This window comes from Lycium barbarum, chromosome 4, assembly GCF_019175385.1.
Source record: "Lycium barbarum isolate Lr01 chromosome 4, ASM1917538v2, whole genome shotgun sequence".
In the NCBI taxonomy this organism is placed as follows: domain Eukaryota; kingdom Viridiplantae; phylum Streptophyta; class Magnoliopsida; order Solanales; family Solanaceae; genus Lycium; species Lycium barbarum.
The window spans coordinates 46,078,859-46,150,947 of NC_083340.1; the positions used below are offsets into that span (position 1 = coordinate 46,078,859).

The 72,089-nt window shown below is 35.4% G+C and overlaps 1 protein-coding gene, 2 long non-coding RNA genes and 1 pseudogene across 6 annotated transcripts; all 4 read right to left on the reverse strand.

Moving 5' to 3' along the window:
- Positions 1-5,951: 5,951 nt before the first annotated feature.
- On the reverse strand, positions 5,952-8,061 carry LOC132638415 (uncharacterized). The gene is made up of 3 exons (XR_009581720.1): positions 7,845-8,061; positions 7,418-7,463; positions 5,952-6,316 (listed from the first exon to the last, which is right to left on the reverse strand). It is a non-coding gene; the product is annotated as an uncharacterized LOC132638415 (long non-coding RNA).
- A 15,761-nt stretch (positions 8,062-23,822) lies between these two features.
- On the reverse strand, positions 23,823-30,446 carry LOC132637463 (uncharacterized; annotated as a pseudogene).
- Positions 30,447-40,139: 9,693 nt separating this feature from the next.
- LOC132637464 (uncharacterized) lies at positions 40,140-41,961 on the reverse strand. Its single transcript, XM_060354544.1, has 3 exons — positions 41,928-41,961; positions 41,783-41,853; positions 40,140-40,919 (listed from the first exon to the last, which is right to left on the reverse strand). Exons 1-3 carry the CDS (start codon positions 41,959-41,961, stop codon positions 40,140-40,142), a joined length of 885 nt encoding a protein of 294 aa, XP_060210527.1.
- A 17,247-nt stretch (positions 41,962-59,208) lies between these two features.
- LOC132635978 (uncharacterized) lies at positions 59,209-63,980 on the reverse strand. 4 transcript variants are annotated; one of them, XR_009580877.1, is made up of 4 exons: positions 63,773-63,980; positions 62,332-62,491; positions 61,135-61,920; positions 59,209-60,100 (listed from the first exon to the last, which is right to left on the reverse strand). It is a non-coding gene; the product is annotated as an uncharacterized LOC132635978 (long non-coding RNA). The 4 variants fall into 4 exon arrangements; XR_009580875.1 differs by lacking the exon at positions 59,209-60,100 and having other exon boundaries at positions 60,890-61,920; positions 62,332-62,494; positions 63,773-63,978; XR_009580874.1 differs by lacking the exon at positions 59,209-60,100 and having other exon boundaries at positions 60,890-61,920; positions 63,773-63,976.
- Between the last annotated feature and the right edge of the window lie 8,109 nt (positions 63,981-72,089).

The window sequence follows — 72,089 nt, forward strand, 5'->3', positions numbered from 1 at the left end:
GATGTATATGATATAGAAATGAGTATGAATATGAATATGATACGGCATGAATATGAATATGATACGATATGAATGTGAATAAGGTTATGTATACAAATACGGTTACTAATATGGAACAGATACGATTATGGATACGGATAATGACGTATGAGCACAAATACGCATTTGAATGGAAAGTTCCTATGAAAGGCAAGTAAGTGCCCATGACGATGATATTACCATCTCCCATCTTGTGCTACTTTTCATGATGTTCATTATGATTCTATATTGATATTGATCATGCTTTACATACTCAGTACATTCTTCGTACTGACGTCCTTTTGTTTGTGGACGTTGCGTCATGCCCGCAGGTGCACAGGGAGACAGGCTTGATCCATAGCTATATTCTCAGAGACTACATAGCAGGGCTCCACTTCATTCGGAGCTATAGCTTTTGGGTACTTATTCTTTTGTGTACATGGTTATGGGCATAGCGGGGTCCTGTCTCGCTTATGTGATATGTTATACTCTTCTTAGAGGCTCGTAGACATGTGAATATGGTTAGATGTTTCCGGACTTGTCGGCCTATATTTTGTATATTATTTTGATAGCCTTGACGGCTCATGTACATTGACGTGGTATAGATGCCAACCATGATATGAAAGCATTGTCGTCCAATGGGACTAGCATGAATGGTGATTAGAAATGTATGTTTAATTATGTGGCTCACCTAAATGTAAGTGAAGTGTAAGCCAAGGGGTGCCCAAGGTGGGCTAGCACCGGGCGCCCGTCGCGGCCCTCTAGAGGGGTCGTGACAATATTATGGTCTCTTCTGAAATCAATGATTTGCTTTGTGCACTTCCATCCCAGGAAGAAGTAAAGAATGCTGTTTTTGAACTTAAAGGAGAGAGTGCTTGTGAACCTGATGGATTATCAGGAACTTTCTTTCATTCATGTTGGGACATTGTAGGAATGGATGTATTCAGAATGGTTCAGGCTTTCTATGAAGGTCACACTCTCCCAAAATCAGTAACTCATACTAATTTGGTGTTAATCCCTAAGAAATCATAAGTTCACACTTTTGGGGATCTCAGACTAATAAGCTTGAGTAACTTCATAAACAAGGTCATCTCAAGAGTGGTTCATGGAAGATTGGATAAGATTCTACCTGGTTTGATCACTAGCAACTAGTCTGGTTTTGTGAAGGGAAAAAACATATTGAGAATGTGTTGCTCACTCAAGAAATTGTCATAGATATTAGAAAGAAAGGTAAACCTGCAAATATGGTGATTAAGTTAGATATGGCTAAGGCATATGATAGAGTGTCCTGGCTATATTTAACTAGGGTGCTGAGAAGAATAGGATTTTCAGAAATTTTTGTGGACCAGATATGGAGGCTGTTGGCAAATAACTGGTATTCAGTTTTGTTGAATGGCCAATCTTAAGGTTTTTTCCACTCTACAATGGGTGTGAAGCAAGGTGATCCATTGTCACCTGCTCTATTTATACTTTCAGCAGGAGTGCTATCTAGAGCACTTAACTTTTTATTTGAGCATGATCAGTATAAGTGCTTTGGTATGCCTAAATGGAGTGCAAACCTCAATCATCTTGCTTATGCTGATGATACCATCATCTTTGCATCAGCTGATAAACTATCATTGGAACTGACTATGAATGTTTTGAGAGATTATGAAAAGTTGTCAGGTCAATTGATAAATAGAGAGAAAAGTTTCTTTTACATACATCAGAAATCAGCAGTGCAGTTATGTCAAGAAGTTGAGCAGGTAACTGGTTTTACAAGAGGCATGTTTCCCTTCAAATATCTTGGTTGTCCTATCTTCCACTCTAGAAAAAGGAAATTTATTATAATGATCTAATTAAGAGGGTGAAAGATAAGCTGCAGAACTGGAAAGGAAGGTTGTTATCATTTGGAGGGAAGGCAGTTCTTATCAACAGTGTCTTACAAAGTATGCTAATGTACCTTCTATCTGCAATGGCACCTACTAGGTACACACTAAATGAACTGCATAAAATATTTGCAAGATTTTATTGGAGTAATAAGGAAGAAGGCAAAAGTAGACACTGGTCAGCTTGGCTGAAAGTGTGTGTTCCTAAACAGGAGGGAGGATTGGGATTTAGGTCCTTTTTTGGTGTATCAAAAGCTCTATTCTCGAAGCTATGGTGGAGATTCAGAACTTCTGGTACCTTGTGGTCAACATTCATGTGGAATAAGTACTGTAAGAAACATATTCCAACCAGGGTTCAATGGAAAGGAGGCTCACAATTATGGAAGAAGATGCTAGAATCAAGAGATGATATAGAAGGGGAGATCTGGTGGGAACCAAGAAATGGTTCTGCTAACTTTTGGTTTGACAACTGGACTAAACTTGGTCCTCTTGCCCAGCTTATGCCAGCTAATTTCCCTATGGATGACAATATTCAGGAGGTTGCAGATGTGATGGAGAATGGGACTTGGAATTATCAGACATTGCGACAAACTGTGCCAAAAGATATTATTGATCATACAAGAAAGGAAATGCACATTGACACTCCCTCAGAAGATATAGATAAGGCCTGGTGGATGCTCACTAGTAGTGGTAAATACTCTGTTAGTAGTGCATGGGAAGTAATAAGACAAAGAGGTGCCTCAAACGGGTGTTATAAGCAATTCTGGACAAAAGGTTTGCCTTTCAAGATTGCTTTCTTCTTGTGGAGAGTGTGGAAGCAGAAGTTACCTGTTGATGATGTAGTTGCAAAGATGGGGATATCTATTGTGTCTATATGCAGGTGTTGTACTCAGCCCCACCAAGAAACAATGAACTATATGTTTGTGACAGGTCAATATGCTACAGATATATGGAAGATGTTCTCAGCAGCAGCAGGTGTGCAAGGCCCTTTCATTCAAGTTAATCAAACTATCAAGAAATGGTGGGACACAAAGTGTTCTTCAAAGCTAAAACCATTGTACCAAGCAGCTCCTGCAATCATACTTTGGCAACTTCGGAAAAGAAGAAACACAGTTTTGCATAGTGGCAACATGTCTAGGCATAGGTCATATATGAGATTAATCTTAATCTCATTCAACTGGCCAAAATTAGATATCCATGGATGACAAATCTGCCAAACTCTTGGCCTCAGCTGGTACAGCATTTGGAACAATATAGGCCTCACATACAGTACATACTGGTTCAATGGATTAGCCCTCCTGCACGATGGTTCAAATGTAATAGTGATGGTGCCTCCAGGGGAAGTCCTGGTCCTAGTGCATCTGCATTTTGTGTGAGAAATCATGAAGGAGAGTTCATTCATGCTACTGCTAGCAGGATTGCAGATACAACTTTTCTGTGTGCAGAGGCAAAAGCAATGCATGATGACATTATATTTTGCGTAACGCAACAACATCTACCACTGATATTAGAGACAGATTCACTTGGTTTAATGAAGATAGTAGAAGGAGACTGGGAAGTTCCATGGAGTATTAGTATGGAGGTGCAGAAGATTAGAGAATGGAGGAAGAAGGGACTGATACAAGTTAGACATGTGCTGAGAGAGGGAAACCAGCTTGCTGATTTTTTAACTAACTATGCTTTTGATTTTGCAGGTACTCTTAACTTTGAGCTATTTGCTGATTTACCAACTGTGTAGCTAGGAGACTTGTAAACATGGATAAAATGCATTTGCCAAGCTTCAGATTTAAAACAGTAATTCCTAGGGAGCCAGATTAAAGCATGCAACTCATAAGTTCAAATGCAGCAACACTGAAAGCTGCAGATCATTGTTGACAGGAATATCAAGGTGGAGGTATTTTAAGATCAAGTTTATCTGCTCTTGAGTCTGTTACTAAGCAAATTCTATCCAATGTGTGGTATTAACTTCATGTTCAGCCTGTTGGAAGAATCTCCTTAGTGATAGAGGATAAGTACAGATAAACTGTCATATACAAACATTAGAACTAGGACTACATTTTAATTAGTGGGATACAAACATTAGCACTAGGACTGCATTTTCTATTTTCTTACCTGTTATATTTGTTATAAAATATGTTGTTTCGCTAATATTTATAAGGTCCCACATCTAGTTTACAACCATGTAGTCCACTCTATCACAGTGTATAAATAATATATATGTAATGTATAGCTATGTATAAATTGCTCAACTTTTTTGTAACTTTACATACACATCCTTATACACTATTATACATTACATATACATTCTTATACAATATATGATGTATAAATAAAGTATATGCTTTGTATAACAATATATAAACATTTTATAACTATGTATAAATAATGTATTTGGACAGCTCAGATATAACTATGTATAAACGATGAATTTGTATAACAATACTTATTAAACAATCTGGTGTATATGTAAAGTTGCAAAAATTACAAAAATATAAATTCATCTAATTTACGTAATACAATATCTGTTCCTCCAAATTATTAGGAACTTAATAAGGAAAACTACTAGTCTATTGGTCTTAATAATGTCAAAGCGGGCGAAGAAAGGCATGGTGGGTATGTGCCTTTTCTAAAGTGGTGGATCTGGGCAAAGTAAAGTGACGAATGGACACATTTGGTAAGAAGGTGATAATTGGGCTAGTTTTAGCAAACTAGATCACTTATGGGGATTGTCTTTATTCCTATTTAAAAAGCCATTATTTTTATATATAGTTCCCAATCATTTTTTTTGCGGGGATTGTCTTTTTTTGGGGTGGTCTTTAATTTTTGCCTCTCAAATTGCTAGTTTTTAATTTTTTTTCCCTTCGCTTAAAAAAGTGGCCGAACATATTCCGAGGTTCTGGGTTCAAATCCCCGCTCAATAAAAAAAAATGCAAGGCAAGGCTGTGGGAAAAGTATGTCTTATGCGGCATAGGTTGCCTTAAGGTATAACTAAAAGTCTGCCTTATAAGGCAACCTATGTCGGGTCCGGCATAACTTTAGTTATGCCTTAAGACAACCTATGTTGTCTCCGACAGAGGTTGCCTTGGCATAACTAAAAGTCTGACTTACAAGGCAACCTCTACCAGATCCGGCAGAGCTTTAGTTATGCCTTAAGACAACCTACGCCGCATAAGGCAGACTTTTCCAAAAGCCTTGCCTTGCAGAATTTTTTATTTTATTTTTATGCCTGAGTCGAAGTTCGAGCCTAAAATATCTGGATATTCTAGGCGAAGGGCAAAAATTAAAGACTAGCAATTTGAGGGACAAAAATTAAAGATCACCCCGAATAAGGGACAATCCTGCGAATTGCCCGTTCCCAATTAGTGTTCTCGAAGGAAATATCCCAATGAGAGTTCTAAAGCCCAATATGAATTGAAGCCCAGCAAGCATGTGCAGAGACCATCATTACGAAAAGCATGTCTAGAGAGGCAATTATGACACTGTAATAATCAAATGAATTTCCATAATATGACATAATAATAAGGGGAAAGATCACACATGCCCTCTCAAACCAAAATAATTATCCGCTCATATTTTTTTTTATTTTTATACCCCTAGAAAAAATTACAAGTATTTATCTGAGATGGCCCCCCAGTTACGATACCAACATGGTATATAAATATGCTGAGATGGTATCATGGAAGATGCTTTAATCCTTCTCTTAGTCCTCTATGATACCATCATGGTATATAAATATACTGAGATGGTATCATGGAAGATGCTTCAGTTCTTCTCTTAGTCCTCCATGATACCATCATGGTATATAAATATATCGAAACAGTATTATGAATGATCATGTTCATTTATTAAAAATGACACACTTTTCTCGGAAAAAAAAAACTCTCTATGATACCATCGTCTTATATACATATACTGTGATGGTATCATGAAGGACTGCTTCAGTCCTTCAAACAGACACTCCTCAGGACTATGGTACCATCATGGTATATAAATATATTGATATGGTATCAAGGAAGACTGTTTTAGTCCTTCTTGTCACGACCCAACCCCGTAGGTCGTGACTAGTGTCCGTGCTGGACACCCATACGTACTCAACAACCCAAACCAGAATATAAGCATAATATACAGATACGGCAGTCGAATGGCTTTACTAATTATCGTAGACAAACAGACATATCGCACGGAAGCCGATAAGGCTATCATAGAACATAGTAACCCAAAACATATACACAACCCACATGTATCTCTACAGACCTCTACGAACAACAAGCAAATCATAAGACAGGACAGGGCCCCGTCATACCCCTGAATAACATACATATGTGCAACAGAAGAGTCTGTACCCAAAATATAGGCTCCGGACTAAGGAGCATTCCAAGATAGCAGAATAGGATCCTAAGCGGGCGGATCAACAAATCGATCGTCTGTACCTGCGTGGCATGAAACGCAGCCCCCGAAGAAAGGCGGTCAGTACGGAAAATGTACTGAATATGTAAAGCACGGAACATAGTGAACAAAGTCATAACCGAAGCAGAAGGTACAGAAAATGAACGAAATATCCAGAATATCAAAATGCCGATCATAAAGCATAAATAGTGCATGCAGAAGACATGTCATATCTGGTCCCATTACGGGACTGGGTAAACAGAACGTGGTCGCCACCCCGACACTGGCGCCACAACACAGCATAACTCCAGAGTAGGAAATAACTCCGTAACATATCATATCATATCAGAATGTGCACATGTCAAACATATCAGATGGCCATATCATATCATATCATCATATATCAGAATGTGTGTACATGGCACAGCATACTCCACAACCCATGTACATGTATACCTGCCCCCTCACATCGAGGCGCGGCGAACAATGCAGTGGAATACGCGTGATAACATATCCTGGCCCGGGCTCAGTGGGAGAAACATTGAGGCATCCACGAATGGAGTAGTGAGAAACTAAATGCAATAAAAATACCATAGGCTTCCAGAGACTCAATAAGACATATCGGATGACAAATCGAAATAATGCAATCGGACAGAATCATAGTAAGTGTATTTCGGATGTCATAATGAACTACGGAGAAATAATCTTTCGGGGATCGTTCCCAAGTTCCAAAATAACTTATAGGACTCAAGGGAATATTTAAAATGATTATTATATAGTAGTTAGAAGGACAGTTAAAACGTTTCATTTTATATTGCTCGAAAATCAGACAATAGTACATTAAGAGGCAAATCGGGAATAGTGGGCCCACCTCGGGACAACCGAAGCGGTGGGCTCAGATTACGTATATTACGCCTATAGAGTCACCTATAAAGGTCCTAGGGACGTTCCATAACTTTCCAGGCAATTTGGAAAAGTTTGCGTAATCCTTTCAACAAAACATACTTATAGAATTCAATTCTATTGAATGAAAAGGGGACATTTTCAAACACGGATTTCTATGAACGGAATACTTTTCGAGATTCAAATCCGATCCTAGTACATCTAGGACATGCCAAAAGAAGGGTAGGGATAGCTTCACATACCTGTTAGCGGCTATTCGTAACCCGTTCGTCTCGTCGCTCTTTTAGCCTATTTATATAAGAGTAACGTTATTGTTAGTAACTATATTATCTAGTTTACAAATCCATAGCCTATTTCTTATCGAACCTATATTCTAGCTTATACATATTCTCGTTTAAGATTTTTTATTACCTAAAATTTAGCGAAAATCCGGCAGAACTTCCCCTATATTTTCACCCATCCAAAATTTCCAATTGCTCTCATGTTGACACAGAAATACCAACAACAACATATGGATACAATTATATTTTCAATTCCTCCAACTCAACACGAACAACAACATGTTCATATCAATAAAATTTTAACTTTAACTTTCTAATCCTTTCGCCATATAACTAGGGAATTCTTCCATAACCAACTTAATTAGAAAGATACGGAGATAAAACATACCTTAATCTCTAGAACACTTTATTAGAATCCCAGTTCTATGCTTTCAAAACCAGCCATACAATAGGGTGACAACACTCCAAAACGTTTATGCCATCACTTAGCTATCAAAGAAGGAGAAGATGATATAAAAATTAAGCAACTACTTTTGTGTTTTTATACTTTTGTGTTGTTGAACACCTGAACGTTTTCTTAGAAATAATATGTAATGAACAGTTGCTTTCCTTGTTTCCAATTGCAAATGAAATGAAATAAGGTCTTAAGGACCATTTTCCACCTTTATACGTGTCATTTGGTACATAAATGTGCTATTGACTCATGATATTTTAGTACCAATATGATGCCACCTATTGGCCTAATTAGTGCCATGTATCAGCCACCATTTTAATTATCTAATGCCATGCAGCAACTTGCTAATAGTGCTTATTTATTTAATTCCACTTAATATCATAATTAATCTCTTGATCTTAATTCATTTTACCAATTATTTTTAATACACTTCATATATCCATTTTCATGATTATGTGACGTACCACTAGTCCATAGTCCCTTTTGGTACACACATTTTTTTTTTTTTTTGTAATGCCTTTCCTATGGATCAAGTAAATATATATAGTATAAAAAATGTTGTCCCAAATAAGGTAGACAAGGAATAATGCCATGTTCCTCTTGTCAATTATAGATACGTTGTTCTCCACATAGCACGTAATATTGCAGCAACTATTCTACTAGAGTTTTTTTTTTTATCCAAATGAACTAATATATCACCATTTCCTCTACTTGAAAACGTGAATCTACCTAACTTTCACCACTTCAAGACATACCTATATTGCTGCCACCTAAACCTCTTATAGTTGCATGGTCATAAGTCTCCCTTATCCCTATGTTCTCACGTGGATTCATATAAATTAAACTTATCCATTTTATTCAATTAATACCATAATTAATCCGATACTCTCCCACTTCATCTCCACATTTAACCAATTGTCCTCATAATTAATTTCTTAATCTCAATTCACTTAAGTAAAAATTTTTAACACACCTCATATACTCGTTATCATGATAATGAGATATAACACTAGTCCATAACCTCTTTATACATACACCGAATATTATTCCAATCACCGTTATCACACTTGTTCAGTCCTAAATTATTTCGGGACCTCAAACTCTTTGTACACCGAGCTCTCGATTTTTATCCTTGAATATGATCGAATTTTTCGGGCTCGGGTAGTTTTACTCATATTGGACGATTAAATTTTTCTAGTCCAAAAATACGAAATACTATAGCTTGGACCGTATTCCATTCACATAAATTTTGAACCTCGACGAAACTTATTTTCTTCAATTGGTTTAACTTCAAATCCTTACGATACATGCGTACCATCACTTTAATCACCTATAAGCTTGGGGGATAACCTCGTGTCTGTTACTAATATCATTTAACTCGCACACTTTCCAACGTATGAAAATACGGGATCTAACACTTCTCTTAGTCCTCCAAGATACCATCGCGATATATAAATATACTGTGATGGTATCATGAAGAAAGGGGTTTGATCGAGGGGAATGTCGGGTAAATATTTCCAGTCGGTGGAGGTAGAAGCGTAAATAGTTTGGGAGGGGGCATGGGTAGGTAAATATTTATATTTTAGAGGTATTGAGTGATGTTTTCCGTAATAATAACTCTCAAAAGGCTTCCTATATTAGCTTATGGGGTTGGCCAGCTGGCCGACCCAACTAACCCGTGATTTAATAGAGAAATAACTCATATATATGGCCCAAATATCTAGTTTGCAGTAGATATAGCCCATTGTATCATTGATGTATAAATAATGTATCTGTTATGTATAGCTATATATAAGTTGCTCAACTTCTTTTGTAACTTTACATATAAATCCTTATATATTATTATATACTCCCTCCGTTTCAAAAAGATTGTTTTAGTTTGACTTGACACAAAATTTAAGAAATAAAGGAAGACTATTGAAATGTGTTGTCCAAAACAAGTCTTGAATATTTGTGTGACTGTAAATCATATCATAAAGTTAAATTGTTTCTAAATATAGAAATGTGCCAATCTTTTTGGGACAGACTAAAAAGGAAAAGAAGACAATCTTTTTGGGACAGAGGGAGTATTACATATAAATTCTTATACACCATAATCCTCCGTCCCAAAAAAATCATCTTCGCTTCTTTTTTAATTTGTCCCAAAAAAATTAGTACCTTTTTAAATTTGGTAATCCTTTTACTTTTGAGTGCCATTCCTACCCCTGCTACCCTTTCCTTAAAGAGTTTTTATTTTGAATTGGTTAAAGGCTTATGGTGAAAACTTTATTGATATGGAAAAGCCCTCGGATGGGAGTAAGTTAGTGGAGAGGGAAGATGGAATTGTCAGACTTTTTTTACTATGCTTTTATTTTAACGTGTTTTCCATTCAAAGCTAATCAGTGGGCCCTTGAGGGTATAATTGGAACTTTATTTATATTTGTATGATATGGCAAAAGTCTTCTACCAAAAATTAAACTGCCAAAGTCAAATTGGACAATCACTTTTGTGATGCAGAGAGTATATAATTTATATGCTTTGTTATTACAAATCTAATATTGAAGTACAAACTTCAACAATCATAACCAGAAAACAATTAGTATCTGGTTATTCTGGTATGTGTTTACACAAACTAACAGAGCATCAAATGCGCCCTAAAGTAGAACATAACCTCGAGTACATTTTTATCTTAAGAGCCTTCATATCAAACCCATAGGCTGATAATTCATCTTGAATCAACACGATCCTTTCCTATAACGTAATTGAAACAGATCTCTTAGAAAACGGAGTAACAGTATTTTTCTGGAGTTCAAATTTCAGCAATTACATATGTTTCAATTATCTCAAAGTGTTAGCGAGATAACATCAGTGAATACAATTATAAATGAAATGGAAAACCTCTTGGGTCTTAATAATACATTTGTATCGGCGCTTTGGAAGAAACTAGATCTCACGCCACTCACTAGCTCATTTCCCTGGCAGTGTATCACCATCAGTTCGTCATCGCTCTGTTTTTTGGATTTCCATCTTTGTTCATCTCTATCATTGTCCCAAAACTTCATTGCTCACACACACACAAAATAGGAAAATACAGAAGTGGTCTTCTTCTTACAATATAGAGAGGTGAGAATAATAGCTGTAGAGATCTAGAGAGTAGAGCCCTTATAGGGGATTTTTTTGGGAGAAATGACATTGAGAGGGGAACACAGGCAGATTCCATTTTTGAGCACCCCAGAAATCACATAGAGAGAGCACGAGGTCGGACATTGTTCGAATGGAAGAAACAAAAAGGAGCGGAGAAAGAGGAATATGGAGAGAAGGAAAATGGGTTAGTTGAGTGGAGAGCTTAGTGAGAGTGTAGAAGGAGATAGAGAAGTCACGGGAGAGATAAATCCCGAGAAAAAGCCATAAATAGTCCCATTAGGTCTACAATGGTCTCTTAACTATACACTTATTGATTTTAGTCATTTAACTATCCAAAAATTTATCAAATTTGGTCTCCATCTTTTTTTTTATACAAACTCATAAACCTTCGTCAGATTAATCATTAAACCATTTCTCAGGCCTATATTTCTCTCTCCCTGATTCTTTTTCCTCAAGCTCCTCTTGTTTAAAAAAAAAAAAAAAATTGGTAAAAATCGACAGAAAAAAAAAAACCGACGGAAAGACAGACAGACTTTGTCGGTTTTTTCAATAATATTTTAATTTTTTTTTAAGAATACCGACGGACTGCGTCGATTATTTTTTGCACAAAAATGCGCGACAAAATATAATTATTTGTTATATTATTTTCTAAAATAAACTGATGGACTCCGTTGTTTTTTTTTTTTTTTTTTTTTATAAAAAAACCGACGGAAACGGAGTCCGTCGGTTTTTAGAGTGAAAAAACAATATAAATTAAATCAATGTAAGTATATGAACAAAAAATATCAGTGATCTAGTGGTAAAGCCCTTTAATGCCAAGGAACATAGTCGGGTTTGACTCCAAGTTCCTACATTTCATTCTTTAATTTAAAAAAAAAAAAAACCCGACGTGAGACCGTCGATTTTTTTTTTTTTTTTTTTTAACAAAACCGACGGATTGGGTCGGTTTTACCGACACAGTCCGTCGGTTACGAAACGTGAGAGAGAACTTGAGGAAAAAAGTTGAGGTTAAAGAATGAACTTGAGGAAAAAGAAGCAGGGAGAGAGAAATATAGGTCTGAGGAATGGTTTAACGATTAATCTCACGAAGGTTTATGAGTTTGTACGCTGTTTGTATAAAAAAAAAATAGATGGAGATCAAATTTGATAAGTTTTTGAATAGTTAAAGGACTAAAACCGGTAAGTATATAATTAAGAGACCATTTTAAACCTACTCCTATAGATAAGAAACTATTTATGGCCTTGATGAATCCCAAAGACATAGCTTGGGTGACTTGCAAACTAAATTGCCAAAGGGTTAATTGGGGTAAGAAGTGGATAGTTAGAGCAAAATTGGTAAACTAGATGCTTCAGTGAACGCTCAGCTTAACTTTTCCTAATTTAATAGGGTTGGGTTAAAAAATTTAGAGTCTGTCTAAGAATGAGATTTTTTAATCTGGCCCAAGTAAATCTGTCAGTTTGTTAGGCTCAAGGGTTGCTGGGTTGGGCCAGCGGGTAGGTAAAACAAAAAATTGTAATTAAAAATTATATAAATAAAAATGAAGTAGAGTACTAAGAATCACAAGAAGAGGAGTCAAACTCAAAGTCTATATAACTCATCATATACTCGTACTGCAAAGTCTAAAGACCTAAGTAGTGAAATGCAAATACAAAATTATGCTATATATTTAAAGAATTAATACATCGGTATCCCCTCAAATTTATCAGTAAATTTCATTTTGACACTCGAACTATGACTTGTTTCAATTGAGCACTTGAAATAGTAAAGTGTTCCCATTAGACATTTTTAGTTCATTTTTTTTAATTTTAAATTATGCGTATTCTCAAGCATCTATCAGGAAGTTAAGTTAGCCACATAAAATATGTCATCTCCTTTAGTTATGCACATCGGCTTCAATTTGAACGAACTTGAGGTTTTACAACTCATTAAGGTTAATACATATAGTTAAAGAAGGTGATATTTTACAAGTGGTTAATTTATCCACGTAATTGACACTTTAGGACACCCCATATAAGCATTTTAAAATTTAAACCAAAAGTGTCTAATAGGAACACTTTATCATGTGTTCAGATGCTCAATTGAAATAAATCGTTGGTTGAGTGACTAAATGAAATTCACTGTCAGGGCTATCAATCTATTAAGCCTACTTATAGAAATTTACTTATAGTTACTTTATTAACGACATATATATATATATATATATATATATATATATATATATATATCAAACCAGTAATTACCTCTAAATCACATAGTATAGTAGCACCTTGATCAGGGAATTAATTACTTCGTTTTCTCTTTATCTTTGAACTATTGATGTCTGATCTGCACTGGTCAAAGTATGCAAATATAAATTCACTGTAGGAAATCTGATAATGTACAATAATGATCATTTTTTTTAAATTTATTGTCTTAAGTACATATTTTACAGTGAGACTAGAAGGGAAAGCCCGTTTTGGTTATCTAATTTTATCCAATCTAAGATTATAACTTTAGTAAACAGTTAAAAACATATGAGAACGTACATTATAATTTTCATTGATTGAATCATAGCAACATATATAAATAAGTTATTTTATGTAGCCTTAATAATAATTACAAACAAACTTGAAAGTTAAGAAACTAAACATCTCTTCAAAAGTAGATGCATGCCCCGCTTTTATTCTCTCTCTGCAGTACATATGAACTTTTGACCATGAAACAGTTGAATTCTCTCATGGAAGACCAACCTGAAAGATTCAAAGCTGACTTCAAACACCAAAATATATAGCTACATGTTTGAGAAACCTCGAAAGAAAAAGCAGAAGCACAAAAGGACTCCAAATTGAACACTTGGACTCAAAACAGATGTTAGCACATGTAACTGTGAATAATTTATGTCTGGAAAGTGAACAATATTTTCAACTAATCTTTTTTCCCAGTCATAGTAGTAGTCCTAAAAAGTGTTGTAAATCTTACGGAAAATACTTCAACACGAACACGTGTAGGGACTTTTCTTCATCACGAACACTTGTAGGAACTTCTTTTACACTTGAGGAAAATGCTTGATCACGAACAATTGTAGAGAATCCTTCGTAGCTTGAGGCATGCCAATGGCACTGTCCTTAAGGATATTTCACCCGGTATGGGTGTATCCCCCAGAATTCAATAAGCTCTTCTAGTACAAAACTAGGAGCCAAAATCTAACAAAGATTTCACCAAAGTAGAAAACACAACACACTATAATTTATAAGGAAAAATATGGTTTTGTATATATCCCCTCTGCCAATGAAAATAACTTAAGTATATATATGTTCAAACAGTTGACTAATGACAGGCTAATATATTAGCCAAATAACGTATACAGTAAATGGCATCACAAATGATGATTTCATCATTAACAACATATAAAGTGCTATTTAATGTAGTAAATGTTCTGCTATAACGTTGCTCACTTTGATTACAAGTTAAAGACCATTCAATTCGGTCTTAGAGACATAACGTTTGTATTTAAAATAATGACTCATTAATATAGAATTAAAAACTTCTTTTTGAGATATTTAATTCAATATTTTCACAACAATCCCCCACTATCTCAAAAAGAATAAAAAGGAATAGAATGAAATAAGTTGTTTTGCTGGGTTTTCACATATGAGTACAATGCGTCGAATCTGGTGTCTCTTAGACTATGAACCAGACCTAGATAAAATAAGATTAAACTTACAGAACAATTGGTGAAGTGTAACACTTCTATGAACCAAAAATTCATTTGTAAGCTCATTGTCTTATTCTATCACATCATACTCGCACAATCTTTGTCGTTATCGTGGTTTTGCGCTAAGAGGCCATGCGCGTGTCCTGGTATTCATGAGTGCTCTAGAAATCCGTCACAATTTCATAGGAGCGGCACCACTCCACACTCATATAGGTCCACCCATCAAGTGTATTCTGCAGAGGAATACACCACCTATAAAGGATATGGTAATGGATTAAGAGTTTATAGCTCAACCTCACTTTGCCTTGTAGATTTGCACTATATTCACACACCATACGAAGGAACATAGTTTAATAGTGCACTTTTGATCAACTAATGACTTGTTATTACCCATATGAACCTAATTCATGGGATCTCCAATCACATAGATTGGGTTACCATCATTGTTAATCTTCTCAAATGACAAAAGTCTCATTCCCCTCGATGTTTCTTTTAGTCTTGTGAATCGGCCAAATTCACCTCAGACTTCACACAATTATAAAAACTATCACATCTCACAATAGCGCTATTAAGAAATTATTTTCTCACACAACTAATGTTGTTTGGCAACCACAATATACATGTTGGTTTTATTCCAACCTCAATATTCACTAAGAAGTATCTTAACCTCATCACTAGCCAACTTCAAACCATAAACTCATATTTCACTATGGTCTACTTGGCTTATTTTCATATTAATTATTACACCCCCACAAAGGGTAAACAAATACTCACTAGTGGATTTTGAGATCCACTTAGCATCATTGTATCCTCTCTAGTACATCAAATATTAATTCACTATAACACTTATCCATCAGTTGGTTCTTTTCAAAATCATGTACCGAGAAAGGAAATAACACCATAATTTATTTATTTTTCAAAAACATTTTGAATAACAAGACCAACTGAAATATTATCACTTTTAAAAAATTCTCTCAATCTCAAAATAACTCTAGTACGATATCATGACCCCCATAATTTCAACAATTTCAAAATAAGGACGTTCATGACTCATAAAACCATAACCCCCACATTTTCATATATTTCAGTCTAAAGAATATACTTTCTATAGTTTACAAGAAATATTTTCCCTCCAATTTGTTTCTTCTCCCAGTATCACCATAATAATTAAGTCATACTATCTCTTACTTATATATAATAAAATAATATAAAACGTACAGAGAGAGCACCCAACAAACATTTCTAATTTTCTCACTCTCTTAGTTTTAAACACATCAGTTACAATTGAATTCAAATGGTCTGTCATGGTTTTCAAAAGCAACGTCTGAATTTTAATGGAATAATTATACAATTATGACACATTAATGTAATATTAAATTGTAAATCCACACATAATTTTTTGAGATATAATTTTTTTTTTCCATTCTAAGAACTTGAGTAGTTCTTGAATCATCAAAATGAATAAATCATTCTTCTTCTTCAACTTGGGTGTAGGACACAAAACTGTATTAGCACTTAGTAGCACCAATGTCTAACCACCAATCTCTCACATTAGCCACAAAAGATTCGCTCGAGAAATGACCACAATAAATATATCATCCGCTTAACCAAAATTACACAATAAATATATCATCTGCTTAACCAAAATTATTTTAATTAGTGGGATTATCATTCTCCGAATCTTTTTTACGTTGATGAACATGATGACATAGTTCGTCACACACAAAATAATAATTATTCCCATCAAAACCTTCTTTATTAGTGTTGCAGAATCTGATCAATACCATATCATTTGACACATGAAGTTGACTTTGTCCAACATCATTCTCATAAAAATATTAGGACAAAAGTAAAATTTCCATATAAATATCTCACATTTGTAGGAAAAGAAATTTGTCATAATTCAACATTTCTTCATCCAAATCATCAAGCAAGATAATTTTAAAGCCTAAATTAAATTTACCAAATCTCTTCAATGTGCAAATAACACAACTTATACAAACACAGATCTTAAAGATAAGTCTACAAATTCTTGCACCATAATTAATCTATGAAGATAAACATCAATTTCAAGCCAACTTTTAAAAAAAAATTATCACAACATATAGATGCATATTATTATACATATTTTTGCACTCATCTTACCACCTCAAATATAGATTATCCACAAATATACAAATGGCTTGGACATTATTTAAGAACTACCTAAAATAATATAACAACAACACAAATTCTTCACAAACCCAAAACCAATTCATTGTATTTAGCATTTTGTTGACCCAAATGACTAAGACAAAAAAAAAAAAAAAACATGATTAATTTTAGAGTCTACATTATCCAATATAAAAATGTTCACCACCAAATCTCAAATTTGTATAACATCATGATAAACCCACTTATAATTTTTACACTAGAAGTCTGCTCCACAATTCAATATTAAATCTTAGAGAAGATAATCACTAAAACTACTATCCAAGCACAACTTAAAAGTCTCAAATAAAAGTATAAATTAATCATATCAAAATCATTACTACTTTACTTTTAGATCATATATTTTCCATTATACTATAATTCAGAAACATACCTGTAACTTAGACAGATTGTATTAAGTTATTTTTTTTTAATTTTCCGTAAGAACATAGTTGAGAAATATCCTTAAGATTGTTGTAAATCTTACGGAAAATACTTCAACACGAACACGTGTAGGGACTTTTCTTCATCACGAACACTTGTAGGAACTTCTTTTACACTTGAGGAAAATGCTTGATCACGAACAATTGTAGAGAATTCTTCGTAGCTTGAGGCATGCCAATGGTACTGTCCTTAAGAATATTTCACCCGGTATGGGTGTATCCCCCAGGATTCAACAAGCTCTTCTAGTACAAAACTAGGAGCCAGAATCTAACAAAGATTTCACCAAAGTAGAAAACCCAACACACTATAATTTATAAGGAAAAATATGATTTTGTATATATCCCCTCTGCCAATGAAAATAACTTAAGTATATATATGTTCAAACAGTTGACTAATGACAGGCTAATATATTAGACAAATAACGTATACAGTAAATGACATCACAAATGATGATTTCATCATTAACAACATTTAAAGTGCTATTTAATGTAGTCAATGTTCTGCTATAACGTTGCTCACTTTGATTACAAGTTAAAGACCATTCAATTCGGTCTTAGAGACATAACGTTTGTATTTAAAATAATGACTCATTAATATAGAATTAAAAACTTCTTTTTGAGATATTTAATTCAATATTTTCACAACAAAAAGCCCTCACCCTGTATTGACACCAATCGAAGTCCTAGCCCTTAGAAGGATCAGAATAGGCATCGAGCAGAGAAGAGGCTGCAGATCTAAGCATTATCAGCTGGTGCATCCCATTCTACCTTTCCAGCAATGAAAAAGCTACCAGACAACTCTTAGGTTGGTTGGGAAACAAGTTATCCCAATATTACTTATCCTGGGATTAGTTATCTGGGGATTGGTGATTCCACCCTTTCACAGGAATAAAATAACACTACAATCCAGGAATAACTAATTCCGAAATTAGTTATATCGCGATTTTATCCCAACCAAACATGGAATAAGCTTACCTTAAATTTAATCCCGGGACTATTTATCCCTTATCTCTTGTACCAAACGATCACTTAATTCTCAAAAAGACTCCGAGAAAACTTTTATAATTAGCAATTCAATCTCCTAATCATGCTGCAATCATCCTCCACTAGATCATGCTCAACATAAGTACATAATCCACATGTTGCAATGAAGAAGAATGATTTGGCCACTTCTAATTTATAGCCTATGTTTATAAACTCCTCACTTCCTTTTTTCCTCTACATCCATCTCAGAATCGGGAAAAAAAAAGCAAATGGAGAGAGTTACAATATCACTCTCATCTACAGATATAAGTGATAGAGCTTCCAAAAAAGAAATGAAAAAAAAATCTGAAAATCATAAGCTAGTTTACTCCTCTTTCACCACTGTAGGAGAAACCCGTAAAAACCAACCAGAAGCCGCATAGTGGGAATAGCAACAATATAGTATACAGTGACAATCTATGTGATTATGATGTCCAGTTGTGTGAGATCAAGGAGGAGAGAAAACCAAAAAACTCTAATTGGCAGCTATAACCATTAACCATTGTGTTGGTTTCTCTAGACAAATGTCACCATATTGGATGTTCCTAAGGTCGTAATATTAATTAGCTTACATGTAAGGTATTCTAATAAATTAAATGACTAAGATATGGAATAAATCATTATCTCCTCAGATCACCTGAGTAGTTTTCAAGACTACTAATTAAATTTGCAATAGAATATAGGGGCAGATGCCAATTCATCTACAGTAAATTAGATGCACATAAAAGGAAAGCAATAGAAGTAATATGGACAGAGTAAGCAACATAGACTTCTTCTGGTATCTTCAGCAATACAAGTAAATTGGGATGATAACAAAAATGAAAGAAGGTTAAGCAACTTGGAGAGGTGCAACACGGATCATTAACCGGCAAAAATCTTCAGTATCAGGAGGACAATCATAGTTTAGTTTCAGATGATAAAATCATTACCATGCATGTGTTGAAGGAAAGTGATGAAGACTGGCATAAGCTTTGTGGGTTATGAAATTCCTTGCAGTGAACACCCTTCCAACGACACTTGGAGAAGTTGAAAAAGATTTGTGAGACGATTGTAGGAGATATATAATATGCAAATGTAATCAAACTAAAGAAACAAACTACCTTTGAGGTCCCAGTGATAAATTGAAGAAGGAGAGCTTTGTCTTCCTTCCTAAAACCTTGAACGACTTCTCCAAACCATTGAATAACCAGTGATGATTCAATGTATCCAGAATATTCTGTATTTACCCTAAAGTCTTCAACTGCAAGGCAATGCACGGGCCCAACATGGAATCTAGATTAAGATTGTAACCCGAGACTATAAAGCGGTTCTAGCGAAAATTGAAGGATTTAGTATCCTCAAGTGAGAGCGTTTGACCAATAGTTGACTTTTGGGTAAACAGATTTTTTTCTGAATTTTATCAATTCCGTAAGGTCCAGAGGGTCGATTATGACTTTGTGAGGTGGTTGGTTCTGTTCCCGAGGCATTTGGTTGCGTTTTGGATATATGGTTGGAAACTTGATTTTATCCGTTTGGGGGTTGACTTGGTAAATTAGACATCCGTTGAGAATTTCGAGGCCACGGGTGAGTTTGTAGCACATTTTTATATGTGTGTGCATATCTGGTATGAATACGGGAGCCCTCGGATTGATGTCTGGATTTCGCGAAAGACTTGTGAAAAACCAAATTTTGTTGGTTCTGGTGTGACCGCCATGATGGGCTTAGTGTAGCTGTAGCAGGACAACCATGGTGGGGTTTTGATTGCCATAGCGGTGACATGGACTTTCTTTGATTCCGCTGTGGCGGATGGTCTGACTGCCATAGCGGGACAGCTATGGCGCAGTCCTGGCCACCACGATGAGGGATGGTCTTTAATGATTTCCGCTATAGCTGAAGGCCTGAGCGCTACAGCGGGATCGCTTTGGAGATCCTGGTGACCGCTGTAGCAGATCGACGAGACCAGAAATATATTTTGTATTCCTAAGTTCGAACCATTAGTCCAACACTTCTATAACCTAGTTCTAAGAGCTTGGGGAGGTGAATATTGAAGAGACTTGGTGGAATCATCTTTGAGGGTAAGTTCTAAATCATTATCTTGCTTATATACCTTCCTTCCTTGAGTTTCCATGGTGGTTTAAGGTCCTAGATTGTTGGGTGTTGAGACTTAGATTCCTAATCATGAAACCCTTAGTGGAAGCTATTTATTATTGATTAGCTTACTGTCTATATCATCTAGAAGTGAGATTAACACATTCTAGGATGAGTTTGTTCAATAGTTCCAAAAGCTAATTATGAGACTTAGGGTTTCACCCAATTTTGGGGGTTTTGACTAATTTATGGAATTGAAGGGTCTAAAGTGATTAGAAACCCATGAAATTGAGGATTATGATTGTTGGGACTGAGGGTAAGGTAATTTCACACTGAATTTTTTGTTTTACCCATATGATTCGTTAATGTATTTTGGGTATTCTTTCTCAAATCAATTTTTCTTACAATTAGATGGTCTATTATTTACTTAGCGTTGCTATTGCTAGACTTTGAGCGTTCAGAGGCATTACGCAAAGGGAAAGCTCAGGTGGAGTAGCTCGCGCTCCAGTTCTGCAATCGCGGTATGTTATGGTTACTTGAGTTAGACTTTGATTAGTAGATTGTATATATACTAGATGTTACACCCCGTAATTTCTGTACGTTGAGATTCGTTAGGTATTAGCTATTCCATTGTAGACAACGGAGTTATTGTCGAGAAGATGCAAGATCATAGGTGCTTGTGTTAAGATTATAAGAGTCCGAGTTCGCGTAACAGGTTATAGGAGGATTGGAAAACCGGTGAACTAAGGAGATTAGGCTTCCGAGGCTTTGAAGGAAAGTTGGGCAAGGTTTGGTACGGGAATTTTGGCCTAACTGGAAGAAAGAATATGTTTTAGTATATTAAGAATTTTGAAGTGAAATGAAAGTCTAAAGTGAAGTTCGGGAAGTCTAGTTTCCAACGCAACAAACCGCTCCTCAATAGGATATCGGGGTAAGGAGATATGGACGTTACAAGTCGGGATGGCAAACCACCAAAATGGTCTGCGCGAACGCGCCAGGGAGTGGCGTGAACGTGCAGAAGGCCAAGGGCCAATACAGCGCGAACGCGCCACTAAGAGGCGCGAACACGTTGAGCAATGTTGAGGCCCAGATTCGGGATGAAGGTTATATTATAAGAATGTAATAATAACCTATATATGACATTTGGAGACCATATGGTGTGAATTGGTTCATATGCCACTTGACGAAAAGCCTCGTTGCTGTAAGCTAAGTGGAGCCCACACGTCGAAGTTTTATAAAGGACATATGAAGAGATATATGAGTAGTACCTGGAAAGTTGAGCAAGTCCTAAGAAGGTCCCATAAGCCAAATATGGGCATAAGCCCTCCAAAAGGACGATTTAAGGAAACATTTTTGGATAATCTGACTTGGAGGGGCCAAAACGCCATTACAAGTTTGGAATTTGGAAAAACACAAAGAATGAAAGTTGTATATAATTGAATTATATTTCCCACCATAGGTCGTGGGCCCTCACACGACATATGGATCAAGAGTTATGATCTTTTTATTGAATGAAGGTGCAGTCAGAAAAAATAAGCCAGCGCGAACGCGCTGAAGGAAAAATAAGTCGGTCCAGGCAGAACCTGGACCGTTCTATAAAAGGGGGAGGCCCCCTATTTTCAACCAAACACACCCAAAAACATCCCAACTTCTCTAGAAAATTCCCCAACCTTCCCACACCCACTTTTTAGCCAAAACCAGGTATAATTTCCAAATTCCGGTTCGAATAGCGTATAGTTATTGTTGCAGAATCATATAGCGGTGTGTTGTGGCCTAAACTTAGGGTGTAAAAGTGAAGATACAATAATATTAATGGGAGAGAGGTATGGATCTCTTCCTATTTATATTGATACTGGCTTATTTACAAATATAGAACGGTTAAATGGTTGTATAGTGAGTTGTTTAGTTATGGAAGTTGGAAAACAACATGTGGGCTGTTTTATGGAATACTTTGATACGGGAAATGATATTATTGATATTGGTATTGTTATTGTTGTTGTTGGTTGTTGAATTGAGAATTCGGGCTAGGCATATAAACAGGGGAGATGCTGCCCGATTTTCGGCAGAATATAAAATAGATTGACTTGAAACTTGGAACAAGTGTGCGATGAAGAGGCTAACGTTAGTGTAAATCCTCTTAAATGTAGATTTACGAGCTCGGACACATAAGTGTAGCCAATTAGGAGGTTGAACATGTACGTTAAGGCTCGTCCCTTTCTTTCAAAGGCATGATTCCTATGTTACGATTTCATAAATGCTTCCATGACTTCTTTGTTTTCAAAAGTTAGAAGTCTATGATTCCAACGCATGATTCCTTTCCCGATAGCCCGTAAATGTTTTCCAAAATTCCCGTATTTTCCAAACCAAAGGTCTATGATTATATGAGCCCTTATGACAATAACGATGAACATGTTTTCACAACGATGATGGTGATATCAAAGATGGGAACATTTTCTATCATGTTATGATGATGATGGTTTTATGGTTACACTGATAATGATGATTTATTTGATGTTCAAATGTTCCAAGCCTTGGGTTTCTATGTGAATGTGAGAATGATGAACCATTTCTTAACCCTCGATTTTATTCATTCAATGACTCCATTTTCTAAAGACTCAAAGTATATGGATTGACGCCTTATGAGATTTGTGACCTTATTATATGTTTTCACTTGATGTTATTTTTCATTGATAGTCTCACCTCATAATGCTAGTTCCTTCAAGGTGAGACATGAAGATCATGATTATTCCATAATGTAATCGGAGGTTACCGACCTTATGTCACTCCGATAAAGATATAGTTTTCCTTGGGCTCTCCTGCATGCTTCTTATATGATATATGTATATGATACATGAACATGATATATGTACATGATACATGAACATGATACATGCATATGAATACACTACAAAAAAAATGGGTTTTAGCGACGGACTAAATCCGTCGGTAAATAGCATATATCTGTTGCTAAACCAATATAGCTACAGAATAACTATAGAATTGAATCCGTCGGTAGAATCCTCGTAGCTAGCAATTTACCGACAAAAAAAAAATGAATCCGTCGCTGGATTAACGACGGATTGGCGACAGATTTTATTTGTTGCCAATATGAGCGACGAATGAAATCCGTCACGATGTTAATAATTTCCGTCGCTAATTGTATGAGTTATTTCGTCGTTTCTTCTAAGTGGCGACCAATAGTTTTTGTCGCTAATTCCGTAGCCAATTCTTTTAATATACACATTTCTGCATTCCTTTTGGCGACGAAAATAATTTGTTGCAACATTTGAAATCCGTCGCAAATCTTTTTTATTTTTTATTTTATATAATATTTTAAATACATCTGTCCAAGCATATATTAGATACTCGTGTAATAACTTAATTAATAGAAACTAATATTCTACAAGGTCCAAAATACATAGCAGAATGCAAAATAAGTTTGGAGCATCCACAACGATAATATCCAAACCGAAAAATCCAAAATCATATGCAACATCCATAAAGTCCAAACAACAAAACTAACAACCATAAAGTCCAAACCACAAAACTAACTAATGAGAGACTGGAGAGCCACGATCATCATCAGAAACCGATGCATGAACTTGATCAATGTTGGCAGTAGCTGGAGCTGAAACAATAGGTGCCGTAGATGGTGGATGGTCGTTAGGAGTGTCCATCTGAGAAGAGACTGAAGGATTCAATCCACGTACCTGCTCAACAATAATAGGAATCAAGCAATCAGTCAGTGCAGGAATTAATCGCGTCACTAACTTATCCAAAGTTCCCGTCGCTGCTGGTTGAGCATTCGGAGGTGGTACTGAGGATGTAGCATCAGATGCAGAAGAAGAACGAAGATTCGGCCCATAATATAAGTGTGCTTGAGATCCAAGACCATATATTCTTCTTTTCTTTACCCCTCCTACGGCTTCGTAATAGGCTTGACATTGATCAACTTCAGATTGAGTTTGTGACTGATTTTGTAGTATTTCTTGATATTTTTCCTGTAAAAGAGAGTGATAATTAGTTAAACTCATTTCACTAACAGTAAGCACATGTGCGAGAACCATTAAATACAGCAAGAATAATGCCCTGAAAGCTTCAATACAATTCAAGATATCTCTGTCTCACTGAAGGAAGCAAACAAAGCTTCTTTTTTCATTTTTTATTTTTAAGTTTTGATAAGTTCAAAGAACAATTCAAAAGCTGAACATCAACAATATAACCAGATTGGTGGTTTCTAAACTAACCACCATGAATTAAACAAAACAGTTATTAAACTATTACGGTGAAAATACCTAAATGAACACCAACAGTATTCTCAAAACATACATCAATTAACTTATCTATAAAATAAATAATCTGGTCCTAGAAAAAACAATAAATGATGTTTCATCATAACACACACCCACACAATAAACAGTTATGCTTTCTTCTATTACCTCATAAAAATAACTGGCATGTGCATCTGGCACAAGAAACTGGCTTTCAAAATTTCCTTTTTTTATGATGAGAGTTCTTATGGATAGGGTGGCTACTGATAATGCAGTTAAAAGGTTTGGAGTGAATTTATCTTCCATCTGTAGTTGCTGTACTACTAATCACTATGAGGAGACTAGTTACCATCTGTTAAGTTGTGGTTATATTGCTAATCAAGTTTGGACTTTCTTCTGCAATTCATGTGGAATTAATCTGATCCATGGACAGGTTAATACAAAAAGCTATGAAGTGGTGGTTGGAAAAGCCTAAAAATGAGGTTCATAAAACCATTTTACAATGCTTACCAACTGTCATATGCTGGCAAATATGGAAAAGCAAGTGCACTGCCAGGTTTGATAATAAAACTATGTCTCACTGGTTCATTATCCACCAAGTGACCAAGATGATCACTATGATCATTCATTTACAAGCACTACGATCACTATAATCATTCATCTACAGTTCCTTGACCTACAACTACTAAATTGCAAAGCAAGATCGCGAGCTAGTAAAAGGAAAACCACTTTCTAAATAATGAGATATAAGTGTTCTCCAAGAAAGTCCTCTAGTTGCACCAGCAGCAAGCCTTGCTGGCCAAACGAGCTTGAAATCACCATTCCTAACACCAGTACTAAGATTACTATGTAAAAGGGAATACAAACTTCCATTCTGCATATGCTGATACACCAAAAACCTTTCAGTATCAACTATATAAAAACCTAATAAAGGCACTAAATTCGGGTGCCTAAGTTGCCCCAACTGATTCATCTCGGACCGAGACTATTTTTCGCTTATTTACAACTACTCAGCCTTTTAATAGCTAATGCAGATCCATCCGGCAACATAGCTCTATAAGATACACCATTCCTAGTTGAAATTACAATATTTCCTCTATCAAAAGAATTAGTACCTACAAATAAATCATTAAGCTTAATCTTGTTAATAGGTTTTTGAAACAATGTAAACTGAACAATCTTAAAAGCTCTCAACTTTTCAACCCAATCACTACCATTATTACTACTACCTTTACCATCACCAAGCTCTTTATCTTCCTAGTTTGGCTGAATCGAAAATCATCTCCAAATCCCAAATCCAAGAATTAAAGATCCTAAAGCACCAACACCATCAACAACTATAATAATAACAGGACTCTTATTACTCAACTTACTACATTTATTTCCAAGTGGGTTCCCACAAAGTCCATTATTCCCTTCAACAACTAACTCTGCTCTCTAAAAGATGCGAATAAATCTGTGCAGAGATCAATGAAAGAATCTATGCAGAACTTAGTAATCACTAGTTACTACCAAACAAAAATTTCAAACAAGCGGATGTGAAGAGTAAACGGTAAAGATTGGACCCAAGTCCCGAGTAGGAGAAGCTGCATTTTTTGGTGTACCAGAACTTCATATAGATAACAGGTGCATAGATAAAAATCCAACTCTTTAGTCAACATTAAGGAGCCAAAGAATTATAGCGGCTTACACAAAAAAATACTTAGTTCAAATAAACCAATTATAGATCTGTTAAGAAAACAAATTATCTTGAATCAGCTAGCTTACATAGATGAAGATGAGTGAGCTTACATCATAGACCATTGCAAGCATTGATATAAAAACCAACTTATGTACACTTGAGTTCTACAGCCAGAAGAAGATGCTTAAAGTAATGAAACTAAAGTCAGAATACCAGTAGGTGATTTACTTGCAGAAGTATACAAAATTGACCATAAGCATAAATTTACTACATTAATATGATGGTGCCCAATTCCCAGCTCAATGATAATAAAATCCAACGGTTCTCGGTTGGTATGATATACTAGGATAAAAGCATCCAAAAACACAGGCATTACTTAACTCACTAGAAGGACATGGATTTTAAGATAAATATTAAAAGTTTCCCAACTCCACATTTGACACACAAGAAAGACCTTTATTTGACAAACCGAACCGTTTCAACCGGTCCAACCTGCCAATCTCAAATGGTATTGATCCAGCAATTTTATTGTCACTTAGCAAAAAGGTGTTCAAGAGTTTGCAGTTAATAAACTCAGGTGGTACAGAACCAGTAAAAGAGTTACCAGAAAGATCAAGATTAACTAAATAAGGTAACCAAGAACAAATTTGAATAGGTAGTGAACTTGAAAGTGACTTCCTAGAAAGATCAAGTGATTGAAGTGAACTACAAAACTGAAGATCAGGAGGTAGTGAACCAGATAAAGACATAGAAGTAAGTTGAAGTGAAATGAGCCTACTTTGAGAAAACAAAAGCAGAATTATTTATTTACTCTGCTAAAGGAATATGAGTGTTCAAAAAACATATTTGTTAACATAAAAAAACTGAACTGAAATCAGACAGTACATGACTATAAATCTGCCATGTTATATAATGGTAGTGCTAATCTTGGATTAGATAGCTTTGCAAATGGTTGTGTAGTTGAGTTGATATTTAACCATTCCCCTTACATCTAGTATGTTAAAAACTTACTCATACCCAGTGTTTAACAAAGCCCTAACAAGACTTGTTTGGTGTTTAAATTAAACTAACGGATGCAGACGGGGTTTTTTTTACACACTTTTGTTGTGATTAAGTATTTTACCCATCTAGTACAGTGTGTTAATTTCTGGCATGGCTTTTACTCTTGGTTTCCTTATAAGCATCATTTATATATGTAGTTAATGTTTCCCACTATGTTTAAGATAGTGTCTTTAAGTAGCTTTGAGGAGATTCCATCTTTTAAACAAACTTGCCTTCTGTGCAGGGATTATGTGAGTAGATTGTAAAGGTTTTGCTGATAGTGGTGCTGCTATTTCTGTAGGGTACTAGTCCTGATGTGGTTACTTATAGCACTTTAATGAAGGCCTTTATGAGGGCTAAAAAGTTCGATCAGGTTTGACTTCTAATATTGCTATCAGCCATTGGCTTTCGCTCTTTTCGCTCTTTTCTTGAATGTGATGGGACTAAACAAAGAAACTTCCTATAGAAGATTATAGAATGTTGGACTCACATGCACGATTCGGGCTCGCTCACCAAAAAAATATTTTCCATCATGACCGTGTGTATGGACGTGCAAATGTACCTCACTTGGTGTTTGATCCCGACCCTTTTTAATAGCCTATACAAGAAAAAAATATACATAGTTTAGTAACTTCCAAAACCAACAAAAACAGCAACCAATGTCACAATAGAGAATATATTTTGACTTATTCCTTTTACATATGCAGAGTCCATATTAGAATATGTTCATGAAAATTTAAAAACTAATTGAAGGCAGGAAATCAGTAAAACGTTATGGTGAAAATGAGAGATTTTTTTTTAAAAACTAATATTATTAATTAGTCTGTTGCGGTCCATGAACCCATACAGTCAATGGATAACCGATCCTGATCATTATCTTCAGAATTTGTTCGCAAATAGGCTATATCGCAAGTCCAATAAACACAATTATAGAATACATGTCTTTCTAATTGGATATGTAGGTAACTGCCATAGCCGGCTCATAGTATATTTAAAGAAAAATTTAGAATTTGACATGATGGCAATTTAGTTAGGCAAACGCCAAAGCCATAGAATTAACTTACAAGTCTCTTGTGATGCTCTCCGATGGAAATAGAGCCGCCCGTGTGAGTCCCACTAGCAACTGCATCCTCACCGCCATGACGATAAGCCATTTTTGATTTTACAATAACCTTAGGATCTGCCCAATATTTCTTCCAACTTTCCTATGTTTCTTTCGGAACATAAACTGGCCGAATTCCCTCACCTTTTATTGAGCTAACGAAATCACAGTACCTTCTCGCTGCCTTTCTACGCCATTGCTTCCTCACTTCACTATCAATCGAAGAATCCCAATAGAATGCCTTCTGAAATAATTTTACAGAGTAGAGTATAACAATAAACTCATCATCTCAGCAAAAAAAAATTATAAGACATGAGTTATAAGAAAAGGACCATCAGTCACCCAATAAACGGGAAAGTAAAAGAACTGCAGCTTTCTCTAACAGGTGAAAAGAATGAGATGTTGCCCGTGTTGCAAGGAATTGAGACAGAGGGATTATTAGACATGTTCTTGGTTACTTACTATGACAGCTTCGATTAAGAATAAAGCTCTACATCTCATAGTCAAAGTTAAATAAAAAAAATCTATTTTTCGTTCTGAACACTAACGGTAATTAGTGACAAACGTTTCAGTTATTATACCTCGAATTCTCCGAGATAAAAATCTTTTGTCTCTTGTGAGACACTTTTCCAGTTAACTCCATTAGGCTCAATTTCATTCTTGAAAATCTCAGTTATCGTCTCAGAGCATAATCTCGATGGTTCCAACCTGGACAAATTTGAAGACATTATATGAAGTCTATTATAAAGCAATTACAGTATAAAAATAATAATGGTGCAAGCAGAAACTAACCCTGAAGGAGAAAGAAAAATAACTGTCCGCTGCATGTTATTGTTGCTCTCACCTTCACCTACTGCATCACTCTGAGCAGATGAACCTTCACCTATTGCGTTTCTCTGAGTAGACGCACCCTCGCCTATTACGTTGCTCTCATTAGGTATTATAGGAGATGATTCAGAAATGGATGGGGTACTACCATGACCTGATGTTTGAATGGGTGACGTAGTAGTAGGACATGTTTGAACTTGGTCTTGCCCACCTGAGGAATTGGTACCACCTTGTTGAGAACTAATTGGGGGAACAGGAACAGAAGGCATATTACCTCGACCAGCGCTACCTCGACCTCTAGTTGAGGTCTTGATTGCGCGGCCTATGCTACCTCGACCTCTGCCACGAGCCATAACTACAAGAAAAAAAAAGGCAATCATCTTTTAGATAATCAGCATGAGAGTAAGCAATTGAAACCATTGATTACACACAAAAAATGGGCAGTAAATTATTGGTTTTGCAGAAACATGTTAGGTTTATAGATCCTCACTTTCCTGATGAAATTTTTATAAGGAAAGTTGAAGGATGAATGTCAAGCTGTATATAAAAGGTGATCAGTTAAAATGAAAGAAGTCAAAACTCCACAAAAGGTCCATTTGCAGTAGTAAACTTAGGTTAATACCTTCAATGTTAAGAAATGAAAGAGATCATCACAAGCAAACTGTTTTCTTTAAAGATTACACAACAAAATGGACAGTAAACACAACTAACAGAAATGAAAGAGATCATCACAAGCAAACTGTTTTCTTTAAAGATTACACAAAAAAAATGGACAGTAAACGCAACTAACAGAAATGAAAGAGATCATCACAAGCAAACTGTTTTCTTTAAAGATTACACACAAAAAATGGACAATAACTTAAATTGTGCAAAACCATAGAATTATTGCTAGATTTTCAGTATAGTAAGCAATGGATATATTAAGAAAAAGTCTTTGAATTGTGCATACATTATGAAAATGACTAAGAAGCTTAGACATCCAAGACAACCAACAGATGTAGACATATCACATACTTATAACATCCAAAACATATTACTACAGACAAAAGTTAATAAAGATACAGTAGCACATTTCTATCAACACACTAGTCAGTATCTATTTCTTCTTCGAACTCCTCCTCATCATCCTCCTCAGTTTCATATTCATCTTCTGTAGATTCTTCTTCAGAGTCTTGATGCTCTTCTTCGGATTCATGATGCTCTGGAAACAATCCTTCATCAATTGGTTCATCCATTTCAATTACTTCCCCATTTAGATCATGCAGGACTATAACTTCATCAACGATCATATTCATATCTATCTCATGGACTTCAACTTCTTCAACTTGGAATGGAAGATTTAGTTCCACTTCCGGAGTTGTGATCACTTCCTCATCAGGTAATTCAATAACATTTCGAGGTTTGACTTTCAATACATCTAACCAATCATCCTTGTCCTTTTTTGTGCTAGGATAAGACACATAACACACTTGAGTTGCTTGCATCGCAAGAATAAAAGGTTCATATTTGTTAAACCGACGACGATGGTTAACATCGACCAATTTGTACTGATTATGCTCCTTAACACCAACATTCATAGTTGGATCAAACCATTCACACTTGAATAATGTAGTTTTCTTTAAAGGTGCTTCATGGTATTCCACTTGTATAATCTCTTGTATCCGTCCATAGTAATCGCCAACATTTGGATCCGAGATACAAACTCCACTGTTCATTGTTGATCTAGCACTACCGCGACGTAATGTGTGAAATTTGTATCCATTAACAAAACACATTGGATAAGAATATGCTCTTATTAATGGTCCATGAGCAAGACTACGCAAATATTTGTTCTCAATATGATTGGATCGAACCTATTTTAAGAAAATTATAAGACTTAGTCAAATTTCACAAGCCATTTTAAGTCGTCATAGTTTAAAAGATAATGATTGATGGAGGCTTACATATTCCTTGAACCATATAGAAAAATATGTTTCAAGACTCTCATCTATTTGATCTTGAGATAGATTCGGGAACTCTTCTTGCAAACGTTGCACATACATGCTTCATTGCAACAAAGTAAGTTAAATAGAAACTCATAATATATGGATATATTATTTATTTTAAATAAGTATAACTTTATAATGTTACCTCACAAATGGCTCAACCTCTTTAGTATTTAGTAAAATATAAGTTTGGGCAGCCTTGATTTCTTCAAGGGACAAATCTCTTTTTTTTTCTTCTCCCGATAGTTTGCATGGATGAGTGAATATTGAAACATTTCCTTCAATATCTTCTAAAACACCACCATCATTGTTACGGGCCACATTTTGATGACGTGAGATAACATGAGGTTCAAAATAATGAGAAAACAATTGTGTTGACTCCGCCATCAAGTATGCTTCACAAATGCAACCCTCAACACTAGCTTTGTTCCCAATCATGTTTTTAAGAGTTCGAAGGTACCTATAAATGTAAACCAATAAATTATTGGATACTTGTCACCATTAAAGAATATATATTTTATATTTACCTCTCAAAAGGGTACATCCATCTGTATTGTACAGGTCCAGCAATTCGTGCTTCATATGGCAGGTGCACGGGTAAATGTTCCATTAAGTTAAAGAAACCCGGGGGGAATATGCGTTCTAACTTACACAAGATCTGTGGGATGTGTACCTCTAATCTCTCCAAGTCCACCACTCGAAGAACAGTTGAAGTAAGATCTTTAAAAAACAAACTCAACTCTGTAAGTGCCTGCCACACATTACTAGGAAGTAGCTCACGAAAGGCAATTGGCAATAGTCGTTGCATGAACACATGACAATCATGACTTTTCATGCCAAATAACTTAAATTTGTTGGTGTCCAAGCATCGACTCATGTTCGAAGCATACCCATCTGGAAACTTCACACCTTCCAACCAATCGAACAAGACAACTTTTTCATTCTTTTCTATTGTATATGCAGCTTTGGGATAGCTTCCATCAGGATTCCTTGCTAACTGCGGTCGATCGCAATATTTTGCAATATCTAGACGTGCTTTCGGATTGTCTTTGGTTTTGCCAACAACATTAAGAACAGTGTTAAACACATTATCAAAGACATTCTTCTCAATATGCATGACATCAAGATTATGTCGTATCACGTTAGAACTCCAATAAGGCAAATCCCAAAAGATGCTTCATTTTTTCCATCCGCATGAATTACATATCCTCTTATTAAATTCTTGTGCATCTAACTCAGTTACTTTTCTTATCCCCAACTCACAAATTTGATTCAAAATTTCTTCTTCTGTTCTAACGGTAGGTGGTGGCCTTGTAACAATATGACCTTTAAGAAAGTTTTTACGATCTCTCCTAAATGGATGATTTTAATTAAGAAACATACTATGACTGTCAAACCAAGTTGTTTTCCCACCATGTTTTAATCTGAATGATTGTGTTTCTTCCATACAATAAGGACATGCTAAGTTGCCACCTGTACTCCATCCTGATAACATAGAATATGATGGAAAGTCATTGATTGTCCACATCAAAGCTGCCCTTAATTGAAAGTTTTGCTTTTTTGAGATGTCAAATGCTTCTACACCTGTCTCCCACAACAAAGTCAATTCCTTTATTAGAGGTTGCAGATAAACATCAATTTTTAGTTTAGCATTGTGTGGCCCCGGTACAATGACAGTTAAGAACATGTATGCCTCTGTCATACACATCCCTGGAGGCAAATTATATGGAGTGACAATTACAGGCAACGAAGAGTATTTTCTCCCCGTCTGAGCAAATGGTTGGAAACCATCCGTACATAACCCCAACCTCACATTCCTTGGTTCAGCAGCAAAAAAGGAATGAGTTTCATTGAAGTGCTTCCAAGCCTCAGAGTCTGATGGATGACACATTACCCTCCTCTTGTATATGATCGTGATGCCATCTCATGTCGGCAGCTGTAGCATGAGACGCATATAATCTCCGCAATCTAGGAATCAAAGGAAAATAATACATTTTCTTGTAAGAGACCAATTTCCTCTTACGAGAACCAACACGACGTTTATACCTCTCATAGCCACAAAACTTACAAGAAGTTAGGTCCTCATCATCACCCCAATACAACATACATCCTGAATTACAACAATCAATATTTTCAACAGGCAAACCCAAGCTACGCACTAGCTTCTTGGTCTGATAATAACTATCAAGCACTATGTTATCTTCAGGTAAAGCCTCTTTCAATAGTTGCATAATTCACTACAAGAAATGTGATTTTTAGCTACGAAATTACTAGCTATGGTACGAAATTCGTCACTAATTGTCCATTTTTCGTGACGAAAATTATATTTCGTCTTTAAATACATGAGGCACATACTTTTAGTGACGAAATACAAAAAATCGTAGCAAAGTTTTGTCCCCTAAAATTTCCCACCAAAAAATGAGTTAGCGCCATTTATTAATTACTTTTGGCCACGAATTTAAAGTTATTAGTGACACGTTATTTTGTCATTAATGATGTACCCAATTTGTGACAAATCATTTTTTGTCCTAAAATTAGTTAAATTTTGAACACCAAAAACTTTCGTCACAAAAAATATAGTGATACAATAGCGACGAAATAGTATTTGTAGTTAATCATTGTAAACTTTAGCCACAAAATTTTGTATTTAATTGTGACGTTCAGTTTGTAACTAATAGTTGAAACAGTTAGTGACGATTACATTATTGTCACTATTTAACCTATAATTTAGTCACAACTAAATTTTGTCACAGAAAATACAATTTTCAAACGGTTATGACTTAAATTTTGTAGTTAAATAGTGCAATTATTGGCTACGAAAAATATTCGTAGTTATAAACTAAAAGATCATCAATGATAGACATATCATTGATTTGATAAAATAAAAAATAGAGTTTTATCTGCAATAAACATGCAACACACAAGCGGATTGGTCCATTGAATAGGGTCTAGATTGCCAAATGTTGGATAATTAGGCCGAATTTTGAACCTTGCAACTGTAGCCAAATTCTATTTAACTCACAACCCAAAATTATTTCAATCATAGCAATTAGTTGCCAGAATAGTCAATTTGTTTTAAATTAAAATCAATTTCTTGCACAATTAAACCGAATTCAAACATAATTTTGAAAAGTGACCAAATTGGAGTAAAATTGAGATTGAAGTATGTATCCAATTAATAATTAAACTTTTTGGACTAAACAAAGATAAAAATAAATACAGTAAATAGATTAAATATATAGTAATAAGCCGTAAATAGTTATAAGTTAATCCCTCCATCCTAATTTATGTGATATAATTTGACTAGACACGGAGTTTAAGAAAAAAAAAAGATTTTGAAACTTGTGGTCTAAAACAAGTCATAGATAATTGTGTGCCTGTAAATCATTTCATTAAGGGTGAAACGGAAAATTTAAGTTAAATTATTTCTAAATATATAAATATATCATTCTTTTGGGATAGACTAAAAAGAACAGTGTATCACATAAATGGTGATAGAGGGAATAGTAATTTTAAATATGTATGTAATTAGACAATTCTTTTTTGAACTGATTTGTAATTTCTAAAGCATCAAATTCATTTTGTACTTTAGGAAATAACATATAACTAATTTACATAAATAAAATTAATAGTTAAATTATATAAAGTATATACATAATATATATTTGGGTATTTTTCTCAACGAAATGGTAAAATAGTACAAAACAATATGAAAAACATATTTTGGAATTTTATAATACTAATAATAAATAGATATTTCTACTCCATTTTAAATTCAGGAAACTTAATAAATTAACTTAAGATGTGGAGCGCCAAAATTGGATGTCAACACATATATGCATAATTAATTTACGTTCAATAAAAATATTTTGAACTTTTATTACGTTATATAGATGTTTTATATGTTCTAATTTCTAATTCATATCTCAAAAAATCAGTCTAATGATTCTTTTCGTATATTTTGAACTTTTTTATTATATATATATATATATATATATATATTATTCAGTACAATTTTTGTAATGATCAGCGCACTCCACAACTCTAATGCCCAGTTATATTAAAAGCATGATAGTAAATCTATCGCTAATACATTCCATTACAATAGATAAAATATATATTATATGAAAAGTTTTACGATAGTTTTTATTTGTGTTAGCTCTATCACATTATTTTGCATTATTATTATTTTTTCAAATAATTTGACAATGATTACGTATATTGGTAAGAATTACTGTGAGAAACAATTTATCTCAATCATTTTGGTTACATTTATTTGAACCTTGCAATTGTAGCAAATTTTGTTTAACTCGTAGCCAAAATTATTCCAATCATAGCCGTTAGTTGCCATAATAGTCAATTTATTGTAAGTTAAATCAATTTCATGCACAGCAAATTCAAATATAATTTTAAAAATTGACCAAATTGAGTAAAATTGAGATTGAATTATGTATCAAATTAATTAATCAAATTTCTTGGACTAAACAAAGATAAAAATAAATACCATAAATAGATTAAATATACAGTAATAAGCTGTAAATAGTTATAAGTTAGTAATTATAAACATGGGTGCAATTAGACAATTCCTTATTTTTAAATTATTTGTAATTTTCACATCATCAAATACATTTTGTACTTTAGGAAATAATATGTAATTAATTTACATAACAAAATTAATACTTAAAATATATACATAATATATTAAGGTATTTTTCCAAATGAAATGGGAAAATAGCACTAAAATAATTTGACAATTTTTTTTTACTTTTATAATAATAATAAATAGATATTTTTACTATGCTTAAAATTTACGGAGCTTGATGAATTAACTTAAAATGTGGAGAGCTAATATATATATTCATACAATTTTTGTAATGATTGGCGCACTGCACATCTCTAATGACCAGTCATTTTAAAATTGAGATAGTAAATCCATCGCTAATCCATTATAGTATACAATTAATATATGATTTTTTTTTACGATAGGTTTTTTTTTTTTTTTTTTTTTTTTTTTTGTCGAAGCTCTCTCACATAATTTTGCATTATTATTATTTTTCAAATTATTTGGCCATGATTCTGTCATTGTATCAGTAAGAATAACTGTGAGGAATAATTTATGTCAATCATTTCGATTTAATTTATTTGAACCTTGCAATTGTAATCAAAATCTATTTAACTTGTAGTCAAAATTATTTCAACCATAGCCATTAGGTGGCAGAATAGTCAATTTGTTTGAAATTAAATCAATTTCTTGCAAAATTAAACCAAATTCAAATATAACTTTGAAAATTGACCAATTTTAAGTAAAATTGAGACTAAATTATGTAAATTAATCAAACTTCTTTGATTGAAAAAAGATAAAAATAAATACCGTAAATAGACTAAATATACAGTAATAAGCCGTAAATAGTTATAAGTTAGTAATTTTAAATGTGTGTATAATTAGACAATTCTTTATTTTGAAATGATTTATAATTTTCAAAACATCAAATACATTTTGTACTTTAGGAAATAATATGTAATTAATTTACATAAACAAAATTAATAGTTAAATTATATAATATATATATATATATATATATATATATATATATATATATATATATATATATGTATATAATATATATTAACGTATTTTATCAAATGAAATGGAAAAATAGCACCAAAATAATATGAAAAATATATTTGAATTTTTTATAAATAATAATAAATAGATATTTCTACTATGTTTAAAATTCATGAAGCTTAGTGTCTGATTGGCCATGAGAATTATTCACTTTTTCCGATTTTTTTTTCACTTTATTTGAACATCACCGTTTGGCCATAAAATTTCAAATACAACTTGAATGTGTATTTGGACAACACTTAAAACCTTGTTTTCAATTTTTTCACTTTCATTACATTTTAACAACCAAATGCAACTCCAACTTCAAAAGTTTCGAGAAATATTTAGTTTCTATAGCCAAACGCCTACTTAATTAATAAGTTAACTTAAATGTGGAGAGTCAAAATTGGATATCAACACATATATGCATAATTAATTTATGTTCAATAAAATATTTTGAAAAATGTTTTACGTCATATATTTTTATATGTTTTAATTTCTACTTCATAACTCAAACAATTATTCGATACAATTTTTGTAATGATAGACGCACTGCACATATCTAATTACCAGTTTTATTAAAATTGGGATACTAAATCTATCACTAATCCATAACAGTAGATAATATTATTCATTAGATGAAAAGTTTTAAGATAATTTCTTTGTCGTAGCACTATCACATAATTTTGCATTATTATTTTTCAAATAATTTGCCATGATTCTATCACTGTATTGATAATAATTACACCGTGAACAATTTATCCTAATCATTTCTTATTTCATTTATTTGAGACTCTTCAGTATTTATGCTGCGCTCTAGATTTGGAGGGACGCTACCAACACCCGATGCCTTAAACTTACCCCATATTCATGCTACCATATTCCAATCATTTTTGTAAATATATGGGTCACACACACCTGGAATTACTTTAATTGCATTATTAAACTTGTAACTAGTCTATTTTAAATATAAAAATTTGTGGGTGCTTACAGTTAATATGTACATTTATCCTAAAATTAAGCCTGCTCATATGCATACATAATATCGATCATATACAAAATTATTTTCAAAGTGTTTCACATCTTGTCCAAATAAAATTTGTGCAGTAAAAAGGGTTGAAATCATTCATAATACAAAATCAAAGATAGGAATATAATTTTAATATTTAATGAGAAGTCGTTTAAGTGAAGAAGTCACGAATATGAGAATTTTACATTAAAATATTGGAGGGAAGATAAAATAACAAAAGTTAACTTTCAATTATTTTACCTTCCCTCCAATATTTTCATGTAAAATTCCTAGTGTCACCCATTCCCTCCCAGTAAACCACTAATAACTACCCACTAAGATAAACATGAAGTATTCAACTCTAATGCAAATACATAACCTCCCAAGAAAGAAGAATTCCCAACGTGTTATTAATTTTCTGCTCTTTGATTTCTTCTTTTTCTATCAATTCATTTCTATTTCTCCAACTGATGGTCAATTTCAAATACACAATATCACAATAGCTGTAAACAATGTCCAAGTCTGGCTGCCCCCATTCTCTCTCCTTCAGCGCTCTCTACAGTTCTTCATCATTTTTGGGGTAAGTTTCTCAATTCTTCTGCTCTTCTATTTCTTCTTTTTTCGGATCTATATCTTTGAGTTTTCTCCTCTGTTTTTATGTACAGAATTCATTTCGCTTTTTGATTTTACGTTCCAGTTGCTGCTGCTAATCTTCTAGCCTCTCTATTGATTTTTACATTGAGTAAGTTTTCTCCCGGTTTCTTTGTTTCTTGCTTCGTGTTCTGTCTTTCCTCAGTCCTAGATTTCGCTTAAGGTTTGTCTATTCTTGGTTCAATGTTGGGTCTACGGGAAGTTCTTTTTATTATGAAGCTCTATAATAATTTGATTGTCCCTTTTTCAACTCCGCTCTCCTTAAAAGAAAAAAAATCCTCTCTCTTGTCACTTTAATAGTCTCTTTGTAGGAGTTGAGTATTTGTTCACGTACAAGGAGCAATTATTGCACAGGGTTTGCCAATCCTTCTTTTAATAAGGAGGTAAATTTTTAATAATACAGCATAGATCTTGATAATTGAATTGTTACCGATTTCGTAGAGATGTTATTTTACTCGTTTTATTATTTGCTTCACTAATTAATGTTAGTTTTATGATTAAAGTTTGAAGATATATTTTGCTAAAATCATGATAAGTATATATAAAGTTATTAGTGTAATTTTCTTTTCACACAGGTACATGAAGGTATATCTACCAAAAAAAAGAAAGGTACATGAAGGTGCAAAAGTGCTTCATAAGTTTTTATAATACGGAGGCTGCAGTAGCACAAGAGGAAGCAACACGCTTTGTCTTTTTCAATTTACCATTATTCATGTATTTCAATTAGACTTTTTACAATTGGATTTCACTTTATTTACTCAATGTTTGGACCGAGATGTCTCAGAATAATTATAGATGTTATTAGTAGTTGGTTTTGTATGAATTTTTGTGATGTGTTTATTTACATATTTAAATACTCCGCAGTATATAAAATAATTTTATCCTTGAAGATTCATATATTTTAAGACAATCGCTTTTGGTCACAAAAGTATCTATTTGCAGAAAGTAAATTGTATTGTACATTCTCATTCGTCTCAAATTGATTAAATTCAGTGAAAAAAGTAACTTATTCCAAAATGACCTTCATATTAATAACCTAATTATATTTAACTACAAATTAACTTAATATTTGATGACAATTGAAATTGTCACTAATTAAGATAACGTATAGTGACGAATTAGTTTTGTCCAAATAAGAAAAATCAACTATGGAATTGTTGCCTTTCCTAGACAAACAAATCTGTCACTAATTTAATTATTTAGAGACGAAAATTTCCTTTCGTACACAAAACATATACCTTTTAGTGACGTAATCACATTCTTTTAACTACAAATTATGCATAGCTTTAAAGACAATATGTATCGTCACTAATTAAAATTATAGTTAGTGACAAATTAGATTTGTCGGTAATAACCACCTTTTTAGCGACGTTACAGTGTTTTTAGCTACAAAACCTTTACGCTATTCATGACAAATAGGTTCGTCATAAATACTACGCATTTGGGGACGAAATTTTATTTTGTAGTTAATATAACTTATTCAGCGACGAAACACTAAGTCGTCTTTGTATACTTTTAGCGACCCACTTTTAAGGACGAAAGGTTGACGATTTTCTTTTTGTCACGAATGATTTTTTTGTGACGAAATATGACTTTTAAGTGACAAAACAATTCGTCACAAATAGTGAGATTTGTTGTAGTGATTTGATTATAACCCTTCTGTGACAAAGTATTCTCACTTTTAATATTTAACATCCTAGAAACTACTGCGAGTTGAGAGAGGGAAGAACCAGGATACAATTTTGCATCAGCGGCTTGTAGCAAATCATAAAACCTCTGGGACTCAAGATTAGGCTCCTCCTCCATTGAAGGATTAGATTCCTCCTCCACCAAAGGTTCACAGTGATGAGATGACTCAGGTTGAGTATTACTCGAACCCTGGACAAAGTTCGGTCCAGCTGCATCTAAAACCATTTGGCGATATGGATTATCATATCCCAATTCAGGTTGAGTACCACTATGTAAATCACTATACATCTCACCGGTCACTTCTTTTTCCCCTTGATACTTCCAAACAAAATAGTTCTCAGCAAATCCAAACGATTGAAGGTGCAATTTAACGGTTTCAACATCCATGAATTTAATAGTGTGACATTTTTTACACGGACATTTGACATCGTCACCACTCATGCGGTTTCTTTGAGAACATGAGAACTCAAGAAACTTATTAACACCAGTTATGAAACTAGAATTAATACCCCCTCGACCATCCAACCTGTCGTACATCGAGCCACGCTCTAGATTATCCATAATCCTATTAAATGTTAAAATAAACAAGAAACTTAGAGTTACATTCTGTAAATATGTAAGACAATCAGAATGCCATCTAAAGGAAAACAAGTTGAGTTTAAGACCAATTTTTTTTAACTGCAAAAAGAAAGTGTGTTGGCTATGAAGTTTAAGGAGGTAATAATAAACTTTCTTAATCAACAAAGGAAAAAATTAGTAAAGACAAGAAAGATTACCAACATTAAAACAAGCAGGTATAGATACTATAATCCTACTCAACCAGACAACTTCACTAAAATGCGCCATCAACCACAAATAATTTTAGCAAGGGTAATCAAACAAATAATGACACAGAGAATAGCCCCAAACTTTATGAGCCAAAGTTAAAGGTAATTAAACAACCTACTGTTTTTTCTCTTAGTTTACTGGTTGTTAAAGAAAGAAGAAACTCAAGAAATCAATTAAGCAAAACGAGGCAAATCTATTCTTTACAGAATTTCTCAAGATCGTAAGGAATACAGAAAATTTCACCAATTCAAACATTAGGTGAGGTAAAAGAAATCACAAGTGACATTAGGACTTCCCAAAGTGGCTATAAACTTAGTTATGTTCATTTTAGAGAGGTTAAACCTGCAAACTTTAGGCAAAAAAGGGCAGAACCGAGAAGTGCTTTGAAATACTTTCCTTAATCAATGAATCTCACATTTACCATTTGGAATTACTAGCCTTGTCACGGGAGGATCATGTTTACAAAATTTGAAGACTCAAAGTATCACAACAATATTAAATAATTCATGTATTTAGTAAATGAAGTTTAAACATGCCTCAAACTCAAAGTTCTTCACTTAATGTTAAGCTCATTTTAGGACTTTAAAACTTCTCCATTTCTGGACAAACAGTGAGAGCAAATAGCAATAATCCTAACAAACCTTTCGAGAGCTTTTAGAAGAATTTGATGAAGTGCAACTCTTTCCTAAACCCTGCAACTCTTTCCTAAACCCTGCAAGAATGAATATAAATCAAATCCTTTAGTATTAGTGAAACAAAGATTTAGCCAGGAAACCAAAAATTTACGTTCTTTAACAGCATAAACATCGTTAAATGTCATAAAAGAGGAAAATAGCAATGAACAAAATAGCAAAAGAAAAGAAGAAATAGATACCCAAACCGTCAATTTTTTATCTATACGTTTCCAGATAGCTATACATATATCTACTAGTTGATTATTAGTTTATTACATTCTAACTTAGATTAATGTGCACATAACAAGTAAATTGAGATAAATGCGGTCAACTGAGAATAGTTCTTGCTTGCAGTTCCAATAGTAATAAAAACCCACTATTTTCACACTAACTTCCCAATTAAATTCCAGATAATTTCAAGAATGCATAAGAGCACAACTCTTATAACTTATTTTCATAAAGGAGTTGATTAAAAAGAGTACACCTTGGGGGTATTCAGATTCCTAACTTGGGTTTTCATATGGAATTTGAAGAGAAAACTGCAGTTGCTGAAGTTGCACCCATATTTTCTTGGAAAAATAATATTTGATGCTAAACAGAGAAACTAAACTATATTTAAGAAACCCAAAATAAAACAATTGCAAAATTTCTCCTCCTTCCAACACACTGACACATACAAGGTGGCAACAAAACCAAAATTTATGTTCTTTAACAGCATAAACATTGTTAAATGTCATATACAAAATTCAAGCTAAGCAATAAGTTCCCCAAATCACAAAGACCGTGATCAAACTTGTTGATTTTCAACAAAAACAGGAAAATAAACAAGACCCACAATTTATTCAACTATAATTCGTACAAGAAAAACAAAGTACACACAGAAATTAACTGAATTTCAACTCAAACAGAAAGAAGGATGATTTTCAACAAAAATAAATAAAAATAGACCCACAATTTATTCACAGAAAGAAACAGATTTGACACCTGAAATTCAACTCAAAACCCCTCAGAAGAGAGAAAAAGGGCTCAGAGAGAGCCCTCTCTTTGATGAAACAACTGCTACTGCTGAGAGCTAAGCGACTCTTACTGAGGTTTTTAGGGTTTTTATGATTATTATTGATAATACCCAGTGCATGTATAACTGCTACTGCTATTGCCTCTCTCTCTAGTGCATGTATGTGTCGCCTTTCATAATACCCAAACCCTCAATTTTTTATCTATACGTTTCTAACCTTTAAGGGAAAATGTTTATATCATTTATCCACTAGAAAAGGTGGCTAGCTGAGCTGAGCATGACCAAAAATACAAAGAAAAAATGGAAGATTGATGATATTTACTTTTTTAACTGATATAGAAAAGCAAGAAAGAGAGAGAGAGAAATAAACAAAGTAAATCACCATGGTAAATGAGAAATAAACAGAGTGAGAGTATGAGAATGGCGTCGAATTTTCCGGTGGGTTTGAAAAGCAATTCCGGTGGGTTTCAAGAGAAAGAGAAGATGGTGGGTTTCAAGAGAAAGAGGTGTTAGTGCGTTTAGAGAAGATGGTGGGTTTCATTTTATTTCGTTTATAAAAATAAAACTAAATTTTATTTACCGACGGATACATTCAGTCGCTAAAAATTAACTTGAAATTTTACCCTTTTAAAAGATAACGACGGAAATATCTGTAGCAACTGGTATTAAAGTATGGTGAAACATACATATTACTTAAACGACGGAAATAATCCGTCGCTAAATACGTCGCTAATCTGTAATAAATTTTGCCGCCCATGGTTTGTCGTAATTTTAGTAGCTAAAATAAAGGCGCGTAATTTTCGAGCCAAAATATAGCGACAGATTTAAAAATGCGTCGCTATTTCGTCGTTAATTTAGATATCATTTCTTTTCATTTTTTTGGCGACAAAACTGTAATTCTGTAGGTAATCCATCGTTACCTAGAGACGGAATTAATTGTGTCGCTAAAATCTGTCGCTAAAACCCATTTTTTTTGTAGTGATATGGGAAAGAGGGCCAGAGCGCTATAGACGCGTATCCACCTGATCAGTTGGTATTATATGACATGATATCATCCCGGACGCGGGATGCCTGGACGCGGGACATATGTGGCTAAATGGATTGGAGCCGACGCCTCGGCAACATGATATGTTCTATTTTCTGTATACATGAACAAGAAATCTTTTTCAAAGAAAACTAAGCATGCAGGGTACCCGCCTAAAAGTCACTCATATGTACAGGTTACCCTTTTATCTTACGATATGCTCTATATTTCCTTTGTGTTATTATTCACGCTATGTATCCCTCATATGTTATTATTCATGCCTTACATACTCGGTACATTACTCGTACTGACGTTCCTTCTTGTGGACGCTGCGTTCATGCCCGCAGGATTAGGTAGCCAGTCGGACGATTCATAGCAGTAGGACCTCCCCTCAGCGGCAGTCGGTACGCTCCATTGATCTGGAGCTTCAGTCCGTTTGGTATGCCATTTTGTTACGTACATATATGGTTACGGCAGGGCCTTGTCCTGTCCTTTCTACGGTTTGTATTCTATAGAGGTCTGTAGACAGTGATATGTAGCCATGATGTTATGTAGCCCCGTCGGCGCTTATTTTGTTGTACAGTATATATGTAGCGGCCAAGTCGGCTTGCGCTGTTACTCTCAGTGTTTATATTTATATGTATACGTTGGCTGTGAGTTCCCAGCATGGTGTTTTTTATGTTGATTGTTCGGGAGACAGTACAACTCAGTTACAGATTGTCTATGGGCCCAGGATAGTCAGTGAGCAGTAAATGCAAGCATAGGAGTGCTTGGCCAGTAGTGGTCGGGTACTTGTCACGGCTCATTGGTTTGGGTCATGACACTAGAATTGATAGGGGAAAGCATGATTAGGTCTTCAGAGATGACATCTGGTTGGGTATTACCTAGGTTGGTATGACTTCTGATTATGTGGGCTTGTCGCCATTACTTTATGTGTTGAACCATGAGGTATACTTGTTGTGTTTTTGAAGAAAAGGGTTGATATATACTCTAATAAGATAGCTCGTATGATTCATGCTATTGTTGAGTTGATTTATCTGAGTCTTTTTGTGACTTAACCACATCTTGATATATATATATATATATATATATATATATATGTAAGGCACATTTAAATGGGGGTGAGGATATGGCCCAGTTATGCGTTAGTGATCCGAGGTCAGTTTCGGAGAGAGTGGTACATGGACACCATGGGTCCCCCACGGGTCATGACTATTGCGCGAACAAGGCCTTTATCATATGTGTACGGTGAGATACTTATCATTGGTTGCATTGCTTTGGACATCATCCTTTCATGTGATTCGTTGTTGAATGGTTGTTGTTGTTGTTGTGCCTATCATTCTATCTTGCTAGTTGTATGAATGTATGCATGACATGTCACCTAAAGATCTCTCTTATTTTTTATGTCTACCCTAGTTCCAGACATTATTGTTATATTTAGACACTTATGTATTTCTTAGACAGTACTTATGGTTGGAGTCATTGTATGATGACTTTCATTTCTTGGGGTTCTAATTTGTATTATTCCGTACTTATTTACTGTATATGGAATGACTTAGACATATTATTATTGATTATGTTGTTCTTTAAGTTGTATTTGGATAAATGGATTATTAATCAGTTAAAGGGATGGTTCGCCCACCAGGGGGATTAATGTGGGTGCCATCACGACGGGTTGGGTTGTGACAAAGTTGGTATCAGAGCTCTAGGTTCATTGATCTCATTGTACAAGGACATGTCTAGTAGAGTCTATTGGATCGGTACGGAGACGTCTGTACTTATCTTCGAGAGGCTTTGGGACATTAGGAAAACTCAAACTCTTTCTTTACTTCGTGCTACTTGATTCCAATTGGTATCTGGATGATTGATATGGGTATCTGAGTTTTCATTCTATTTTCTCATAGATGGTAAGGACTCGTGCTTAGGCAGCCGTCGATGAGGCACCCGAGCTGGCCGCCTGGGCTGCAGCCCATGGTAGATGCCAGGTCAGAGGTCGTGGACGCGGTAGAGGCCGGGGAGCAGCACCAGCCAAGGGTGAGGCTCCTGAGACTAGTTTGGCTCATGCTAGATCAGTTTCCCCCGAGCCTCCAGCAGTGCCGGATGAGGGGGCAGAGTTTGCAGTGACACCAGCTCAGCCAGATATTATAGCTACTCTACTGTTATCAGATGTTATGGTTCGTGTGTTGAACTTGTTGAACCGATTGACCGAGGCAGGTGTAGTACCGGCTACTCCAGATGACCACGGTGTGAGATTAGCTGACCAGATTCCGTGCTCCAGGAGAACAACACACTATAGCTGTTGCTCCATGTTTGGATGAGGGTCCAGAACCAAAGATTTTCCCTAGACCAGTGGCAGGCCCGGTGATGACTGGTGAGGAGCATGATCTAATTTGGAGGTTCACCAAGATAAAGCCTCCCGTCTTCTATAGCATAGAGTTTAAGGATTCTTATGAGATTATTATTGATTGATGAGAGGCTCCACAAGTTGGGGGCGATTGAGAGCCTTGGTGTAGTGTTTGTGACCTTGCAGCTCTTGGGTAATGCCAAGTTATGGTGGACAGCTTATGTGGAGTGTAGACCAGCTGGGTTACCTCCGTTGACCTGGACTCAATTTTATTCAATCTTATTGGAGATGTAAGTTCCATGTACTTTGAGGGATAGGAGGCGTGACGAGTTCAGTCATATCGAGCAGGGAAGTTCTTCATGTCATGCCCCAAAACTCACCCTAGACGTGACCGGCAGCTGACGTTATGAACAACATTGGAAGAACCTAAACATTCAGTATCCAACACTAGAACCCGCAAGGTTCACTACTCAAGTACCAACAGTTTATAGATAAACGACTAACAATAACGAAATGTCAATTATTAAATCAGCGGAAGCGTTGATAAAGGTATAACTTAGTCAAAACAGCAAAGCCGAAGCTTTAACAGTAATCCTTCAACTACTCACAGAATGAATGTAAACTATGGAGTTTCTAAGAATAAAGAATGACCGTCTAATCATCGGGACGCAACCCGGAAAACTAATATAAATTAATGGAATGAATAAATAGAGGATGACCCACGAATGAGCATTTGGGCTCACCAAATCAGCAACAACAGCAAGTTCTCCTAGCGCTTTAATCTCCAAGAACCTGCTCTTCTTCATTACCTAACACACCATAAAAAACAACAACGGTATGCCTGAGTACTTCGTACTCAGTGAGTGCCTCGGGGACAATATGACATATAAAAATCAGATACGATAATAAGTAAATAAATTAGTTGTGGAAACTATGTGAAATCATTGTAAAACAGTTACTCAACTTTGTTCAATAAGCATGTCAAAACGAATAAAAACCCCTTTTTATCAAGTTTACAACTTTCGGTTATGTCTTTTCAATTTGCCAGATTTTCATCAGCAATATGTTCACAAAGAGATAAAGATATCACACATGCCAATACAGGCCCAAGAATGAATCACATCGAGGAATGACCTTTAAGGTTCGCTAAACATAACTGTGCACCACACCAGAATATTAGACTCTTTGTGGCTATCCTTCCTCCCGAATAGCTAGGCATAAACCGCTTCCCGAGAAGCGAACCCGCAGTGGCCACTCTTCCTCCCGAATAGCTAGACATTACCACACTAGGATCCATAGTGACTACCCTTCCTTCCGAGTAGCTAGGCCAAACACAACAGCAAAGTTCATAGCATAGAAGCCGAATCACAATTCATCTTAAGGTAATCCGATAATCAATTAGAATTTAAGTTCATTAAGTCATTACAAAGATACATCTTTTCATTGATAATCTTGAAAACGTTTCCACTTCCTTAAATAAGGTTCAATTGTCATAGTTCATCATAAAACGCCATTACCAGCCCTTAGCCATTATTGATGATCATCTCTTATAGAGGAAAATGATTAGAATTACGTATACATGTATAGAGTATATTACAATCAAGGTTTAATGTGGGCTTGTCCCCTCACGCACACCAACCACAATCAAAGCATGAAAATAGGGTTTTGAAGTATGAAAGGTTCACCTTTTTATTCAATAAAATCTTTTGAACAGGAGACATACATCCAAAATAAGGTTTTCAAAAGAGACATACCTTAATTAAGCCTTATGTAATTTAACAATTCACTTTTACGATGAAGAACACCTAAAACCCTAGCTTGAGTCACTTTGAGAAAGATTACCTTACAATCCTAGGTTTTTCATTCAAGATTCATGTTAAGAATCAAGGGTTTGATGCTAGGATTGATTAATAATGTTAAAGATGTCCTTACCTTAATTTTAATAGACTTGGAGGGAAGAATTTCGTCCTTAGGGTTTATGAGAATGTGAATAAGCTATAAAATTAACTGAACCCCACTTTATATAGACATTGCTACAGGCGGGTGAAATACGGACCGTATTTCAAAATACGGGCCGTATTGTTTGGCCGTATTTTACGTCAACAGAAATAGTGGACTACGTAGAGAGACGGGTGAAATACGCCCAATAAATGCAGACGTATTTCAAAATACGGGCCGTATTCTTTGGTCGTATTTTTCATTAACCAAAATAATGGAGTCTAGATTCTCGAAGACGTTTTCACACTTAACCAGATTCTCGAAGACGCTTTCATACTTAACCCGAAAATAGGGTTGTGTGTTCATCTTAAGGTAATCAGATCATCAATTAGATGATTTGCATGATCCTCACGACTCTTTGAATACACCAAAATATCGTCAATGAAAACAATGATGAAACGATCCAGATAAGGTTTAAACACATGATTCATTAAGTCCATAAATGCAGCAGGCACATTAGTCAACCCAAAGGACATGACTAGAAACTCGAAGTGCTCATGGAGGGTACGAAATGCTATTTTCGGAATATCCTACTCCTTTATTTTCAATTGGTGATACCCAGACCTTAAGTTAATCTTCGAGAAGAACTTAGCACCTTGAAGTTGGTCAAATAGATCATCTATCCTAGGCAAAAGATATTTATTTTTAATGGTCACCTTATTAAGCTGGCGATAGTCAACACACATCCTGAGGGAACCATCTTTCTTCCTAACAAGCAAGACTGGAGCACCCCAAGGTGAGAAGCTTGGTCAGATGAAACCTTTATTCAACAAGTCCTTTAATTGGTCTTTTAATTACCTTAGCTCCATCGGAGCCATACGATATGAAGGAATGGAAATTGGTTGGGTGTCCGGAATAACATTAATCCCAAAATCAATGACTCTATCAGGAGGAATACCAGGAAGATCTTCGGGAAACACTTTGGGTAATCACTAACTATGGGAACAGATGAAAATTCAGGTACTACGACTTTTGTATCATTAACCGCAACCAAATGGTAGATACACCCCTTAGTAATCAATTTACGAGCCTTAAGATAGGAAATAAACCTACCCCGGGGCTTAGCAATTTCACCCTCCAAACAATAATAGGTTCATTAGGAAAGGCAAGACAAACTAACTTATGGCGACAATCCACATTATCATAATAGGCGGACAACTAATCTATCCCCATAATGACATCAAAATTGACCATCTCGAGTTCATATAAATCAGCCAGTCTCACGACCCTTAATCACAACAACACAAGTTCTATAGACCCTAGAAGCAATAACAGGAGTATCAGAAGGTGTATTGACAGCAAAGGGTTCCAACATTTGTTCAGGTTCCATACCAAAATCGAGAGCAAAATATGGGGTCACATAAGATAAGTTTGAACCCGGATCGATCAACGAATACGCAGCAAATGAGCAAATAGTAAGAATACTTGTAACCACAGCGTCAGAGGCTTCAACTGCCTCCCTAGTCAACCCATAAAGTCGAGTTGTTCCTCCATTAGAAGTGTTAGCAACTTCTTTTCCTTTACCATTACCACTAGCATTTTTATTATTAGCAGCATTACCAGCAGGAAAATTCTTAACAAAAGTAGAAGCAGGCGAATCGTTCTTCTGATTATACATTCTAGCCATCTGACGCAGCCATTTCTGACACTCTCTCTTAATATGGCCTCTAATCCCACAGTGATGACAAATACGATCCTCCCACATAGCTGGTCGATTACTGATCTGAGAAAATCTACTTTGATTATTATTAGTTCGCTGCCCTTGTCTACAAGAAGGCACACTGGTGTTAGAATAAGTGCCAGACTGAGTAGATGCTGAGTACCCTTTCCTTTCTCCTCCATAACATTAGCACTAAAGCCACCCACAGATCGGGCCTTCTTATTTTAATCTCTCTCCACCCTCTCCTCGTTCTTCCAGTTCTCGTATTGCTCAGTGAACCCAACTAATGATGAGAAGTGCAAGTAGGAGACATAGCAGCAGCAGCACATGCAAACTTAATTCGTGGGACCAACCTACGCACAAAATGAGTCAACTTATGCTTCTCAGTCGGAATCACGTACAGTGCATATTTTGACAGATGGGTGAACTCCAAGCTGTATTCACGAACAGATTTTGTACCTTGCTCAAGTTTCTTGAACTTGGTAGCCATAGCAAACCTCTCTTCATCAGACAGAAACCTCTCCATGAACGCCTCCTCAAATTCATCCCAAGTAAGAGGTACAACATCGTTACCTTTCAATTGAGATGGTACAAACCTTACAGCTTCAGAACCCTATGCATTCATTTCCCTCAGTGCCTTGAAGTCTCATCCATAAAGTGTTGGGGGTCATCAGACTCTCGTGACCCGAAGAACTCTGGTGACTTTAAATCTAGAAATAACTTAAGCCTACCTGCACCATGAGATTCCATACTTCCATGTTGATACTAAATTGCAACTACTACAGTTAGCATTTGGATCGCCATCTACATTGACCCAATCTCAGGAACACCCGCAGCAGGAACGGCAGGAGCAGGCGGTGCTTGAGGTGGCGCCTAATGCCCAGCGTTATTTCCATTACCAGCATTTGGTCCCATCAGATTTTAAGTCCCTGTAGCGTGTCCTGAGTTACCAATTCCAAATCGAGTTAGGGCTATTTCTGCAAGGCACGAATTAACGAGCAAATTAGAACGATCCTAAAAGGACTTCAAGCTCTACAGCACAATCTAGAATCAAGAAGAATAGGAAACACCTATAAATGTCCTGGGAGTTTCTCGGTCATGCAGGTGATCAGGTTGTACAAGGAAAACCCCACTAGACACAGCTCCACAGACAGTTACAGCAATCCTAGAACGCATCTAAAACCTGGCTCTAATACCAATCTTGTCATGCCCCAAAACCCACCCTAGACGTGACCGACATCCGATGTTATGAACAATACTGGAAGAACCTAAACATTCAGTATCCAACACTAGAACCCGCAAGGTTCACTAATCAAGTACCAGCAGTTTATAGATAAGCGACTAACAATAACGAAATGTCAATTATTAAATCAGCAGAAGTCTTGATAAAGGCATAACTTAGTCAAAATAGCAAAGCCGAAGCTTTAACAGTAATCCTTCAACTACCCACATAATGAATGTAAACTATGGAGCTTCTAAGAATAAAGAATGACCGTCTAATCATTGGGACATAGCCCAAAAAACTAATATAAATAAATGGAACGAATAAATAGAGGATGACCCACGAATGAGCATGCGGGCTCACCAAATCAATAGCAACAACAAGTTCTTCTTGCGCTTTAGTCCCCACGAACCTACTCTTCTTCGTTACCTAACATACCATTAAAAACAACAATGGTATGCATGAGTACTTCGTACTCAGTGAATGCCTCGGGGACAATATGACATATAAAAATCAGATACGATAATAAGTAAAGAAATCAGTTCTGGAAACCATGTGAAATCATTGTTAAACAGTTACTCAACTTAGTTTAATAAGCTTGTCAAAACGAATAAAACCCCTTTTTATCAAGTTTACAACTTTCTGTTATGTCCTTTTAATTTGCCAGATTTTCATCATCAATATTTTCACAAAGAGATAAAGATATCACATATGCCAATATAGGCCCAAGAATGAATCACATCTAAGGGATTACCTTTAAGGTTCCCTAAACATTACTGCGCACCACACTGGAATATTAGACTCGCGGTGGCTATCCTTCCTCCCGAATAGCTAGGCATAAACCGCACCCGGGTAGCGAATTCGCAATGGCCACTCTTCCCCCTGAATGGCTAGGCATTAACACACTAGGATCCATAGTGACTACCCTTCCTCCCGAGTAGCTAGGCCAAACACAACAACAAAGTTCATAGCATAGAAGCTGAATCACAATTCATCTTAAGGTAATCACATCATCAATTAGCATTTAAGTTCATCATGTCATTACAAAGATACATCTTTTGATTGATAATCTTGAAAATGTTTCCACTTCCTTAAACAAGGTTCAATTGTCATAGTTCATCATAAAACACCATTACCAGCCCTTAGCCACTATTGATGATCATCTCTTATAAAGGAAAACGATTAGAATTACGTATACATGTATAGAGTATATTACAATCAAGGTTTAATATGGGCTTGTCCCCTCACGCACACCAACCACAATCAAAGCATGAAATAGGGGGTTGAAGTATGAAAGGTTCACCTTTTTATTCAATAAAGAACTTTTAAAAAGGAGACATACATCCAAAATAAGGTTTTCAAAAGAGACATACCTTAATTAAGCCTTACATAATTCAACAATTCACTTTTACGATGAAGAAAACCTAAAACCCTAGCTTGAGTTACTTTAAGAAAGATTACCTTGCGACCCTAGGTTTTTCATTCAAGATTCATGATACGAATCAAGGGTTTGATGCTAAGATTGATTAATAATGTTAAAGATATCCTTACCTTAATGTTAATAGACTCGGAGGGAAGAATTTCGTCCTTAGGGTTTATGAGAATGTGAATAAGCGATAAAATTAACTCAACCCCGCTTTATATACACACTGCTGGAGGCGGGTGAAATACGCCCAGAAATACAGACTGTATTTCAAAATTCGGGCCGTATTGTTTGGCCGTATTTTAGATCAACAAAAACACTGGACTACGTAGAGAGGGGGGTAAAATACGCCCAAGAAATACAGATCATATTTCAAAATATGGGCCATATTCTTTGGCTGTATTTTTCATTAACCAAAACAGTGGAGTCCAGATTCTTCAAGATGATGTCACACTTAACCCCGATTTACAGAGTGTTACACTTCAGTTGCTGCTTATGAGGCCCGTTTTCACTCTTTGTCCTGTTATGCTTTATAGTTATTGCCTAATGAGGTTGAGAGAGTTTGTAGGTTTGTGAAAGGGTTAACTTTGCTTTATAGTTTTCAGCTCTTCAGCTTGTAGCTACAGGAGCTTCTTTCCAAGATGTGGCGGATCATGTCACCATAGTTGAGGGTGTGAGATAGGACAACTATGGTAAGTATGCAGATAAGAAGGCCCGCAAGAGTGGTAGTTTCAGTGGTACGTTATCCCGAGGCCAGGGTCAGCATGGGCAAAGTTCCTAGGTTTATTTGGGTCGTCCTATCCAGTAGGATATGCAGGTTTCTATTGGAAATCCATCAAGGGCCGGTCATTACTCTTCGAGTTAGCAGGGGGTTCATATTCCAAACTTTCTGACCATGGTGGTTATTCTGCTTCTTCTACTTCTGTTCTGCAACCTATGCTAGACCATGGATGTTTCGAGTGTGGTGAGCAGGGTATTTCAAGAGGAACTGTCCCTGACTTTGACAGAGTGGCCAGAGTGCTCAGTACTAGACTTCCAGAGCTCCATTTTCATCAGCTAGAGGAGGAAGATCTTATGGTAGGGATCGTGTTCAGACTGGGTGTGGTGGCCACACATCTGGTAGAGGTGGCACCCATCCTAGTAGAGGCGGATCTCATTCAGGCAGAGATGAAAATCAACCCATTATGGACAAGGCTTAGTCAGGCTAGGTGATCGTGGAGGTTCACAGGCTAGCGGTGGTCGAGTTCATTGCTATGCCTTTTCTTGCAAATTAGAGGTTGAGGGTTCTGATGCAGTCATTACAGATAACATCTCAGTCTGTCACCGGTCAACTACTGTGTTGTTCGACCCGGGTTCTACATTCACTTATGTGTCCACATACTTTTCTTGGGGTCATGATATAGTTTGTGATTGATTGATGCTCCTATTCATGTATCTACTCCGATTGCAGACTCACTAGTGGTAGATAGAGATTACTGGTCTTGTACGGTCACTTTTATGGGTTATGGTACGTGGGTAGACCTGGTGATTCTTGATATGGTAGATTTTGATGTTATTCTGGGTATGAGTTAGCTGTCTCCTTACCACGAGATTTTGGATTGTCACGTCAAGACAGTCACTTCGGCTATGCCGGGTATGTATAGACTTGAGTGGAAGGGTATTCCTTGTCCCTCCCCAAAGAAGATTTTCGGGTATGCCACCGACGATGATATTGATTTTTGTATTGACTTAGAGCTGGGGACTCACCCTATTTCTATTTCATTGACCATCACAGCCTTCAACATGTGTTTACTCAGAGGGATCTCAATTCTAGGCAGCGGAGATGGATGGAGTTACTTAAGGATTGTGCCATCATAATCCTATATTATCCGAGCAAGGAAAATGTGATAGCGGATGCCTTGAGTAAGAAGTCAGTAAGTATGGGCAGTTTGGTTCGGTTGATTGCTTCGGAGCGTCCTTTAGCCATAGAGGGCCAGACTCTGGCTAACAATCTTATGCTGCTTGATATTTAAGATCCAGTAGAGTTTTGGCTTGTATTGAGGTGAGATCATTGCTTCTGGATCAGATTAAGGCAAAGCAGTTTGAAGATGCTAAGTTGTGCAAGATTCGTGATAAGGTCTTACGTGGTGAGCCCAAAGAGGCCATGATTGATAGTGAGGGAGTCTTAAGGATCAAGGGATGTGTTTGCATTCCTCGTGTTGATGATTTGATTAGGACAATCTTGGAGGAGTCCTACAGTTCTAGATATTCTATTCATCCTGGTGCTACCAAGAAGTATCATGATTTGAGACAACATTATTGGTGGGGTCGGATGAAGAGAGATATTGCAAATTTTTTTGCTAAGTGTGGGAATTTTCAACAAGTCAAGTATGAGCACCAGTGACCTATTGGTGTACTTCAGAAGATTCCCATTCCATAGTGGAAGTGGGAGAGGAATTCCATGGATTTCATCGTGGGTCTTCCGAAGACCCTGTGCAAATTTGATTTTGTTTGGGTTATTATTGATCGGTTGACTAAGTCTACTCATTTCATCCCCGTTCAGGTTACCTATATTGCACAAAAGTTGGCCAAGATCTATATCCATGAGGTTGTTCGTTTGCATGGGTTTCCTATTTCCATCATCTCTGATAGAGGCCCTCAGTTTACATTCCAATTCCGGAGGACTTTATAGGCTGAGTTGGGTACTCGATTGGATCTCAGTACAACCTTTTACCCTTAGACATGTGGTCAGTCTGAGCGGACGATTCAGGTTATTGAGGATATGCTCCGACCTTGTGTGATCGATCATCATTGGGACCAGTTCTTACCTTTGGCAGAGTTTGCATACAATAACAGTTACCACTCGCGCATAGATATGGCTCCGTTTGAGGCTCTTTATAGGAGGAGATGCCGATCTCCTATTGGATGGTTTGAAGCCTTTGAGGTGAAGTCGTGGGGTACCAATCTTTTGATAAAGTCATTGGATAAGGTTAAGGTGATTCAAGACAAGCTTTTAGCAGCTTAGAGTAGACAAAAGGATTATGCGGACCAAAAGGTTCGAGATCTTGAGTTCATGGTTGGGGAGCAGGTTCTGTTGAAGGTCTCACCCATGAAAGGTGTGATGAGGTTTGGGAAGAAGGGCAAGCTCAGTCTTAGGTTCATTGGTCCATTTGAGAGTTTTAGCCGTGTGGGGGAGGTAGCCTATAAGTTGGCTTTACCTCCAGGATTGTCTGGTGTTCACTCGGTGTTTCATGTGTCTATGCTGAAGAAATATTATTCGAATGGTTCTTACATCTTTCATTGGGATTCGGTCTTGCTTGATGAGAACGTGTCTTATGCGGAAGAGCCTATTGCCATTTTAGATAGAGAGGTTCAAAAGTTGAGGTCAAAGAAAATTGCTTTAGTGAAGGTCCAGTGGAAGCATCGCCCATTCGAAGAGGCTACTTGGGAGACTGAATCTGATATGCTAAGTAGATATCCCCAGCTTTTCACCCAGTCAGGTACCCTCCCTCTTGTTTCCTTCCTTGTTCGTTTGAGGATAGCCGGTTGTTTTATTAGTATATGATGTAACGACATCGTTATGTGACTTTTGACCATTTACCCCGATTGACCAATTCCCGAGACTATAAAGTGATTCTTGCGAAAACTGAAGGATTTAGAATCCTCAAGTGAGAGCATTTGACCAATAGTTGATTTTTGGGTAAATGGACTTTTTTTCGAAATTTCATGAGGTCCGGAGGGTTGATTATGACTTGGTGGGGGTGGTTGGTTCGGTTCTCAAGGCATTTGGTTGCGTTTTGGGTACTTGGTTAGAAACTTGGTTTAATCCATTTAGCGATTGACTTTGTAAATTAGACCTCCGTTGGGAATTCCGAAATGGGTGATTTCGTAGCGTATTTTTATATGTGTGTACATATCTGGTTTGTGTACGGGAGGCCTTGGATTAATGTCGGGATTTTGGGAAACACTTATGAAAAAACAGATTTCTAGTGTTACTGCCACGACAGGCTTAGTGCCGCTGTAGCGGGACCGCCATGGCGGGGTTTTGACTGTCAATTCCGTGGCATAGACTCTCTTTGATTCTGCTATGATGGATGATCTGACCGTCATAGGGGGACAGCTATGGCGTGGTCCTGGCCGCCACAGTGAGGGATGGATTTTAATGATTTCCGCTATAGCGGAAGGCCTAACCGCTACGGCGGGATCGCCATAGCGATCCTGGTGACCATTATAGCAGATCGACAGGATCAGAAACTCATTTTATATTCCTAAGTTCGAACCATTAGTCCAACACTTCTAAAGCCTAATTCTAAGAGCTTAGGAAGGTGAATATTGAAGAGACTTGGTGGAATCATCTTTGAGGGTAAGTTCTAAATCATTATCTTGCTTATATACCTTCCTTCCTTGAGTTTCCATGGTGGTTTAAGGTCCTAGAGTGTTGGGTGTTGAGACTTAGACTCATAATCATGAAACACTTAGTAGAAATTATTTATTGTTGATTAACTTACTATCTATATTATCTAGAAGTGTAGATTAGCACATTCTAGGATGGAATTGTTCTATAGTTCCAGAAGCTAATTATGAGATTTAGGGTTTCACCATTTTGGGGATTTTGACTAATTTATGGAATTGAAGGGTCTAAAGTGATTAGAAACCTATGAAGTTGAATATTATGATTATTGGGACTAAGGGTGGGGTAATTTCACGCTTAGTTTCCGATTTTACCCATATGATTCGTTAGGGGTATTTTGGGTATTCTTCTCCAAATTGATTCTTTTTCCAATTAGATGGTCTATTACTTACTTAGCATTGCTATTGCTAGACTTTGAGCGTTCTAAGACTTTACGCTAAGGGAAAGCTCAGGTGGAGTAGCTCGTTCCAGTTATGCAATCGAGGTAGGTTACGGTTTACTTGAGTTAGACTTTGATTAGTACATTGTATATATAGTAGAATTGATGGGAGAAAGCATGATTAGGTCTTCAGACAACATTTGGTTGGGTATTACCTAGGTTGGTATGATTTCTGATTGTGTGGGCTTGTCGCCATTACTTTATGTATTGAACCATGAGGTGTACTTGTTGTATTTTGGAAGGAAAGGGGTGATATATACTCTTTGCGTTGATTGAGATAGCTTGTATGATTCATGCTATTGTTGAGTTGATTTATCTGAGTCTTGTTGTGACTTATGGCATTGTGAATTGTACTTCATTGACATTGATATTATTGATTGATCCTGCTTATATTGGTGTGGTGCTTTATATTGGATTCTAGACTTGAACCATATCTTGAGACTCATCTTGTGTATATATATATATATATATATATATATATATATATAAGGCACATTTGATAGGGGGTGAGGATGTGGCCTAGTTATGGGCTCATGATCCGAGGTCAGTTTCGGAGCAAGTGGTACATGAACACCATGGGTCTCTCGCGGGTCATTACTATTGCACGAACAAGGCCTTTAGCATCTGTATACAGTTGAGATACTTATCATTGGTTGCATTGCATTGGACATCATCCTTTCCGGTGATTCGTTTTTTAATGGTTGTTGTTGTTGTTGTGCCTATCATTCTATCTTGCTAGTTGTATGAATGTATGCATGATACTAATCTTAGTCAGCCTATGTTATCTATCGGTACATAGTGTTTGTACTGATACTATCTTGCTGCATCCGTTTTGAGTTCAGATTGTGCTCCAGAGTCGTCTTCAAGACCTCGCATATAGCCTGAGACTACTTCCTGACCAGATTCGAGGGTGAGCTTCTATCCATGCCATGCCTCCTGGAGATCTCTCCTATTTGATGTCTATCCTATTTCCAGACATTATTGTTGTATTCAGATGCTTATGTATTTCTTAGACAGTACTTATGGTTAGAGTCCTTGAACGATGACTTTCCGTATTTGGGGTTGTAATTTGTAGTATTCTGCAGTTATTTACTGTATATGGCATGACTTAGACATATTATTATTGATTATGTTTTTCTTCAAGTTGTATTTGGATAAATGGATGATTAATCGGTTAAAGGGATGGTTCGCCCACCAGGGGGGTTAGTGTGGGTGCCATCGCGACGGGTTCGGTTGTGACAAAGATGATTTGGTGAGTATCACTTAGTGATTGAATACAATCATTTTTATCTAACACTTAAAACTGTCAAACATATGTTCATTTCTATCCAACACTATACTTGCTCACCCTTTAATTAAATCTCAAAGAATCCATAACATGAAACGCATCAATAAAGAGTAAGCTCCATAAAATATAATATTATGATATTCCAAGAACCTATCAAGAAAGTAGTAGTTCCAGTACAAAACAACAATCGTTGTAGCAGCTGTACATTGATTCGCTGCGAAAAATAAACACACTGCTGCGAAAAATAAACACGCTCCAAGCAATGGATCAAGAACATTAGAATAAGGGCTTTCCAAGCAAATTGCTCCAAGATCTCCTTTTGAGTCTGGCTTGTAATTAAAATTTTACGTCTCCAATTTTAACATGACAATCACTTAACCACTGTTGAAGAAGAAAATTATTAGAAAATGAATACTGTGTTGATGAAATCTTACGCCACAACTTCAACACCAAATTTCCATGTTTTTTGCTAATTGACAAGTCAATAGCCACTTTAAGCTGGAACTCAGAGACGAAATAATTGAGTATGTATTTTGGTTATCTAATTTTATCCAATCTAAGATTATAACTAAAGTAAACAGTTAAAAACATATGAGAACGTCCATTATAATTGTCATTGATTGAATCATAGCAACATATACAAATAAGGTATTTTATGTACCCTTAATTATAATTACAAACAAACTTGAATGTTAAGAAACTAAACATCTCTTCAAAAGTAGATGCATGCCCCGCTTTTATTCTCTCTCCGCAGTACATGTGAACTTTTGACCATGAAACAGTTGAATTCTCTCGTGGAAGACCAACCTAAAGAACTCAAAGCAGACTTCAAACACCAAAATATATAACTACATGTTTGAGAAACCTCGAAAGAAAAAGCAGAAGCACAAAAGGACTCCAAATTGAACACTTGGACTCAAAACAGATGTTAACACATGTAACTGTGAATAATTTATGTCTGGCAAGTGCATAATATTTTCAACTGGTGAACTAAGAATTATCAGCTGGTGCATCCCATTCTACCTTTCCAGCAATGAAAAAGCTACCAGATAACTCTTGGGGGTCGTTTAGTTGGGAAACAAGTTATCCGAGTATTACTTATACCGGAATTAGTTATTCCACCCTCCCATAGGAATACAATCACACTACAATCCTCGGATAACTGATCCAAGGATTAGTTGTACTGAGATTTTATCCCAACCAAACATGAGATAAACTCACCTCAAATTTAACCCCGCAAGTATTTATCCCTTATCCCTTGTACTAAATGAGCCCTTAATTCTCAAAAAGACTCCAAGACAACTTTTATAATTAGCAATTCAATCTCTTAATCGTGCTGCAATCATCCTCCACTAGATGATGCTCAACATAAATACATAATCCAAATGTTCCAATAAAGATGAATGATTTGGCCACTTCTAATTTATAGCCCATTTTCATAAACTCCTCATTTCCTTTTTTGCCTCTACATCCATCTCAGACCTGAAATACAAAAGCAAATGGAGAGAGTTACAATATCACTCTCATCTACAGATATAAGTGATAGAGCTTCCAAAAAAGAAATGGAAAAAAAAAATCTTAAAATCATAAGCTAGTTTATTCCTCTTTCACCACTGAAGAAGAAACCCGTCAACACCAATCAGAAGCCCCAGAGTGGGAATAGCAACAATATAGTATACAGTGACAATCCATGTGATTATGGTGTCCAGTTGTGTGAGATCAAGGAGGAGAGAAAACCAAAAAACTCAAATTGGCAGCTATAACCATTAACCATTGTGTTGATTTCTCTAGATAAATGTCAACATGTTGGATGTTCCTTAGGTCGCAATATTAATCAGCTTACATGTAAGGTATTCTGATAAATTAAATGACTAAGATATGGAATAACCCATTATCTCCTCATATCACCTGAGCTGATTTCAAGACTACTAATTAAATATGCAATAGAATATAGGGGTTGATGCCAATTCATCTGCAGTAAGTTAGATGCACATAAAAGGAAAGCAATAGAAGTAATATGGACAGAGGAAGCAACATGGACTTCTAGTGGTATCTTTAGCAAAATTGGCAAAGCTGTTATGAAGCTATATATAGAAAGTTCGGGTGGTTCTTATTAGATTGAAATACAATAGAGCACATTGATTTGGCTTCATTAGTTAATAGCTTGGTTTTGTTTCTAGCTAAGAAAAGGAGACATTGGACTGTGCTAGAAACATAATACGTTACATTGAGAGTGGACAATTTGTTGCAAAAGTTAAAAGTTGAGGCATGTCCTATAATATTTTTTCCATTTTCATCAGTTTTCATTAATGTGGCTCAGTGTACTGCATTCATTATCTGCCACTACATCTCTAGATTTTGATATCCATTGTTCGAGTTTCAAATGTACAATGAGAGTAGCCACTGTGTTTTCTAGTGAACATGCTTTCTTTTATTCTTTCTTGATCTTTGAGAAATAACTATCTAATACAGGATTACTACATGAATTAACACATAAAGAAAATAATGAAACATACGATCGATGATCATCGATGTTTGGAAGACCGATGGTTAACAACTCAATTTCCTTGTCATGAAAAATAGAGATCAGATCCTGCGGGATCAATTAATTAAATCGTTCCAAAAATGCATTTATCAGAGGGCAGATAGTAGTCGTCAAACGATTCTCAGCAACCAAGTCAACATACTATTGCTTATTTTCCTCAGCGACTCTGATATTTTATCCACCCGGGATTAGTCCGTTGTCAGCCACCTGCATTACACAAATGGAAACGAGAACCACAGTAACACAAATGCTGAAATTTCAATGGTTGTGTTTTGTACAATTAAACTTGGTCATAATGATTTTTTTACTCTTTTACTATAGACACGACTCCTCACTTCTCCTCTTTTTGGGTGACACGCGTGTAACTTTTTGGAACGTGTGTTTTCCACTTCTCCTTCTTAACTCTTCGTTCCTTTCTCCGACTCTTTATCTCTCACTTAAATCTTCATATCTGTTACTAATCTTTTTATTTCAAGTGCTTCTGTTTCTAGTCTCGCTTTTGTTTTTCTTTTTTAAGAAATTCAATTTATGTTCCAGTTTTGCTCTGGTGATGTTCTATTTTTGATTACCAGGTTAATTTCTATAATCACAAAGAAAACAGAAATTACTGCACCTCAAGCAGTCATTTCAAATTTTTGAAGTGGTTAGGATCAATAGCTTTGATATCATGATATGTCAGAGCTCAAACTATATGCTTGTAGAAGGACCGTGTAAAATGAACATCAAGAAGTTGACCATCATATAGTGCATTTCCAACCTGGGATATTTACATAAGGCACATCAGATATTGTTAAATTTAATGACTCAAGTAAGCAGAACCAAGAGGGAAGGTACTCATAACGTCCATGCTAAAAATGTTCTTTCCAAATTGTGCAAAAGTTGCTTATTTATTATAGATTATGATCTTTTATTAAGTTTAGGACATATGTATGGCTGCTTCTTAATTATTAAGCAAGTGGGATACTAACAATTTGACTATGAAGGTCATGTTCTGCTCATTGTATTGACTCTCAGATCCCTGGATATAGAAAACTCAAGAGGACACTCAAAATGATAGATGACTTACTCCTTTTTAAAAATTACTCAGGCATGAAGCAGCAGTATCTCTTTGAACTAACAAATTTGAGTGCATCACAGAAGTATAATAAGCTTTATAAGGAATCTTTACCTAAGCTGTTGAGGGAAATGCCATCGTTCTTCGTCCACTACAACATGGGAGCTTCCCGTATTTGGTGAAGCCTCTTCATTCCTTGGAGGTGTATTAATTTATTCTCATTTTTTCCACTTTTGCAAACGACAATGTACAACTCCGGTAAAGAGGATAAGGTCTACTAGAATGGAGAGAAGAAAAGTGAAGTTCCAGAAATGTTATTGCTCGTGGAAAAGTAGAGACGATGTTTAAACACTACAAATATGTACAACATATATAAGACATAGAGATTATATTACTCTTATGTAACTTAAAGAGTAGTAAATCAATATATGCATCAAAGTATACCTATATATACACATATGACATTATACACATATGTAACAAGAATGTCTTTGAAAAGGAAGAAAACATTACACTTTCCTAAGCATTCTCAGAAGCTAATGAAGGATTATTAATTGTAAGAGAACTTTGTTTCTCAGGTTCGATGTCGACCTCTGAGAAAAATTGTGCATTATTTGAATCATGTATGAGTTGTCGTTTTTCTTATTCAGCTTTTTTAGCTCGCAACTGCAACAAAAAATGATTCGTTTTCTTTCCGACAATATTTGTGCATATCAACTACGACGTTCGCATATTCCTATCAGTAAGTCATAAGTCTAGAGTCGTTTAACGTCTAGACAATGCAGTGTCTTTGTTCACTGACATTTTGATTCAAGTAATTTTTTTTGAGATGATTTTTACAATCTGGTTTAATTGTAAAGCTCTATAGATTATTTGTCAATGCTGTCCAGTAAAAATAAGTGATATGCCTTCCGGATTGCTTCCTGATAGGGGGATATGTTGTAGAATAAAAAGAGCAATAAAAGATTGTTCAGTTAATTTAGGCATACTATAAAACACTTTTGGTGCATAATTATTCATAATGCATTGTGGAGCAACCAAGTTTAGCAAATTGGGCACAACAAAATAACAATAGAGATCAAACAACCCTTTATTCTTACAAATTTAATTTTCTATAAAGATCCATAAGATAAGGACAAATTTCTTTAGAAGGAAAAAAGGAGACTTAAGAATTAAAATGCTCATTCTTGCATTGTCCATCTGGCATTACCAAAAAAAATTAATATTTAGAAATCTAAATTGGAAATACCCATAGTTGCAGTTGTAACATTTCACATATCCTTTATCCAGATGTGAATTTTCATGGCAGGAAAAAAATGGGACATTTAATTAACCTAAATTTCAACAGCAGCAACAAAAAATTTAGAAAATTTACCCCAAAAAAATAAAATAAAAATACTACTACTAATTTTGCAGTACTTGTTAGAAACTTGCATATAAATCCAACTATGAATGAGCAAAATTAGGGAAATTTACTACAATGCATGTTGAAAATCCAAGACGAAGCAAATGCAAAAGAACCGGTGGCGATTAAAAAACAAAGAAAGTGCATTACCTAAATAAAAATTTTAGGAAAATGTCATCGAAACAGAAAGCTCACACTCGGAAGATGAACACCAGATGAAGAGGCTGATGAAAGTTGAGAAGGGAGAGAGAAGGGAAAAGAGAGAGAAACACTAACACAGAATGGAAAGGAAAAAGATACTTCAAGAAAAATATTGAGTCTCACTTTCTCCAAGCCAGCTGTCGCAACAGGTGTTGGCAAGACGAGAGCTCAAAATGTTACTCATTTATTGAAGTGGGTCATTAATTGCGTACATTTCACGATCCAATTTCACTAAGTCGTCCGGGCATCTATCTTTTTTCACCTTAGTAAGCGAACCCTTATCCCAACAATCTTCAAAGCATGAATAAATAAATAAATAAATAAATAAATAAATAAATGAGCGGAAGAGATAGAAATACATAAGTCTGATATATAAATAGATAAATAATGCGGAAATACATCGAAACCACCCCAGTATCTGGTCTGATCATACAAGAGCATCTAACTAGAATCTACAAGTTTGGAAGTAATAATAACACATCAATAGTCTCAATATGTCTTAGAATATCAAGTCAGATATAAATAAAGAAGAATCTTCAGGGTGACGAACGTCCTCGTGCTCACCCTGAAAGACTCGAAACAACAACCCTCGAACTAGTATCAACCACGAGGAGTAGAGGTCGAACCCACCTGGAACTCTTCATTCATAAAATAATGCAGCAAGTGTAGGTTAGTACAAACAACAAGTACTGGGAGGTATCATCGGCCGACTAAGATTAGCTAACATATATCAACGAAATAAAGATACACAACTAAATCAACACGGTATAAGTCAACACAAAACCAGTAATCAAGTACAAATCATCACCTATATTTTAGCATCTAAACCTAACTATGCCAAGTCTCAGTACATCCAATATGATATCGTATATCACAAGTACATCACAAGAATATCATAATAGAAGTCATAGTACAATGCAATGCAATAATGTATGAAGTGTGAATGCAATGCATATGCACCATACACATGTACTCCGATGATAGGACATTACATCTCGGCAGCACAACGTATGGGGGACCCGCGAAGTGGATGTACCCTCACGATTCTGGCAAAGACCTCAGCAATCGCTACCAACACTCATACCTCGAGTCCGGGATAAACATCGGACATCGGTCCTCACGTCACTCTCATCCAACTGAGCCTAGCTCATAACAGTGTTTCCTTATGTATCATTAATGTATCAATAATATATCATGAAGGATGAGAATGCGTGCAATGTATGAGTTCAATGTCAATATCAACAGTACCACATATGAGCACACCAACAATATCAATAAAAATGGGGTTAGGGTCTTACATCTAAGATTTTGAAGCATGGTACGAATAGATTCATTATTATCCGTCCATCTTCCTGAAAAATGTTCAACAATATTAATAACTAGTGTATAAACTATATTAGCAACAGGTGCCTGATTATTCCTTTCTTGCTTAACAACGGTTAAAATAGAATTACGCTATGTTGGGGTCAAATAATTATCCCACCAACCTTTTAATTGGCTAGTGAAATCAGCTATAATCATATCTGCAATAACTCTTTCATCATTTTTATGAATTTTGCAAATAGTGCTGTACATCAACATCCTATGAATAGTATAATAAATCTGACATTCACTATAACCGTCAATATTCCATTCATATATTTCCGTAACACTATAACTGTTGGAAATAACATGTTCATGTTCCTCTAATAAAACATCTTGAGGAGTTGGGCGAGGGTAATAATACATCTTCTGAGTAGGCTTAACAGCATAATATTCATCAATTTTATTAATATCTGATGCTATGCGAGCCTTATAATTAATATCAGATAAATATCCATCATCCTCTGCTATTAAAAGGCTAAGTTTTAAACCTTTAAACTTTTCATCTAAAAGTTTTTTTTTTAATCTGATAAAGGTTTTAATTTAAAATCATGAATCTTAGGAGGGGGCTGTATACTTGGAGTAGCAACAACTTCCTTCTGTTTCTCCTGATCAGAAGTAGATGTCTTATTAAGACAAGATAAAAGTTTATCAACTTTTTCATGAAGTGAATATATTTGTTCACCCAAAATATTCATATAAATATTGGAATAATTTTGATGTCTAACCATATTATTAATATATTTAGTTATGACAGGTAAACTATCGCTTTCAATCAATTTTGAAAAAGCTGCAAAATGCAAAGTTTTATCATCTTTGCCTATTTGAAAAGATTGTTGGTGAGGAAATACAATATGAACGACTTCTCCATTAGACAATTTATAATCTCTTTCGAGAACAGAAATATAATTAGCAATATATTTTGCCATAAACCAAGGCACAAAAGATATAATCTTATTTGCTTTGGAGAGATCTTTATAAAATTCTTCTTGGAAAATTATTGTTTCCTAAGATTTAAAACTTTCAAAAAACCATTTTCTAAATGGTTCCCATTTGGGAGTATGAAACTCTTTACTAATTTGTAATCTTGCGGGTGATCGCCGACTAAAATCAATTTTTTCGACTTGATCCATTAAATACTCGGAAAATCCATGTCTGACTCAGTTAATCCTGGGTCTTTAATACCAGTTATAATATTATCCTTGTTAATTTTTAAATTACTAATTCTATTAGAATCAGTATCTCTTATTTGAGAAGTAGATGTTCTAGATGGCGACTGCACAATATAATAAACAGGAGATATATAAGATCGACAAGAAGACATAGATCTAGGTATACTAGATCGAACACTATTATGTTCATTATCTTCTAAAGTAGGTGTAGGTTCATGAAATCTCAATTTTATTGTCCCATCTGGGATCTGTTCAATTTCTGAAATTTCAGTAAAAACATTTTGAGGAGGTGTTGCTCCCACTCTTTGGGAAAATCTATTTCATCCCATTTGATAGGTCTTCGAGTCATAATTTTGGATTTACCAAAATTAGTTTCTATTAAAATAGTTTCATTTTTAAAATCCATGATTTTACACATAGGATTCATAGTATATAATGGTTTATAATATATTCTATAACAGATGCATATTACCTCTGTACCTGGCATATAATCATAACCATGCAATTTGATACTTAATATTAAAGCATCTAAAGAATTTTCATCTTGCAAAGATACCTGCAAGTTAGGATAAGCATTAAAATAAACTGGACCATAAGCCAAACTTGTTTGAACTGTCCCTATGAGGGATTTTTTCCAGTTCCGATTTCTTCCATCTCTTAAAGCTGCTATAAAGCTTTCTGGTAAACCTCTTAAGGTTAAAGGTTTGAATGCAACCTGAACTAACCCAATATGCATAAATCTATGGGTTACCCTATAAAGAGCAAGAACACTGTCAGATAATAATCTAAATGTAGCATGATCATTATCTATAGTTATTGTTTCTTTAGTAGTTTTAACTACTTGTTTGAGACCTAATTTTTCAAAAGTTCCCATCTGATATATTAATCTGGGTTCTATTTTAGGAATTGTCCACTTATTAAGCAGATCAAGTTCTTGAGGAGTATCATATTCCTCTTTCTTACTGTTTTTAACAGTTCTTTTTCTATTTATAAAATTCATGATATGAAATCGTTGAATTACATCACCTATTACTACTGGAACACCATGGCTCTGATAACATAACGACAGCAGGATCGCGCCGCCGCATGATGCCATCTAGGTAACAACAGTTTTACTAGGTTACTAACCCTGGCGTTGGGGTTGTTCTTACCAGAACAAGTCCAACAAACGCCCTAAAGGCCATCCCTCGGCTAAGCGGTCTAATAACAGGACCACAACCTGGTCATGAACAGTCCGCCTGGGTCAGTCTCTACCTAATCTTGAACATCATGTTTTGGCTTCGACCATGATGCATTAAAGCATTATTACCATGATCTCAGTAGTCCAGTGTGACATAATTCAATGGAGTATTTAGCCTATAAGGCTAAAGATGAACGGATAAAAATAAAAATTAAAAAAGGAAAATAAAAATAAAATTATACCTTAAAGATGAAGGTTGTGCTCAGCAGAAAGAAGATTTATGTGAAAAAACTTTATTTATAAAGGAAGATGTTTACAAGAGGAGTGGGAGAGAGCTTGTGCTTGGGGGATCCAAGACTTGTCTCTGATATCATAACGAATGCAGGATCGCGCCGCCGCATGATGCCATCTAGGTAACAACAGTTTTACTAGGTTACTAACCCTGGCGTTTAGGGCGTTTGTTGGACTTGTTCTGGTAGGAACAACCCGAACGCCAGGGTTAGTAACCTAGTAAAACTGTTGTTACCTACATGGCATCATGCAGTGGCGCGATCCTGCATTCGTTATGGTATCAGAGCCATGGTGTTTCAGTAGTAATAGGTGATGTAATTCAATGATTTCATATCATGAATTTTATAAATAGAAAAAGAACTGTTAAAAACAGTAAGAAAGAGGAATATGATACTCCTCAAGAACTTGATCTCCTTAATAAATGGACGATTCCTAAAATAGAACCTAGATTAATATATCAGATGGGTACTTTTGAGAAATTAGGTCTCAAACAAGTAGTTAAAACTACCGAAGAAACAATAACTGTAGATAATGATCATGCTACATTTTGATTATTATCTGACAGTGAGCTTGCCCCTTATAGGGTAACCCATAGATTTATGCATATTGGGTTAGTTCAGGTTGCATTCAAACCTTTAACCTTAAGAGGTTTACCAGAAAGCTTTATAGCAGCTTTAAGAGATGGAAGAAATCGAAACTGGAAAAAATCCCTCATAGGGACAGTTCAAACAAGTTTGGCTTATGGTCTAGTTTATTTTAATGCTTATCCTAACTTGCAGGTATCTTTGCAAGATGACAATTCTTTAGATGCTTTAATATTAAGTATCAAATTTGCATGGTTATGATTATATGCCAGGTACAGAGGTAATATGCATCTGTTATAGAATATATTATAAACCATTATATACTATGAATCCTATGTGTAAAATCATGGATTTTAAAAATGAAACTATTTTAATAGAAACTAATTTTGGTAAATCCAAAATTATGACTCGAAGACCTATCAAATGGGATGAAATAGATTTTCCCAAAGAGTGGGAGCAACACCTCCTCAAAATGTTTTTACTGAAATTTCAGAAATTGAACAGATCCCAGATGGGACAATAAAATTGAGATTTCATGAACCTACACCTGCTTTAGAAGATAATGAACATCATAGTGTTAGATCTAGCCTACCTAGATCTATGTCTTTTTGTCGATCTTATATATCTCCTGTTGATTATACTGTGCAGTCTCCATCAAGAGCATCTACTTCTCAAATTAGAGATACTGATTCCAATAGATTTAGTAATTTGAAAATTAACCAGGATAATATTGTTACTGGTATTAAAGACCCAGAATTAACTGAGTCAGACACGGATTTTCCAAGTATTTAATGGATCAAGTCCAAAAAATTGATTTTAGTCGGCGATCACCCGCAAGATTACAAATTAGTAAAGAGATTCATACTCCCAAATGGGAACCATTTAGAAAATGGTTTTTTGAAAGTTTTAAATCTTAGGAAACAATAATTTTCCAAGAAGAATTTTATAAAGATCTCTCCAAAGCAAATAAGATTATATCTTTTGTGCCTTGGTTTATGGCAAAATATATTGCTAATTATATTTCTGTTCTCGAAAGAGATTATAAATTGTCTAATGGAGAAGTCGTTCATACTGTATTTCCTCACCAACAATCTTTTCAATTAGGCAATGATGATAAAACTTTGCATTTTGCAGCTTTTTCAAAATTGATTGAAAGTGATAGTTTACCTGTCATAACTAAATATATTAATAATATGGTTAGACAACAAAATTATACCAATATTTATATGAATATTTTGGGTGAACAAATATTTTCACTTCATGAAAAAGTTGATAAACTTTTATCTTGTCTTAATAAGACATCTACTTCTGATCAGGAGAAACAGAAGGAAGTTGTTGCTACTCCAAGTATACAGCCTCCTCCTGAGATTCATGATTTTAAATTAAAACCTTTATCAAATTTAAAAAAACTTTTAGATGAAAAGTTTAATGGTTTAAAACTCAGTCCTTTAATAGCAGAGGATGATGGATATTTATCTGATATTGATTATAAGGCTGGCATGGCATTAGATATTAATAAAATTGATGAATATTATGCTGTTAAGCCTACTCAGAGGATGTATTATTACCCTCGCCCAACTCCTCAAGATGTTTTATTAGAGGAACATGAACATGTTATTTCCAACAGTTATAGTGATAGGGAAATATATGAATGGAATATTGACGGTTATAGTGAACGTCAGATTTATTGTACTATTCATAGGATGTTGTTGTACAACACTATCTGCAAAATTCATAAAAATGACGAAAGAGTTATTGCAGATATGATTATAGCTGGTTTCACTGGCCAATTAAAAGGTTGGTGGGATAATTATTTGACCCCAACACAGCATAATTCTATTTTTACCGTTGTTAATCAAGAAGGGAATAATCAGGAACCTATTGCTAATATAGTTTATACACTAGTTATTAATATTGTCGAACATTTTTCAGGAAGATGGACGGATAATAATGAATCTATCCGTACCATGCTTCAAAACCTTAGATGTAAAACCCTAACCGCATTTAGGTGGAATAAAGATGTTTTTCTTTGCAGGGTCATGGAGCTACCAGAGAGTAATGACTCTCACTGGAAGTCTAAATTTATAGATGGACTCCCTCCTCTTTTTGCAGAAAGAGTTAGAAAACCTCTTAGGAAAGGGGAAAGAAGTATTGATTATAATTCTTATACTTATGGTAAACTAATTGGTACTTTTATGCAGGAAGGATTAGCCTTATGTAATGAAATTAGGCTAAGTCAGCAAATCAAGCGCCATGGTCTTAATGAAAGACAATAATTAGGAGAATTTTGTGGACAGTTTGGTATGGATATTCCACAATCTTCTAAGAAGCCTCATAGGCATAAGAAAAAGCATAAATACTTCCAATAATGGAAGCAGAAGCGCTCGCAGGAAAAAGCTAGGCGCAAAAAGACTTTCAAGGAATGGAAGGATTTTATTAAATCCAAAAATCCAAAAGCCTGTTATAAGTGTGGCAGAGTAGGTCATTATTATAAGAACTGTAGTGTTAAGGAGAAAATTAAAGCCCTTAACATAGATGATGACCTTAGAGAATCTTTATATAAGATCTTGTTAAATTCAGACCCAGAACCAACGGATGATTCTGGAAAGGAGAGTAACAGTTCTTCTAACCCCTCTTCAAATGAAGATATTAGGGTATTAGACGAAGAGAATTATATCTCCTCGAGTTCGGACGACGAGTGTCAACCATGCCAAATAGGGCAACTTTGTGTTAAATCCAAGGAAGATGATGAGATTTATAAACTCATGTCCCAGTTTAGTGAAACTAGTATGCATGTTATAGATGGTAATAACCTTGTTGACCACTTTAAACATATTAAGGACCCAAACCTTAGGGCCCAAATCATAGACCAATTAGGTTCAAAACAGCAGCCCAAAGAAGCTGCTGTAGTAATTAGAGAACCTACAGGACCTTATACTGTGGCTGGAGTCAAACAACTCCTCCAAGAACGCCGACAACCACCCAAGATTTAGAAAGAGAGGTTCATAACCTCAAACAAGAAATTTCCACCCTTAGGAGACACCAAACTACTCTAGATCAAAGGGTCTCGCAACTCGAGGGAAAAGGAAAACGAGTTATAGAAACACCAGTTTATAATACTGTAGAAGACCTACCAGTTAATAACACCGTAGAAACTGTCACTACGGAGGGAGGAGAAGGAAGTAGTGGTAATACCAGTTCCAGGTTTTTGACAAAATTGGATATTATTACTTCTTTCAAATGTTTTATAAAAATTGCCCTTCTAATTGATTATTATTTCAAAAACAAATTTACTGCTCTAGTTGATAGCGGAGCTGATTTAAGTTGTATTCAAGAAGGATTAAATCCTTCAAAATATTTTCAAAAAATTACTCATAGTTTATGGTCTGCTAGTGGCCGAAAAATGGGTATTACTTATAAATTACACAAAGCTTATATTTGCCAAGACAAAGTTTGTATTCCTGAAAACTTTGTACTGGTAAAAAATATTTCAAATCAAATTATTTTAGGAACTCCATTTATCCATAAATTATTTCCTATTCAATGGATGGATGATAAAGGTTTTATAGGAACCTATGAAGAAAAACCAATTAAATTCCAGTTTATAACTTAGCCTTTTTCAAGGATTTTAAATGAAATAAAAGATAGGTTGATGAATAAACATCAACAAATTAATT

What these genes read in the sequence shown, in the direction of transcription:
- LOC132637464 (XM_060354544.1), bottom strand. Translation starts at nt 41,961, where the DNA reads ATGACATTTAACGATGTTTATGCTGTTAAAGAAC. An exon ending in TGTTTATGCTGTTAAAGAAC is followed by an intron (nt 41,854 to 41,927) that starts GTAAATTTTTGG and finishes TCATTCTTGCAG; the next exon opens with GGTTTAGGAAAGAGTTGCAG. An exon ending in CTTCTAAAAGCTCTCGAAAG is followed by an intron (nt 40,920 to 41,782) that starts GTTTGTTAGGAT and finishes ACATATTTACAG; the next exon opens with AATGTAACTCTAAGTTTCTT.